The 72,089-nt window shown below is 37.3% G+C and overlaps 4 protein-coding genes across 4 annotated transcripts; 2 read left to right on the top strand and 2 right to left on the bottom strand.

Moving 5' to 3' along the window:
- Positions 1–7,295: 7,295 nt before the first annotated feature.
- LOC130734246 (uncharacterized) lies at positions 7,296–11,059 on the top strand. Its single transcript, XM_057586587.1, has 5 exons — positions 7,296–8,434; positions 8,546–9,325; positions 9,412–10,085; positions 10,163–10,451; positions 10,540–11,059. The coding sequence occupies exons 1-5, from the start codon at positions 7,460–7,462 to the stop codon at positions 10,888–10,890; spliced, it is 3,069 nt and encodes a 1,022-aa protein (XP_057442570.1). The 5' UTR covers positions 7,296–7,459; the 3' UTR covers positions 10,891–11,059.
- Positions 11,060–11,241: 182 nt separating this feature from the next.
- LOC130731732 (uncharacterized) lies at positions 11,242–12,183 on the bottom strand. The gene is made up of 2 exons (XM_057583974.1): positions 11,587–12,183; positions 11,242–11,492 (listed from the first exon to the last, which is right to left on the bottom strand). The coding sequence occupies exons 1-2, from the start codon at positions 11,752–11,754 to the stop codon at positions 11,280–11,282; spliced, it is 381 nt and encodes a 126-aa protein (XP_057439957.1). The 5' UTR covers positions 11,755–12,183; the 3' UTR covers positions 11,242–11,279.
- An 18,120-nt stretch (positions 12,184–30,303) lies between these two features.
- Positions 30,304–32,380, top strand: LOC130734245 (ethylene-responsive transcription factor RAP2-4-like). Its single transcript, XM_057586586.1, has one exon. The coding sequence runs from the start codon at positions 30,875–30,877 to the stop codon at positions 31,988–31,990; it is 1,116 nt and encodes a 371-aa protein (XP_057442569.1). The 5' UTR covers positions 30,304–30,874; the 3' UTR covers positions 31,991–32,380.
- A 9,185-nt stretch (positions 32,381–41,565) lies between these two features.
- Positions 41,566–57,535, bottom strand: LOC130734244 (uncharacterized). The gene is made up of 13 exons (XM_057586585.1): positions 57,168–57,535; positions 57,011–57,084; positions 56,813–56,896; positions 55,180–55,260; positions 54,482–54,562; positions 54,072–54,164; positions 52,645–52,824; positions 52,386–52,453; positions 52,228–52,279; positions 42,595–42,648; positions 42,417–42,509; positions 42,185–42,251; positions 41,566–42,058 (listed from the first exon to the last, which is right to left on the bottom strand). Exons 1-13 carry the CDS (start codon positions 57,307–57,309, stop codon positions 41,967–41,969), a joined length of 1,161 nt encoding a protein of 386 aa, XP_057442568.1. The 5' UTR covers positions 57,310–57,535; the 3' UTR covers positions 41,566–41,966.
- Positions 57,536–72,089: the final 14,554 nt, after the last annotated feature.

Below are 72,089 nucleotides of genomic sequence, written 5' to 3'. Positions count from 1 at the left end.
TAATCCTTTAATGCTATTAGAATTAATAGTTCTAATAGCATGGGTGCATAAGTGAATTGGGTCTTTCATGCTCCAGATTTATTTTATCCTTTAAAAGCTCACTTCAAATAAGTTAAATCCTTCTGAAAATGAAAATGGTTAAAAAAAATAGCTTTCATGAAATGAGAAGTGATTCCGGGCGTGTTGCTTTTGGGTTGTTTCTTTTTTTGGCTTTATTTTCGGCTTTTCCTCTCTTTTTGTCTTGGGTTTCCTTTGCTGGGTTTTTGGTTGTTTTAGGTCTGTTGAGGAAAGAAAGGCACAACTTGATTCAGACAGTACGATAGAGCGAGAAAGCACGAATAAACCACACAGAAAACTTTGGTCACGCAGTTCAGCCAATTGTGCCTACCTCTGCGGCTATAGAGTAGCTATAACTTCCTTTATTGATTCTTAATAATCAATTGTGTTTACTGTTTACAATAGCAATTTCTATTGCTATGTGCCCTCGCACACCGCCAAATTGCGGCGCACTTGCACACCACCCAATTGTGGCGCACTCCGCACACACTTGGTGCACACTAGCACACGGCACACTTTTATTGTTAGAGGTCTTATCTATTTATAGGACACTACTAACTCTAGTATTACAAGATAAGATAATCTAAACATCTTATCTAAACCCATTAGATAAGATAGAGTCTTATCTTAACCCATAAGATAAGATAGAGTCTTATCTAAACCCATAAGATAGAATCCCTCTAACCCAATATCACAATCCCCTTAAATCAAATTCAAATAATGATAAGATAATGAGCCAATCCCAACAATCTCCACCATGGCGAATTCTCGAACCCTCGTGAAGATCAACTGCTCAGCTTTTGAATCCTGATTTTCGGGACTGTGTTCTCCATTAAATCAAATCCTAATAAACCGAATATTTGGCCTCAAAATAAAATCTGTGGGCCCCAGATTTTCCTAATGAGTCAATTCCCAACAATCTCCACCTTGGCGAATTCCAAACTCCCTTGTGATGATCTGTTGCTTCAGTTTCTTGACTTTGATTTTCGGGATTGGTGGTGACTGACTTGGTCAACATGTATGTTGCATGCACTCTGGCACTCGAACTCCACCTTGCTCAACACCTTGTCCTATGTCTGTTAGAACCGTTAGTTTCTTCTCTCAGTGACTTCTGCAATCCTCATGTCCTTTATCCGTAGCGGAAGATATCCAACCTTGCACCGCCGTTCGCTCCACCGTGAGAAACGGAACACTCCACCTGACTACACCGTCAATGGATACTTTCGGCACACCAGCCTCGGTCCCGCGAACCAGGCGCTCTGATACCAATTGTTGTGGAATAGAAAGGCACAACTTGATTCAGACAGTACGATAAAGCGAGAAAGCACGAATAAACCACACAGAAAACTTTGGTCACGCAGTTCAGCCAATTGTGCCTACCTCTGCGGCTATAGAGTAGCTATAACTTCCTTTATTGATTCTTAATAATCAATTGTGTTTACAATAGCAATTTCTATTGCTATGTGCCCTCGCACACCGCCAAATTGCGGCGCACTTGCACACCACCCAATTGTGGCGCACTCCGCACACACTTGGTGCACACTAGCACACGGCACACTTTTATTGTTAGAGGTCTTATCTATTTATAGGACACTACTAACTCTAGTATTACAAGATAAGATAATCTAAACATCTTATCTAAACCCATTAGATAAGATAGAGTCTTATCTTAACCCATAAGATAAGATAGAGTCTTATCTAAACCCATAAGATAGAATCCCTCTAACCCAATATCACAATCCCCTTAAATCAAATTCAAATAATGATAAGATAATGAGCCAATCCCAACAAGGTCTTTGGGGGCTTTTGTCGGGCGCTTTGAATCTTCTTGCGGTTTTTTTTGTGGTCTTGCGGTTACCACCGGCACTGGTTGGATTGAAATTCTTGTTTGAGAGAGTAAGCCTTTTGCTAATATACCTTTCTCTTTTAAAAAAAGAAATGAGAAGTAATTCTGAATATTTTTTAATGTGAACACAAACATACTATTAATTGACTTCAAAGTATACTAAAGGAATTGATTTCTGCAGTAGAGAACAAAAAGTTTCGAGATGTAGGGTTCCATATCAATAAATGAATACACCGTGGCAAAAAAAAAATAGCAGCTTTACTTGAACGTGTTTTTTCATTACTTTTGCACGTCTATTTTTATTAATAGAAATTGGGTCATCATATCAAAATAATTTTCATTGTCATAATATGTGCAGAGAAGTTGATATTTGTAATTTTAAAACTCCAAAAGTCTCAATCGTTCTAACTTTATATTAAAAATGAAAGTTTCAATCGTGTAATCTAAATATGCTGTTGACATCGATCTTCACATATGGCCATGTGATTTGTGTTCACATAGCAATTATACAACTCTTACTAAACACAAACCATTATAAATGGATGCTTCGTACGCGCAACATTGCTATTATTATTTAAAAAATGAATAATAGCCATGGATTGTGATTCCACAGTTGCATTTGACAAGCAAAGTTGCAGATTCCACAATTATTAAGGAAATTTATGTAGTCGAGCAAGAAGGTGGGGAAACACGAGAATAAATTTGTGGCGTGAAGAAAAAGAACTAGCTATTTTTTAAATGAAGAAACTGTACGTATAAGCATTTAAAGTAACACAACTTGCCTGTATTGTACAATGTACATGCATGTGTATTGTGAATTCTGTTTCTTTCAGTCCCCTTCATGTGGTTCCCCGTGATATTTAAGATATTGAAAGCGAAAGTTGTAAAAAAAAATGTTTACCTAGAAATGAAATTCAATAAGATTTAAAATGGAGTACACAAATTGAATGGTCTCGGTTCCGAAAAGTTAATATATCCGTCAATAGCAAATTAAATTACTTATATTTTAAGTGTATGGTTCATAACATAGCAAAGCATAAAAAAGTAAACACATCTAGTAACACAAATAGCATAAAACAATATACAGAAACAGAGGTTCAATATCTTCGACTTCCGTAATCTCGAGAGATGACGTTTAGCCGAGAATGATAAACATAAATTCCTTCTATTTCTCCGCCAATTCTTTTTTTTTTTCATTGTCTTGTTGAACTGCTTTTTCTAAACACAGAGGAGTTCTAATCAATGTTATAACCCAAGATAAATGAGTTGAAGGTAAAACAATATATATTGAGTTTCTCTCCACCATCTTCTCCACAGCAAGTCTAGAATGTGTTGGAATGAAGCACTTTAATGCAGGAGCACTTTAATTTGACGTTGTTCACTAGGATTTTCTCATATGAAAAGTTTAAAGTTCTCTCACTAGAATATATATTACTCAAACATAAAATCCTAGTGAACATTTTACTAGAATCTTAGATGAATTAATAAATAAAATTCTAATCAGGATTTTCTCATGTCAAAAATTCTCTCATCATAATTAAACTCGTTGATATATGTTTGAGTAATATATTTTTTTTGAGAAACAAAATATGATATATATATATGGGGAATGCTAACTTCCTCCCACTAGATTTTGTGAAGGAGTAAGTTAGCACTTAACACCTTTTCTTTTGGACAAGAACTACCCTCTACTTCTCATTACTAAAAAACTGCAACACTTGGGTAATTGGTAATTAACCACTTAATTTATTTATTTTTGAAAAAATGCATTTCCTAGTCTTTTTTCTCAATTCTCTCTCTCTTCAAATCATCTCTGCCAATGCCATTCACGTTAACGTCTTCACCATTTCCATTCAAGCAATTCAAATTTCTAATGCAATCTAATACACATCAAAAAGGAATTAAGATTATTTTCCTTCTTCCAAATGAATCTAATTGAAGAAGAGGATAAGGAATTGAAACATCTGTAAATCTGTCAAAACCCATGAAATTCACAGGGACGGCGACGATGAACTCGAAAGGCTAACGGCGCGACGACGCTCTCTTTCAACGGATGTGCGATGGTGCACGCGGTGGAGAAGACGAAGCGAAGGTGAATTTGATTTAGGAGCCAAGGAAAGGGAGAACAGAGACGACAAAGAAAGAAAAAAGGGGAAAGAAGAAGAAGAAGAACGGAGAAGACAAAAGAAACAGAACGGGTTAATAAATGATGACTGAGAAGATTTTTAAGTTTTAAAATAAAATAATAAATTTTGGATAGACAAAATTACAATAAACCCAGAATTGAGAGTTTTTTAATATGAGAAGTGAAGGGTAGTTTTGTCCAAAATAAAAGGTGTTGAGTGCTAACTTACTCCTTCTAAAAAATAAGTGGGAGTAAGTTAGCATTCCCCAATATATATATATATATATATATATATATATATATATAAAATAAAGAAAGCTGGGAAAAGAACCAGCAACAGCAAAGATAGAGTACAAGAACGAGACGAGGCAACCAAAGCCAAGGAAAAAACAACAAACGGAAAATAAAGAGAAGTAGCTAAGAAAAAAGAGAACAGGGCATTGAACAAGACAACGGCCAAGTAAAAAGAAAAAAGAAAGGGCTGGCTCCTCAAACCCCCTCAGAACGCCACCAGAGAGTATTTGATCGATTGAGTAATATTATAATGGGAGAATTTGTAACATGAGAAAATATTAATCCCAACTTTTAGTCATCGCACATTCTTGAGCAATTTTTTATTTTTTGAAAAATGAAAGTTTAGAAATTAATTTATCAATATTTATTTCTCAAGGCATTCACACAACTAGCAACCATTAGACTAATTCTAAACTAAATATTTAAGAAAGTTTTGATATCTACCAGTTGTGCAACGTTATGAAAGATTATGATGATGTTTTATTATTAAAATATTCAGGTGTGTGTGTGCACAGTAAGTGTCGGTAAGTGTAAAAAAAATTAAAGAGATCAAATTTATTGAAAGGAAGTACCATATTAGGTACTTCAAATCCAATACAAAGAGATATTTGAGCAAGAGAAGAAGCTACATATATATATAGGTTTGTTAACTTACTCCCACTTATTTTTTAAAAGGAGTAAGTTAACATCCAACACCTTTTCTATTGGACAAAAAACTCTACAAATTTGTTCTTAAAAATAACTAACTTCAGGCCTATTCATGTAATTCAATTTTATTTAAATTTTAAAATTAATAATTTCTCTTTCCTCATTATGAAACAATGCAAATTTATAGGCATAATTGTGATTTGAGTTTCATTTTTTTAAAATTTAAAAAATATAACCTCCTCTGCTACGTGACTGGTTCTGTTGTTACCTCCATTGTAAAGTAAACTACCTTCGAACTTCGAAGTATTGTTTCATTTTTCCTTTCAATGTATTGTCAATAAATTGGATGATAACCAGAAAAAGACGAAAGCATAAACTCTTTACATGATTTCCATGATTTCATGTTTTGAGGTTTTTTTTAATTGAGGATTCTTAATTCATGATCAGAGTTTAGAAGCATATATCAGTAGATTAATGGAGGGCATGGGAACAATTGAGAACGAGACGAGAAAATGGAGCACAAACAAAGATAGATGCTGAAAAAACGGAACACGTTTTATTAAAATGGAAAACCTGAATTTAAAATTTAAAATTAAAAACGAAAATAAAAACTGAAATGTAAATTACCATAAAGCCAGAAAATTTGGGTTGTTTTATAATTGGATGGGGTGGTTTTTTTGTCCAAAGCAAAAGGTGTTACTTGTTAACTTACTCCTTCATAAAATCTAGTGGGTGTAAGTTAACAAATCCCATATATATAAAATCATGTTTTGTCATGTTTGTTTTTTAGTTTTTTATTTTAATTCATTCATATATAATATAACAACATAATGATTTCTAATTAGATATATGATTTACATGCATAATTATAAAACTCTTAAAATATATCATGACATATTTATAGCTTAAAAATGCACGTAATGGCATGTTTTATTTAAAGCTAGTTTTATTAACAAGAATGAACATCAAGTGAGAAGATAGCCATTGTTGGTTGTCTACATGTACTTAAAAGCAAAGCCAACAAAAGAGTGAAATGAGAAGAATCATTGCTCCTTTCGAAGAAATAATAGACCTAAATAATAGTTATAGTCACATGGTGTAGTTGAATTTCTTGCAATAATTGTGTGTGTAATTTAATGGGAGGAGAATTAACGCGCAGGGAAGAAATACAGACAACTTGTGGGAAATGAATCTGATTTGATACTCAAGTGTTAGGCAGAATTGCAGAAATGGTATGCGCAGCCACATTGGTGATAAGAAGAAAATTAGAGGCAACGCAATAATGGCACTAAACTTGAATAAGCAGTGAAGTCAAGAAGATAGAATGAATTTAAAAACGAAAACTTGAGTGACCAGCAAACTCAAGATTCTCTTGACCTGGTTTGATCAACTAACTTAACCAGCAAATTCTTTTGAGGTTAGGTTGAAGTCTTCCTAAACGCAAATCAGAGAGCGTATATTCAACGCGAGAGAAACGCAAGCATGACATGAGGAGGGAAGAGCATCTAATTACATATTTCTCCCGATATCTAGTTAAATGAGTTAATCTCTCACAACAAATATTTTTGCCTTAAATGCATTTGGTGCCCCTGATGTTTCATGGGAGTGCAAATGATACCCCTCTTCTAATTTTGTCAACGTTTGTGCCCTCCATGAAACAAAACAGTGTAGCGTTTGCCCTTCTGTCAGTTCAACGTTAGTTTACTAACGGAGGGGCTGACGTGGAATTTTATTTTGCTTTTCCTATTTGCCACGTGGATTTTAATTACTGAATAACAAAAAAAAAAAAAGAGGGGCACGTGCTAGATGGGTTACTGCTAACCCTAAATCCCCAATTTGGGGATAAATCCCCAAATTAGAAACACAGAGGGAGGAACGGTCGAGGAACAAGGTGCAAGCGTTAGCCCTGAGGAAATCCTTGAGCACGTTGTTGGCCCCTTTTCTTGATCCTTGAGCACGTTGTCGTCGCACATGGCTAGTGGGTCTCCAAATCGTGGACGTAGTCGAGGTCGAGGTAGGAGAACAGGAGGGACCCCGACGAAGGATAAGGGGAAAAATGTGGTCCAAGAAGAACCCACTTGTGAAAAGCAGGGATACGACCCTTTTCGAGATTCCTGGTTTGGGGAGGATATTCCCGACCATTATCGTTTCAGGTATCCCTTTTCAAGATTCATGTCTATTTTTGAATACTTTTTCATGAGACCCACATGTGCATCTATGTTGAAAGTGACTTGGTCATGTTATTTTATGTTTGATTGATACTTCACATGCCAGTGTCCTTTGTCTTAATCTATTGCATGTTGAAAGATTATTGTTTTTAATACTTCACATGCCAGAGTGTTTTCTCTTAATCTATTGCATGTTGTTCTCACTGCAGGCCCACTAGTAGTCAATTTGCAACAGTTAAAGTGTGGCATGGTGGGAAATTTGTGTGTGAACCGAGGGTAGATTATATAAATGGGGTTTGTCTTACTCTACCAAACTGGGATATGGATGAGATTAATTCAATTGATGTAGGCAAGGTTGTCAGAGGCTTAGGATATTTGAACTTTAATGTGTGGTACAAAGACCCTGGCCTTGGGTTTGAGATAGGCTGCAAGCCTTTCAAAGATGATAGAGATGTATGTGCCTTTCTGAATGATGTGAGTGGCTATGATGTTGTCAACTTCTATGTTGAGCATATAGTAGAGGAAGAGCCTGAGTTTGTTGAACCTCCACCATTTCTTGAATTTACACAGCCTACTGTTGAGGGGGAGAAAGATAGTGAAGTCTTGTGTGAAGGGCAGCCTACTGTTGAGGGACATGCTACTGGCATAGACATTGATGTTGACATAATACAAGTGGGACAGTGTAGTGTTGAGAGGGAGAAACAGGGTGATACAAGTGTTGTTGGTGGGGAGAGTGATAAGGAGGGTGAAGCATTTAATGCAGGACAGGGCAGTGGGGAGGGTAATAAAGATGGTGATGCAGTTATTGTTGAGGAAGAGGAGGTAGTTGCTGGAGACAAGGAAGGGGAGAAAAAGAAGAGTAAAAAGAAGGAAAAGAAGAAGGGTAAAAAGAAGGACAAGAATAAGGGTAAAAAGAAGGAAAAGAAGAAGGGTAAAAAGAAGGACAAAAAGACAGAGCAGGAGGGGGGTGTTGAGAGTTTAGTGAGTGAGAGTCAAAGTGAATCTGAATCTGAGAGTGCAGTGAGTGATGTGAGTCTAGATGACAGTGATTTTGATGAGAGGTGGGACTGGAGGACAGTTTTAGAGGTTGAAGGAGATGAGAGGCATCCAGATAGTACCTCAGAGGAAGATGATGATGCATTTGTCAATGAAGTAGATTTTGACAATGAAGATGGTTCATCTGATGAGTTGGAATCTCCACCAGACACAGATGATGAGCATTACCAACCACAGAAGAAGTACCCAAGATTCAAGTTGGGTCCAGAAGGCACAGAAGTAAAATTTGAAGTTGGTCAGGTACCTAATTTATGTTATTATTTTTCAGATCTGCTAATTGTTTAGACATTAATATGCTCTGGATATTTATGTTCTTATCATTCATGTTTATTGCATGAACTGTTTTCCCAGAAATTTGAAGCATCTCAAGTATTTAAGACAGCCATCAGAGAATATTCTCTTCAGAGGAGGAAGAATTTGATAATTGAGAAGAGTGATAGTAAGAGAGTGGTTGTCAAGTGTGAGGGAGAGTGCACATTCTACTGCAGGTTGTCCAAGTATAAGCAGAATAACTTCTGGCAGATTGTGAGTCTTGTAGATGAACACACATGCTATAGGACAGCAAAGAATAGACATGCCAGGCCACAAATCCTTGCTAAGAAGTTGCTTCCAACTATAAGACATAATCCTGGATTGAAATGCAAGTCAGTGATAGCTGAGGGGCAGATAAGGTGGGGTGTTGTCCTTAATAGGTTTCAAGCATCCAGAGTTAAGGCAGCTGCAAAGAAGATGATTGATGGGGCAGAAAAGGACCAATACACTAATCTCAGGAGCTATGCTGATGAGCTTCTTAGAAGCAATCCACAAAGCACAGTCATCATCAAGAGCTCTCTTGGAGCAAATGGTCCTGTTTTTGAAAGGATGTATGTTTGTTTTGCTGCTTGCAGGCTGGCATTTGCACATCATTGTAGGCCACTGATTGGACTGGATGGCTGTTTTCTGAAAGGTGTGTATGGAGGGCAGCTCCTTTCAGCTGTTGGAAAGGATGGGAACAACCAGATGTTCCCCATTGCATTTGCCATTGTTGAAGCTGAGACCAGAGACTCCTGGGAGTGGTTTGTAGCTTTATTGCTTGAAGACCTGAACTTGGTAAAGCAACAGAGATGGGCATTTATTTCAGATCAACAGAAGGTGATTTATCATTTTTGTTTATTTGTAATTTTTTGTTCACTTATGTCCTAAACATGAACTGATTTCTTGATTGTTTTCACACTTAGGGTCTAGTTCCCACTTTACAGTCATTAGCAGGTGATGTGGAGCATAGGGTTTGTGTGAAACATGTGTATGGTAATTGGAGGAAGAAATACCCAGGAATGGAAATGAAAGGTGCTTTGTGGGCTGCTGCAAGAGCATGCACTGTTCCACAATTTGATAGGGCTATGGAGAAGCTGAAGGAGATGAATGAACAAGCATGGATGGACCTCTGTCAGATACCTGCCAAGCAATGGTCAAGGGCCCATTTCAGCACTAATTCTCTGTGTGACCTACAAGTGAACAATATGTGTGAGGCTTTCAACATGGCCATTCTAGAACATAGAGACAAGCCAATCATTTCACTGGTTGAAGGATTGAAGCGCTATATCACCTCCAGGATTGTGAAGCAAAGACAATTAATGATGAAATATAGAGGGAATATAGCTCCTATGATTCAACAAAAATTAGAGGATAACAAGAGAGAAGCAGAAAGTTGGCATCCTGAATGGAATGGGGACACCGAATACTCTAAATTTGAGGTTTCAAGTGGTCCATTTTTGAAGTATGGTGTGGAGATCAAAGACAGCCATTGTGCTTGCAGAAAATGGGACTTGACAGGTATCCCATGCTGTCATGCAATTGCTTGTATGTGGTATAATCGCACCTACCCTGAAAACTTTGTGCACAACTACTACAAGTAAGTACTCATGATCATAAACTCTTATGGGGTCCTCTCATTTATTTACACTTAATCCGTGTGTTTGCTTATTGCAGGAGGGATACATTTCTAGCAACATATTCCTACATCATTTTACCTAACAATGGCCCAAAATTGTGGACTAAAAGCAATCTTCCACCAATTCAACCACCATATGTAAGGAGGGCACCTGGGAGGCCAAAGAAACTAAGGAACAAGAAAAATGATGAACCAAGAAACCCTTACAAGATTCCAAGAAATCAAACAAAAGTGAAGTGCTCCAGATGTGGACAATGGGGGCATAATGTGAGGACATGTGGAGGTAAAACTGGTGCTGATAGGGACATAGAAAAGGGGGGCAACAAGGTAAAATTAAAGCAATTTTTAGTTTATACTAGAACTCTATAGCTTATGCATATTATTGACTGAGAATGATTTGTTTCTAATTTGTCAGAAAAATCCAAAGAAGGTCCACCCTGGCCAGGCTTCTGGAAGTGGAACAATTCCTGTAACAAGAAGTTCATCTGCTGCTGCAAGGGCTGGAAAAGGGCCTCAGAAACCTCAGTACAAACCTGCTGCAAAAAGAAAGAGGAAGGCTCCTGATGCAATTACAACCCAAACTGCTCCACAGCCAGCTTCCCAACCAGCTTCCCAACCATCTTCTCTGCCAGCTTCACAGCCAGCTTCACAGCCCTCATCAGGTCATGGGAGCACAATAACAGCTACACTGCCTCCATCTGGTGCAACCACAAGAAGAAGAAAGAGACCAAGAGTTGTAGTTGGAACTCAAGAGAGCACTAGTTGATTATGAGCCTTGATTATGCTGTTTTTAGTCTTAGTGTTTTCTGGTTATGTAATGAACTTAGTTAAGCCTTTGGTTAATGTATGACTTTATCTATTGTAATTTGCAAGGGATGTTATCCATGTTTGGTTTTGTATGACATTATCCATTGAATTTGGAATCTATGATTATATTAGCCATTTTGAATTTCCATATGACAACTGAAAATAGTAGATAGCCTAGATAGAACATTGTGTTTGCAGACATCATTTCAAACAACAAAAATTTGAGGACAAATTACTCAAATTCATTTATCAATTTCAAGTTTCATACATATGCACTAAAGGCACGCACAGTACAAATAAACCCCACAACCTCTCCTACTTCTACTACATCATCCTCTCACCCTAATTCTACTTCATCATTTTCACCATTAGAATTGCACATACAATCAACAGGAACACAGCTACAGACCATCCCAGCATACAACACTTGATCAACATTGCTTGGTTCTTCTTCATCTCATCTACTCTACGCAACAAGCCTGCAATTATTTTCTTGTCACGCGGGTTACCCTCCAACTCATCATACCACTGGAAGAAATCACAGTGCCTCCTGTTCTGTTCCTGAGAATAAATAAATTTTCCCAACAATTTCAGTTCAAGCAAAACCAAATTCACAACAATTAATCAACCTTAAACAATTAATCCAAAACATTACCTTAAACCTGCCACATCCATAGAACCGCCTACCAATATTTCCGTTCTCGTTCGTCCAAGTAGTCACAACCGGGGCAACTTCTCCACACTTGCACAAAACAACGTTCCTCCTTCGACCGTAGCCACTGGAAACAGAGCTCCCTCCAGAGAAATGGCTTTCCCCACCCATGTATGCCTCTTCTTCGTCTCGAGCCCTTAGCCTTCTCCCTTTCCCTTTCGCGATTTGTTGAGCTCTCGTGCTCGTGTTCTTCGTCGCTCCTCTTCTTCGTCTTTCCCTTTCCCTTTCGCGATTTGTTGAGGTCCCTTTCCCTCTGTGTTTCTAATTTGGGGATTTATCCCCAAATTGGGGATTTAGGGTTAGCAGTAACCCATCTAGCACGTGCCCCTCTTTTTTTTTTTTTGTTATTCAGTAATTAAAATCCACGTGGCAAATAGGAAAAGCAAAATAAAATTCCACGTCAGCCCCTCCGTTAGTAAACTAACGTTGAACTGACAGAAGGGCAAACGCTACACTGTTTTGTTTCATGGAGGGCACAAACGTTGACAAAATTAGAAGAGGGGTATCATTTGCACTCCCATGAAACATCAGGGGCACCAAATGCATTTAAGCCAATATTTTTTCATAACACCGTTCAATTATTTATAAATCGAACCCTGAATTAGATATTTAAGGAGTCAAACTATCTCTAACAAAATTTACTGGAAACATGTTTATAGGTAACAAGCAATATAATTTTTTAAGATATACTCAAATATACTTACTATCAGTATTTTTATAACCGGACTAGTAATAAAACCGACTAAGGGGTCGTTTAAGGTTTAATGGATAAATCAAAGTTGAATTGTGGACAAACCACCCGACAGCAATTAAATAATATTTTACAAGTATATAGTATATGAGGAGCGATTTATTCGCCCCAGGAGCAAGTTAAAATATCTACTCCAAATCTTGACCCTTATTTTTCCAATAAAATAACCGCAGAGATTTATATTAAAAACTTGTCACGTGACCTCTCTCTAACCTCCTTACTCGTTCTTCTTCCGAAGCTAATATGAAAAACCAGGACACGACACAGCCACCATATCCTCTGCGACGGAATCAAAGGCAACGACACCAACACCTCAGTTATATCTTTATCCTTATCCTCCTACAAAATTAGTTCAAGTTCTATCATCGTCTGGTTTTTGAATTAAAGGCTCTGTCAATTTAGTTTTTTCTTTGACCTGACCCTAGAATTTAAAAAAATAAAAAACTAAATCGATGCATTCTGTTCAATTATGTCCTTTAATAAAATTGAAAAACTCAAATTTAGCAGAATATTCTTTGAAATATTATATAGGCTTAAATGCATTTGGTGCCCCTGATGTATTTCAAAAGTGCAAATGATAACCCTACTCTTTTTTTGTAAACGTTTGTACCCCCCTTGTTTTGAGAAAGTACACCGAATGCCCCTCAGTCAGGTTGACGTTAAAATCCTAACGGAGGAGCTGACGTGGATATTACCCTCATTCACGCTCTCTCTCTTCTCACTCACTCGACATCTCTCTTTCTCTCTTCTTCTCCAAACCCATTTTCCTCTTCTTCTGATACAGCAGCAAGAATCATCACCCTCACCATGTTTCCCTCCTTCCTCTCACGCCAGCAACCACCGCGTGCCAGCCGCCACCACCGCGCCCTCCTCACGCGAGCCAGAGCACCACCACCTTCTCCCTCACGAACCAGCACCATCAAGCCATCATCTTCCTCTTTTCCTTACCTCTGGTTCAGATACGAGCACACCACCAACGTCCAGCACCACCGCGTGCCAGCCGCCACCACCGCGCCCTCCTCACGCGAGCCAGAGCACCACCACCTTCTCCCTCACGAACCAGCACCATCAAGCCATCATCTTCCTCTTTTCCTTACCTCTGGTTCAGATACGAGCACACCACCAACGTCCAGCACCACCGCGAGCACCATCATCACCAACATGATGAGAAACAACAGAGAAATAGAGGAGAAACCAAACCCTAGCCGCCACCTTCAACCTCCGATCTCCGGCGAACCGCTCTCCTTTTGGAGAAACCAACACCATGGCTAAACTCCCCTCATCATCCGCTTCAAAACCCCTCAATCAATTTGACGATCGGCCACCGTCACTCCGGCGACCGCCACCACCGCCACCGGCGTTTCTCCGGCGAGCTTTGTTCTGAGAAAGAAGACCAATTTCTTGAAGCCTTTGTCATTTTTCTTATTTTTTGTTTTTAGTTGATAAAATCCACGTGGCATTAGAGAAAATAAAGGAAAAAGTAAAAATAATATCCACGTCAGCTCCTCCGTTAGGATTTTAACGTCAACCTGACGGAGGGGCATTCGGTGTACTTTCTCAAAACAAAGGGGGTACAAACGTTTACAAAAAAAGAGTAGGGTTATCATTTGCACTTTTGAAATACATCAGTGGCACCAAATGCATTTAAGCCTATTATATTCAATTTCCACTCCGCAGCCAAACCCATGTCCTCTGTACGTATCTTTCTCCTCGTCGTCGCCGCCATCCCCGACGAACCACAACCAGCGCAAGAAAACCTCTTCCGTGGGACTCCACCTCATCATACCACATCGCGCCGCTGGCCTCGGTGGATCTGTGCTTCTTTATGCGCCGACGAATTTGTTGTCGCACTTGATATTGTGGATTGGAAGAAGAAGAACGAGTAAGGAGGTGAGAGAGGGTCACGTGACAATTTTTCAGTAAAAATCTCACTGTTATTTTATTGGGAAAATAAGGGTCAAGATTTGGAGTAGATATTTTGACTTGCTCCTGGAGTGAATAGATCTCTCCTCATAGTATATTAATTATTCAATACTATTAAAAAACATAATTAATACTATAATTATATCAAAAACAAAATATATTTTAGATGTTATTAATATACTAAATACAAGATCTAGAGTTCTTGTGTAGTGTTATGAATCTCGGTTCGAACCAACCGGTCGAACTAGTCTGACCGTGATGGCCAAGTGTTTGGCGTGAGTCTATCATTGCATCAATGATGCAAGTAAACCGGGGGAAATCGTTTGGCTCAACAGGTTTTATGTAAAACCGGTGACTGAGATCGAGCTTGTATTGGTTGAATCATGTCGTATTTGATGGAAAATTTCTCAAACCTATGAGGAGAGCTTCATCTCCAACAGAATGAAATCTCACTATAGCATGTTGCCTTTATAAAACCAGTAAAATATCATCGATAGCTATTGCCACCAACGAGCTCTCGATCTCTCTCAAATTCTCATCTAGGGTGCCTCACAAGGAGTAGACAAACTACAGTTGAATTCAAAAAAATGAAAAAGAACAAAAGGTACGACGCTAGTTTTCATCTTAGAAGGGAAGATATAAAATTAGGGTTTGTTAAGTGTCATTTGTGCAATTGGGCCATAGGCCATGTATATTTAGTGTTTCTTTAGATTTTTTAATAAATGGTAGAAAGTATATGTGAAAAAAATTAGAAAAAATATCTTGATAAAACATCAAACATTTTGACAAAAATGAAGAGTTTAAAACAATAATCTTTGTGGAACAGAATGAGTATTATTTGGTTTTCTAGTACACCTTTTGTAGTGTATTTTTATCTCTTCTCATTTATTGTTTTCATGTGGATATTGTATGAAAAAATATCATTAATACTACCTATGTTCCTTATTATTGTCCGCTTATAAGAATTTTTTTCCTATATACTACTAATATTTGTCCACTTAGCACTTAAGATGACATTAAATGATATTTTTCCAAGTAATGCCCTTGTGGGAACAATAAATGAAGAAAGAGAAAAACTATAGACAGTAAAATAGGGAAACAGATATTACCTCTGGTCCTATTTATAAGAGGCAAAAACTACCTCACACAATTTAAGAAGTTAAAAGAGTTAAATGTAATACATTTGTTCTAAATAATGTTAAACATTCAAAATTACACTTAACATATGTGAGTGACATAGGAAAGTGTAATTAGTAATTAAAGAATGATGGGTGAGATGAGATAAAATATAACTAATTTTTTGGTACACAGAGAATATAATTAATGAATTATACATTTTACTTGTTCAATATTATTAAGAACAATATTGTCAAAAAAAAACAATTAATATGACACAAGCTTCAATTTAATTCTTATAAAAATGAATAATATAAACATCTCATTTAATTCCTATCGAATCGGAGGTGGCTTTTCTAAAAATTAACAAATTAAATTAATTTAACTACTTAATTAATGTGTTTCTTTTTACTCAAAACAATTATTTAGATGTAACAAAAAAAACAATTATTTAGAAACTGAGATAATACTTCACTAGAATTCTAAATAAACAATTATTAGGAATTGCAGCTTAATAAACATAATTAATTGAACTAATTAGGAGTATGTGTTTGAGTAGCAGTGATTACTGCTGCCGCCGCAATTGCAGCTTTGGTCTCGTGTACCACTTGGCACTCCCACGTTCCCTTTGATGGTCAACAGCACTCAGATGCTGGATGCCGCCGCATACCATCCACACTTATATTTATAGATACTCTAAATCCCCGAAATTATTGCTGTATAAATTTCACATGCAACCGAGAGTGTGGATAGCTAGTGCGGTTAGAAAATCTAATTTTGTCATACTCATAGGTTTTGCCTTCAAATTGTTGGTATAGCGTGAGGGATTACTCTTGAAATTAAATTTGTGAGGGATTAAAATCATGATTTTTGTAAATAATAGGGACTAAAGTTACAATAAGCCATTTTACAAAAAAGACATCATTAATTTAAATTCGTCTATTTTAGTGTCGGATTATATTTTCACTTCTAAAGTTCATCAATAGTTTAATACATTTGTTAAACAACTTTACATGTATTAGTGACATTTTAGAGATGAAAAAAACTTTCTCACTAAAATAGAGGGATTTAACTTCAATGATTTTTCCGACGAAATCATCCATTTAAAAATTTTGTTACTAATTTAGTCTCTATTGCTTATTATCCAAGGTTTTGATGATTTTGATATTCTGTAGCAAATCTTTAAATGGTAGAGCGGAGTATATATTTTAAATAAGAATGAGTAAAGTGTCAGTTTCACAAATTTTGAGAAGTACTGTGAGTGTAATTTACTCTTGTAATAATCATATCAGACTTAAGTATAATTACAACATATTGATGTCAAGGAGTAGTTAAAAAATTATTATTTCATCTTCAAGAGTGTGAGGATAATTTCCAAAAAAAAAATTACTGAATAGCTTCTAAAAATACACACAACTACCATATATTCATTTCATATTTAAAAATTGGATTGGAAATATATTTAATTGATATAAAGATAATAACAATATATCAAAATATGGAGTGGAATGTGATGTTCTTTAGAAAAAACGTTTATGCTCTCTTTGTTAAGTACTCACATGCCAAGGGACGCGATAAAGCTAGAGAAAAAAAGGAAAAAAAGTCATCTCAATTAAAATAAATTAAAAGGTTGTCTAAATGACTTATGAAAAAATTTGGGTTATATAACCCTTCGTCCAATCATATTGAAGGTAAGTGAGTATTTTTTTTGTTAACAATATAAGTAAGTTAAAATTTCTATATTTTATTTATTAATTTATTCATAAAAAATCATATTAGTTTATTTAGTTGTGAGTTAGTAACCCACATAGGTCATCTAAACAACCCCAATTAAAATATATATAGGAGAGATAGAAATTAAAAAAAGGACCCACATGTCATTACTTGTTTCCCCTATATCGAGAACAAATACAACATGTATCATATGTTTAACTTCCCCCTTATGAGCAAGGGTGTACACCACTACACCGCCATGAATTCATTTTTTTACTCCGCTAATAATTTTTATCTTATATGTGATGTGATTGAACAAAAATGAATCTTAATATTGTCTCATTCTGCTTTGATTTTTCACATTTTTTATTTGAAGATTTTTTTTTTATAGGTAAATGTTAGTTGTTAGAAATGTTAGTAAATTAATCCCTCCTCCGGGTTCGAACCCGGGACCCTTCACCCTCACCCCACCCAACCCTTACTAGAGAAACTATGGATGATGCGACGATCATTAAGAAGATATGGGTATCATATGAGTGGACCTCTGGTCAAGTGGCCAACCTTAATAAGTCTATACTTTCATGTAGTTGTAATGTACCTTAAATAGTTTTCAATGAGCTGAACCAACTTTTGAATGTAAGTGAAGTAGACTGGTATGAGAAATATCTAGATCTTCCAACCATGATGGGTGTTGAGAGATTTTTTTTACCAGTCTACTCTCGAATTCCTCAAGACTCAATTGTAGTATAGTAAAGAGTTTTGTCGTATCCGCGGGGAATTGCTAACACAAATTTCGTTCTCTAATTAAACTACTCAAACAATAGATTTCCAAAGGATTGATGATTGTTTCGGTAATCAAAACACATGCCAATTAAACAAAGCGAGAGTAAAAACGATTGGATATCAAGATGAGAAAACTATATTGGACTTGGATTTCACCGTTTAACTACTTAGCATCCTACGATCCTATATGAAATTTTTTTCCTATCCGTGATTCATCTAAACCATTTCTACCATATTTCATTGATTCCTCACATGAGTGAATATCCATAAGTCATTTTCCTTAACATTGATTCCTCATATGCATAGAAAAGAAAAGTTATCTTTAAAATCAGATGTTAAGGGACTAACAAACCTAACTTTATTCCTAGCAATTAGATTTATTAGATGGTTAATCCTAGGTCGGATCCTAGACGTCATAGCTTTCACTCTTACACCAAATCAAATGATATGTTCTAGATGCGCAAACTAAAACATAGCATTAAGAACGATAGACAACTATTGAATCATGTGATAGAAACAATATTTTTATATAGAAATCAAGAAGAAAACATCATATTTAAAGGCTACATCCAAATCTAACAAGAGAATCTTAGAAATCCATGTTCATTGATTCCTTCGAGCTTACAAGAGAAGAACTAAGATGACGGTGATGATCCATGACGTCCGTGAACTGTGTCCAGCTCGTCAAAGGGTAAAAATTGCTTGTGCACAGCTTTCCTCTTCGTTCTCTTTAAAGTTCCTCTCTGAAAAGCTCCAATCTCCAAAAAGTGGTGAGGTTTTGCTAGTTAAATGAACCAGAATCGTGGAGTTTTGCTTAGAAGAGATTTGACCGCTAAGAGAAATTCGGAAAACATCCTTTGAACCGCCATAGTTTCGCTTAGCGAGCCTTATTCTAGCTAAGAGAAATAATTTTCATGGAAATGTTTGATTCATTCGCTAAGCGAGAAAGATTATGGCTGAGCGAAAGTCTTCTCTTCAAAATACCTTTTTCTTAGCTTGGATTTTCTCTAAGTCTTTTCCTACATCAAAAGCTTATAGTTAAAACACTTATAAAGCATATTCTTACTAAATTAAACATATTACAACTAAAAACTATATATTTTCCAAGTCTAATCAAAGGATAGTCCATTTGATAGAAATTTCTCATCATAAGTTCCTAAAATGTTATGGATAATTAGGTAAATTATGCACTTATCAATTGGTAAGTCCAAGTCTCAATTTTTCATCTTTGTAAAGGACCACGTGTGGAAGAAATTGAAAGGCTAGAAAGAACGTGCTCTTTCTCGAGCTGACCGAGAAGTTTTTATCAAGGCGGTAGTTCAGGCCATTCCTTTATATGTAATGCCTTGTCTCCTTTTACCTGATTGCCTATGTTCTCACATTGGAGATTTTATTAGTAGGTTTTATTGGAGTGGGGATGTTGAGAAGCGCGGGTTTCACCGATTGAAATAGGATCACCTCTGTTTGCCAAAAATGGAGGGAAGGATAGGGTTCCAAGACTATATGCAAGAGTTTATGTGTGATTTCTTAACTATGGTTGATTTTGGTAATGCAAGTACTCTTCTATCGTTGTTGTACTCTATTTGGGAGGATCACAAACAATATTTTATTTCGCAATCAACCTACAATGTCTCTGGATTCTCTTCTCTAGTGTGCCTCATCTCTTTCTCCTACCCTCGTAATAGTCTCTTCTCCAAATCGGCCAGTTTCTAGGGAGCTTCCTTATGCTTGGTCGCAACCTTCCTCTAATGTGGTGATCAAGATGAGAGAACGCCCACATCATTGTTTCTTTTGCTTTTCTATCCTATCTAATAACCAACAAATCTACTATTATCTCACTTGTTTCTCTCTACACATCTTCTCAATTGTAAACTCTTCAAATTTCCTGAAGTTAAAATTATGTGTCCATTTGTACCTTTATACGTGCATAATATGTAGAATCTTTGAATATTTATGAAGAAAGAAATAGAAACAATGTTTCAATTCTCATTCACAATTCATTTGAGAGGATCCAAATCGCTGATCAATTGAAAGTTAAAAAGATAGAAAGTGTTGTTGGACCCTGGCGTCATCATTGCATATTAGACGCAAAGAAAGGAAAGAGGTAGGAAAGATAGTAACTTTTGTCGGTGAGCATCCAAGGAACCGAAAGGTGTTGAAATAAATTTTAAACAATTTCATAGTTCTTTATGATACACATTATTTAAACGTATCTTTAGTTGTAAAAAAAAGAAGATGAGAAAATAAAAAATGTTAAGAAAAATAGTAGATTTTTTACTCGTTTGGTATGAGAGAAATGATAGAGAGAGTGAAGAGGTTGAATGTTATTGATAGATTCTTCTCTCATTTAATCTTATAGAAAAGAGAAGAGTGGAAGTTATTTTGCATAAAATGACATTTTATCTTGGATAGAAATTTATATATAATAATGTATTTATATAATATATGTTTTATAAAATATAAGTACATGAAACATATTTATATATATACATATATATATACTATTATAATTTTTTTTAGAAAGCAAAAGGTTATTGAATGCGAAAGAAGTCGAGATATAGATCCTCTCGACAATGGATTAAATACAAAGCAACGCAAAAACGAATGTAATACAATGAAAGCAACAAATGCCAACCGACAATATATACCCACAAAAGACCGTCAAAATAACGCAAACCGACACCATGCAAACCAATCAACGCAAACTCTCAGACGCTCCATACTTCTTTGAATGAGTAGCCCTGAGATGCTCCATGCAAGCATGAAGAACCTCGTCGTAAGTACCAGAAAACACAACTCCACAAAATTTTCCCATCTCCAACATGTCTCGTGCCCTCTCAAAAACACAATCAGGATTCTGCTCTGTGACAGGAAGCACACAATCCTCAATGTCTACAAGTGACTCTACCACATCCGACATATCACTATCCTCAGCTATCAAGACCTAAAAATCCTTCTTCTTCTTGGGTCGCCCTCTACCCTTGTGCATTTTCCTAGGCCGACCCCTGCCTCTCCGTCCCAAACCAGCAGAAGGTATATGCTCCACCAAACCAACATCAGCCTCACCGGCAGTCGTCCCCTCCGGTTGATCCTCTCGTGAAAACACATTGAAACGAGAGAATACAACGTCCAAAGGAATCGAAGAAGGCGCAGCGCACTGACTAGGATGGACGATAGGTACCACCGACTCACCATATAAATCATCGGTGTCAGGCATGATAGCACCATCAGGCTCTGATTCGGGTGTACCATCATCACGCCAGAGCTAGAAAAATCACCCTCAATCCCCACACTCCCAATAGAGGGAGCGTAACTCGGTGGCAGCCACAAAGCATGCATCTTCATCTCAAAATTTTGAGCAATAGCACGAATCACTTTCGCACAATCTGCAGACTAATTCATCTCATCCAAAGTACACACTTTATCCCCCGTCCTAGCAAATTATATACATATATACTATACTATTATATTTATTGTTTATGAGTTATATCAACAAAAATAATTCTTTGACACCAACTACATAGATATGAGTACCTTTCCCCTTGTAAAAAAAGAATTACATGTAGATATGAGTATGAGAGAGATATGATAAAGAAAAAAAAAAGGTAGAGACAGAGATCGGATGAAATTTAAATAAAAGATATCATAAGTTTTATATTCACATTTATTGGGTTGAATGAGAAAATTAAAGTCGACAATCCATCCATAATCCCTAGATGTAACGCCCCGATTTTCGGGTGTCACGTTAGTAACCTATTAAAGTAAATATGCAATATTTTCCAAATGATTTATAAACAGGAGTATTTTTTTTTCTTTTCAAATGTATTTCCAAAACATGTCATGCATACTCCCAACTACAAAGGGATTTACATCAAGCCTTGAACAAGGCGAGTACCCAAAACCCCAAATATAAATTTCTAAAATTGTAAGGCCCGAGTTTTAGGCTTATGTTAAGTGAATAAACTTTTTATTCACGATTAGGGTTGATGTAATGTGAAGGGAAACCTGAACGAAAGTTTATTAAATGAAATATATTTATGAAGGAGAAAGTTCAGGAAAAGTTCAAGGATTTCATTATGATCGATAAAAGTTATAGCACGAACGTTTTACGCTTAAACCTAGGTCAGAAACCCTAGTATATAGCTAATTTTCACTTTTAGGCACGCTGGCAGTTAATTCCAAAAATCTTCAGAGAAATGTTAGAATTTCTCTTCTTCCATATATAACAATCGTTTCGAGGCGAAACTCTAGGATCTACGAACGTCCGATTCCAATCATCGGAAGTTTGCCGAAACCGAATCCCTGGTATTTCAAAACCCTAGAATTTCCCGACTTTGAGGACTTTATCTATTCAGAGCTTCAAATGAATATTCCACACGCGTGCACCCATTTCTCTTGATGATTTCAATCTTTCTTCAGAAGGAAGTTTTCCATTCCGACATTCGAGGCAAAAAGCAACTTATCGGGTAAAATAGTTCTACACCGACTTTGCACCGACTTTGCATTAGTTGCCAAAAATACAAGGAGACATCTTCTTAGCTTGGGAATTCCTTTGCCAAAACCTATCTTAGAATTCATGGTGAATGACGCCAGAAAAATCGGATTCGCGGAACTTTCATTTTCCCGCGAATTTCCACCTTCTATATATAGCAAACAAAGGAAGAAAAAACACAATTTTCCTCCATTTTCTCTCCTCTAAACCGCGGCCAAGAACAAGGAAGAAGGAAGAAGAGTTTTTCTTCATCGTTTGCTTGATCGTCGATCAATCAGTTGCTACTTCAAGGTTTCGAGGTATAGTCGCTAATCCTTACCTCCGATCGCTTTTTCCATAGCTTTTCTGTAGAGTTTTCTGAGCGGATAGTTTATGGGTTTTTTGCAAAACTATCCTGAATCTTTCATTTCTGATTCTAAACCTCTTCTATGTATGCCCAAGATCACTTCTGCCGGATTAGATTTTCCGTTATGTCGCCGGAATTCCGCCGGAATCAATTTGAACCTAAAATACCCATTTTATGTAGTTTTGAGTAAAGTTCCAACCTCTAGGCTGAAAACTATCGCCTTAGCTTAGTGCTAGTAGGATTAGTTGTCATAAACGTCGTTGGTGACGTCCCTGCAAAATTTTATTTTTGGGATTTCAGTTTTGAAAATCCTAAGTTAAAAATCATGACCAAAATACCCCTGCGACAGTTTTTGATCCGATAATTTTTCCGAGTTCAGAATACCCTTAGTTACGGCTTATGAAAGCATAGGAACCAAGTTTGATCGAAGAAAAATCGAACCCTACAATTACCTATAGTGGCCGAGAGCTATAAGGGGGGAGGAGGAAATTTCCTTTTCCGAAAACTTGTCTTTTCGCGCTAGATTATCGTACCTTAGAGTATAGATTACTTCGAGTAACCTTAGTAAGTATCGATAGCTTAGTTTCCGATAGATTCTGATTGATTTTTGTGGTTTTGTTCTAAAGGTGATTTTGAGGAATTTCCTGAGGATCAACACCTTGCTTGTGAAGAAGAGTTTGAAGTTTTTGCTGGAGAACCTTCAGGTGAGGGCTTCTCACTGAATCTCTAGTTAATGCTTAGGGTCGATATTTCGACATTGTTTACTGTTTATGCACTGAGATTGTGTGTGATTGAAAATGTTTTCTGAGGCTTCGGCTGACAATGTAGATGATTCATCTACTGAATGTTTTTGAAGATTGACTTACATGCTATGTGCTATGTGGGTAATCTAGGATGTGTGGTGCATGCTTTATATGCTAAGTGCTAAGTGTTTATGATGCGATTTATTGATATATGACATGTTGTTGATTGTGATTATTTAAATATGCTTTACACTGAAAATCTGAGATCCTGAATGGTGAGAATAGCGGGCAGGTCATGCCGATTTTATTTTGAGAGTTTTGAGAAAGTTTGATAGGACGAACGAGGTTCGGGCCTTGTATAGGGTTTATGGATCGAGACATTCTCTGGAGTCATTTGGGGATTCGAAGATCCCGAGAACTTATAGGAATTGCGATAAGACTAAAAAGGATATTATTTTGAAAAGAAAATTCATAAGACATTAAACAACCTCTAAATCTTTAAGTAAGGGTAATAATCTCGAAAGGAGGCTTTGGATGAAAATCATAGTATGGAAAACGAGAAGTGTCGTTGGATCCAAGTGTTGAGTCTGTTGTTGTTGTGCTGTTGGAGCAGCGTTGGTTGTTGTGCTGTTGGAGCAGCGTTGGTTGTTGTGCTGTTGGAGCAGCGATGTTGTTGGGCTATCCTGGGGATAAGTCCGGGGAACCGTTAGTTCCCGAGTATGTGATACTCTTGTGCTGTTGGAGCAGCGATGTTGTTGGGCTATCCTGGGGATAAGTCCGGGGAACCGTTAGTTCCCGAGTATGTGATACTCTTGTGCTGTTGGAGCAGCGATGTTGTTGGGCTATCCTGGGGATAAGTCCGGGGAACCGTTAGTTCCCGAGTATGTAATACTCTTGTGCTGTTGGAGCAGCGATGTGTGTTGTGAAGTGTGTCTTTTGTCGCAGAATCGACTTTGCCTTAGGGTAAGATTTTAGAGACTTTAATTTACCTAGAACACGTGGCGACGTGTCGAGTGAGATCGGAGACGTTGGTTGACTAATCATCCTGCATTCATGCAACATTAATGGGGTATTAACACAGGACGTACTCTGGACCTCGTCGGATTCCAAAATGGTCATAAGACCCGGATTTCCGTGATAGAGCGTCTGTAGACGTCTCTTGTAGCAGACCGAAATGGCAGACCTACGGGTTACGGCTGATCTGACTACCGTTGTTGTTGGAGTAAGAGGCACGCGGGCCGAAATGGCACCACCGTGGCTGGTGAAGGGCTGATCCGTTGATGTCCATCCGTTCCGGATTGCATATTGGTTGACTGGGTTAACCTGCATACATATCATGCAACATGCATACTGATTTAGTGGTTGAGTGTGATTGCTATTTGATTATCTTACTTGTAACATGCTAAGTGTTATTATTGCGTTCATGTTATTGTGGAACATGCAACCCTAGGAATGATATCTTTAGCTATAAGCCTAAGTGGCTATCTATTATTTGTACCTATTGGGTTTATTATCTACATAGTTCTTTAGAGTTGACCCTCGCGTCTTCTGTGTGTGTTTTGGCGGACAACGCCTTTTGTCAGATGAACATTGCGGATTGGTTCGCAATGGTCCACCCTTCGGGGGGGATTAGGTACGAGATGATCGACCAGGACGACCCCGGGTCGTGGGTGGTTGACCCCGCGAGCCACCGAGCGACGTATTCGGGGCGTATCATGGAGGACCACGTGGATAGTGGAGGACTCTTGAGGTCAGGAGTGTTGAGGCGATGCTCTATCAGCTTCAACTTGCCACCGGGCGTTCACTGTGGACCAGGTCTTGGAGGAGCACCGCCGCCACCGTCATCTTCAGAGGAGGAGGATCCCTCAGAGGAGATTCCAGTGGGAGTGCCTTCGGCAGGGTCTAGTGCACCCTCCGTTGCGATCATTGATGATCAGGGTTCGGGCCCTAAGCCCGTGAGTCCAGCATCGGAGAGCGTTGCAGGAGCGAGGGGAGGACGGATAGGGTTGATAGACTTGGTCGTTCTGGATTCTGATTCAGACGACGATCATGCTAGCACATAGTTTTGAGTGTTGGTATGAGCTCCTCGAGTTAGGATTAGTGTAGGAGTAGAGTTTTAGCTCTGACAGTCTTGCTTCATTTGTTACTTAGGGGACAGGGTAGATCCGCCTATAGCTTTTTGTGTGGTTTCCTTACGGGAATCACAGAGAGTTGGTTGGACTTAGGAGGTCTTATTTTCAGGCCATTGGGTCAGCTGATTCTCAGTTTTGAGGGATGGTGTTGCGGGCACTTCACCCTTTTCATTTGGTTTGTATATATTGCCTACGGGCATTGCACTTTTCTTTCCGTCACTGGAGGTTACTCGTGACGAGGTTGTTACTTACAGCGGGGGCTGTTTATATATTGTATATTAGTTTTATTACTTTTCGCATTTGGGTTTTATTTAATTCAGTCTTGTCTTAGTTATTATCAAAAAAAAAATATTCACGTTTTTCCGCATTAAGTTTACTTTTGGTTACTAAAGTGACGCCACCGAAATCGGGGTGTTACAAAAATCGTTATGCAAGCTTAAACCAATAATGGTTAGCCCTCTAACTCAAGGCTCTAACTCTACACTGGTCTCTATTCTTCAAGTCTTCCACAGTTCTTCAAGTTCTCCTCTCCGACTCGTACGAAGGTCAAGCTCCATCGAAGATTCTCCATCGCCTAATAGCGTTAAGCGCCCAAACAACAAATAGAAAATAGAAAGGGTTAACTTCATGCAATTACCACATAATAAAGAGAAAAGCATGTTATTCAAATCTAATACATGCCATGGTAAGTAAGCTACTAATTTAATTCAGGATAGATGACAACTCATCCTATCGATCATGAAATCGAATCATATATTTAACATAATTAAACATATCAGCAAAATCAACGATATGGTTTTAAAACAGATACCAACAAAACTTAACAACATAAACTAACTCAGGAATCAATGACTTAACAGCATAGGTTAATTCAGATAACAATAACTTCAACAATATAACATCAAATTAGATATCAACAATCCTCAACAATATAACGACAAATCAGATATCAATAATCCTCAGCAATATAACAACAAATCAAATATCAATAATCCTAAAAAATATAACAACAAATCAGATACCAATAATCCTCAACAATATAACATCAAATCAGATATCAATAATCCTCAACAATATAACATCAAATCAGGTATCGACAATCCTCAACAATATCAATCAAACAATAACGTCTCGCAAGACGGGACAGTCCTGTGAAAATATTCATTCCACTGTCACTAAGTAACGCCTCGAAGGACGGGATAGTCATGTGAAAATATCCACTCCACTACCACTTGATAACGCCTCGAAGGACGGGGCAGTCATGTGAAAATATCCACTCCACTGCCACTTCAAGCAAATCAAAACATCTCATCCAACTCAGTAATCACTCAAACAACAATCTCAAATTCAATAATCAAATCAGCATAATCACATGTTATTCATTATCACAACATTCGCACAAACACATCAAGCTCTATTGACGATGAAACAATAATTCAGTGCTATAAAACATAATCATGTCATATCCACTAGAAAGCAATAATGACAGAAACCAGTAAACGGCCGAAGTCTCTCAGAAAAACGGAGACACACGTCTCAATAAGTTCACTCGGCCGAAGCCTCCAGAAAACATTTGGCACAAGCCTCAGAAACAGTCAACATAAGCAAGCATACAACATTGCAAGCATACAATATTTCAATCAACGCCAATCAAATTAAACATCTTCATCTCAAGCGCATGTAGTGCGAATAAATCATGCAAGAATAACGCTCTAAAACTGAGTTACCCTTACCTTAGCCAATTTCTCCATCCAAGCTCAACATCCCAGTCCAATCCAAAATAAAGCTCCCGAACCCAGCAAGTTCCCCGACGTCCTCCTCAGTTGTGAAACCTCACCAATTGCTCCAAAGTCTCTTTCCTCAGCTCAACTCGTTCCAAACCTTAAGCAAAGTATCATTGCTTAGTCGCTAAGAAACAAAACAACTAATAACACTATCAAAACCCGAAAAGAAGCTTTCGAAACTCTAGAATTCGATATTTAGGCACGAATGGACAATAAGACATGTTTTCGCTAAAATGCGCATAACTCGAGCTACAGAACTCGGAATGACATGAAACCAAAGCCAAAATTTTGACAATCGAAAGAGTTACGCTATAGCTCAGGTCATAGAGACCCATAAATTATTTTTGGACACGGTACCCTAACAAACAGGTTTCAGCCACTTTAGAAAATAGGGTTTCCGAACTTTTTCTTCGATCTAAATCAATTCCTAGGTATTCTTAGGCGATATCTAGGCCAGGGAAACTCTCAGAAAAATTATCAGATCGAAAACTAGAACAGGGGTATTTTGGTCAAGATTTTTAGCTCGGAAACTCAAAATCGGAATTTCGAAAAATAATGTGGATGAGGTCGATACCCACAACTTTTATGACAACTAATCCTACTAACGCTAAGCTCAGTCGAGAGTTTTTGATTCAAAAAGTGGAACCTCAGCATAAAAATGGGTTTTTGAGAAGAATTGAAGTTATGCGGCGATTCGGCGAGATTCGGCGAAATGTAATCCGCTAAACATGCTCTTGGGCATGCAGGTAATAAGTTTAGACAGAGAAATCAAGTTATTTGGACAGTTTTACAAAAAGCTCAAAACTTTGAGCACAGAAAGACATAGAGAAAAGCGACAGAATTTACGATCAAAGGTAAGGAAAAGCATCAGTACCTCGAGGTCTACGCGTAGCAACGAACAGAGCGACGATCAGGCAAGAATCGGCAAAAATCTCTCCTCCTCCTTCTCCTCTCCAAGCCGCGGCCTCCATGCGTGAAATGGTGAGAATTTTTGGTTTTTCAAGCTATTTGTAGGAGAGGGAAAATGTGGGAAAATAAAAATTTCGCGATTCCGATTTTTCCTGCACGTTCCTCTGTGAATTATAAGATAGAATCCGGCGACAGAATTCCAAAACTCGAAACAGACTTCTTGGAATTTAAGCAAACGATTCACTAACGGTGTTAATCGATTTAACCCGAAAAGTTACTTTTTGCAGTTGATGTCGGAATAGAAAACTTCCTTCTGAAGAAAGGTCTAAAACATCGAAAGAAATGGGTGTACGCGTGTGGAATCTTCGTTTGAAGCTCCGAATAGAAAAAGTCTTAATCAACAGTTTACTCTAAGGTTCTTGAGCTATCAGGGATTCAGTTTCGGCAAACTTCTGAGAATTGAAATCGATCGTTCGTACATTCCAGGGTTTCGTGTCGAAACACTCGCCAGGAAAATGAATAAGAGAAATTCTTATAATCCTCTGAATATTTTTGAATTCCGCTTCTACAGTGCTTTAAGAGCGGATTAGCCTTTTACTAACGCTTGCGCCCTAAGGCAAAAGTGAATAAAGCTCGTGCTATAACCTATAACGACTATAATACTATTCTTAGTCATTTCCTGAACTTTCTCCTTCATAATACTAATCCAAACATCAATCACAAATTAGGTTCCTCTCACGCTGACACAAAATCCTATGCGTGAGTTGGAAATTAATTATTTATTTAATTCTAAAATCCTGGGTCTTACACTAGACCTCTCCCCTCTCCAACTCATATGTTTACCAGTTCTTAGAGCATCTATATCCATCATACTCACTAAAATATTCACACTTCATTTTTCACAATTTCCAATAATGCTACATCATCTACACCACTTTACTAACTTTTTACTCTAACTCTACAACTCTTAAAAGTTTCTATAGTGGATCTCACCATCAACATCACATTTGTATTTTTTATTATTTATTTCCATTTTAATTAATTACTCCCTTCATTCCTATTTAACTGTCCACTTTGAGTGGAGACACACATATTAAGGGTGTGATTTATTTTATTGATTTTTAGAAAAAGTGAGAGTTATTTTTCTATTTTACCATTTAAAGTATGTGTTATCTCTCCTCATTTATAGTACTGACAAGGACATTTGTTGTAAAAACATCATTTAATGCTCTCTTGAAATGCTAAGTGGACAGTTAAATTGGAAAAAAAAAATTCTTCAAAGTGAAAAGTTAAATAGGAACAGAAAGAGTATATAATCTAATTATATTAATTGTAAGTGCTTGTAATAAATACAAGCTCACTTTTCAAGTCTAGTGTAGAGTATCTATTTTCACATACTCATCTTCATCATGTTGAATTGAATATGTACTCGAATGATAATAGATACTCATATGAGTATGTATTTAACATTAGATACTAATATTGGAGATGCTCTTACGACTTCATACAAACCGTGTAAGAGGGAGCATTTTCTTTAATATATTTATTTAATTCTATTTTACATAAATAAAAGGGTTTTTATTTTCTTGAAAAGATAAAAATTAAAGGGTAAGAGTATCTTCGAATTTAGTGCAGTGGTATGAACGCGCAATCTCCTAGTCAAACATGTTTAATGGCAACACACCGATACGATACGTACCTGACGCAGTGGAGCAACCACGCGTCGCCTCATCAAAAGATCTCATTACGTGTCACACTCTCATTGGTCCTTACCTTAACCCCATCGAAACATTGTCTAGCATCATCATGACAAGGATTCAGCTGAAACAAACAACCCGTGGTTAATTAACGCGCTTCACAATCTCAAATTTAATCAAAATTAAATTAATTCACATAATAATTAACATTTAACAGTGATTATGATCATAATCATGGTCCCTCAGCTACTATATAAAGGAGTGAGAGTTGTAAAGCAAAATCCAAGAGTGACCGTGAGATTCACCAAACAAAACTTTCATTCTTCTGAGAGAGAAAAAAAAAACAACGACTGTGTTTGCATCTTGTGTGTGGTTCTCCTTCTTCATTGTTTTCATCTAATCTTATTCCCCTTTCTGTTACTCCCCGCTTCTCTGAATCCCTTTCTGTTAATCATCTGTCTTTCAAGTTATATGATTTTTTGAGTTTTTAATCAAACTTACAAACTACTATTTCTTTGGAAGCCAGGTGTTTTCAGAATCGAGATCCAGGTTCAAAAAATTTGTTTTTCTTCATTTCATTTTTCATTTTTTCTCATCTTTCAATCAATCAGCTAAAAGGGTTGTTTTTGATCCCTTAAGGCTTTGATTTTTCTCAATATTTCTTGGATTAAAGGGGTTGTCTATTTAAAACCTCTTCTTCCATCTTTCATCTAGAAAACTTAAAAAAAAAAATATTGTTCCTTTTTTTTTAATTTTTCTCTGAAAATTTTCAGTATTAGAAAGACAACACAGGTTGATTTTTATCTAAGATCTGTGTGTGCAGTTTACAGTTTTTTCATTACATGGCAGCTTCAATGGATTTCTACAACAGTTCAACAACTCAACTTCAATCAGATCCCTTTAGTGGTGGTGAGTTGATGGAAGTTCTAGAGCCTTTCATGAAGACTAGTCCTTCCTCAACTCCCTCTCAATCTTCTTCATCCCCTTTCTCAAATTCATTCCTACCTTCTTCCAACTCTACCTCTACCTCTTCTTACCCTTCTTCTCCTTCTCCTTCTCCTTCTCCTTATCCCTTCTACCAAAACCAACCCTCTTCTTCTTTCTCTTCTTCTTCTTCTTCTTCTTCTTCTTCTTTCTTCACTACACAGCCCAATTTCTACACAGATGGTTGCTCTTCCATGATGCCATACCTATTTCCCTCAGGGTTTTCATCATCATCACAAAGCCAAAACAACTCCATAGGCTTTGAGCAAGAGCAACCAAGTTCTGTTATTGGGCTAAACCAGTTAACCCCATCTCAGATTAGCCAAATCCAAACCCAGATCCATTTCCAGTCCCAGCAGAACACCAGCAACTCTCTTAGCTTCCTCGCGCCGAAGCCGGTCGCAATGAAGCAATCTGGCACCCCTCCTAAGCCTACCAAGCTCTACAGAGGTGTGAGACAGAGGCATTGGGGGAAATGGGTAGCTGAGATTAGGCTTCCCAAGAATCGGACCAGGCTCTGGCTTGGGACATTTGAGACTGCTGAAGAAGCTGCTCTGGCTTATGACAGAGCAGCTTACAGGCTCAGAGGTGATTTTGCAAGGCTGAATTTTCCAAACTTGAAGGATCAAGGTTCTTGTTTTGGAGATTACAAGCCTCTGCATGCTTCTGTTGATGCTAAGCTTGATGCTATTTGTGAGAATTTGGCTGATTTGCAGAAACAGGGGACTAAAGCAGAGAAGGGTGTGAAGTCTTCTAAGAAAGGTTTGAAGAAACAGGTTCAGGCAGAGGTTGAGAACAAGGTGGAAGCTTCTTTGTCTCCAGTGGTGACTGAGAGTGAAAACTCTGATGATTCTTCTCCTTTGTCTGATCTTACATTTGGTGATTTCAGTGAGCCTCAGTGGGATGCTACTACTTCAGAATATCTTAATCTGCAGAAGTTTCCATCTTATGAGATTGATTGGGATTCTCTGTGAAGTTGAAGTTGAAGTTGAATTTGGTAGAGTCTTGTTATGTGACTAGTGTTAATGTAGGTGGTAGCTAGTGTCTCTTCTTATCTTGTGGCTGCTGCAATTGAGTTTTTGAAAATTGCAGTGCTGCATGTAGGATTTATTTGGGTAATTGGGTTTATGGTTTAGGGTTATTTTTCTTTTTATTATTGATTATTATTATTATGTCAATATATGATGTAAATCTCTGTCTACCTTGGTCAGCTGGTTTTTTTCTTGCTTGACCATGGAGAATGACTCCGGTTTAGGTGTTCTTTGAAGTATATTATTATTGTTATTGATGTAATTCAATTCCAGTTGTATTTCAACTTAAGAATATAATGTACTACTACTAGTTTGTCTATGGTTATAGATTAATGGTGGTTGTCTCTTCTTGTTCTTATACTAGCTATCAACTTTTGCTTAACTTAGTTTCTTAGTGTGTTTTTGGAAATTCAGAATGTGCATACAATTCAATTTTTACAATGAAAGTTTAAGTACTTTGATAGGACCGAATGGAGGATGAAGCTTTCACGTTAAGTACCTTATACTATACTGTTTTTTCACGTTTTGATAGCTTCAGAAACTGCAACAATGGTGATGAATCTGTGTATCTAAACACATTCTTTAGTGTGTTTTTGGGAAACTTCCAAATCTCTATATTTTTCAATTCTAGTGCATTATTAAATGGGAAGCACATTGCACAAGCATTTGAAAAAACAAGAAAACGTGGGTTGACGTAGATTTTCGTGACTCTACGCGAAGTTAAGGGAAAGAGTGATTGTTAAGAGTGTAACTGCCTGATTGGGAAAGCTGTTAATTGAGGAGGTCTTTGTCTGCTTTGGTTACTTGCTTAAATTAACCTTGCTTGCATATTGGCAAAGTAAATTAGCTCTTTTTATAGATTGAGATGCGAATCGGTTCACATTTTAATCAATTGGTATCAAAACTCACCTATAGTCGTGTGAGAACAAACCACTATCACAAGGCTGGACTTATTATCATTGATGTGCATACCGGCCTTTTCAGGCTAGTTTTACCATTAATGGATCAATTTGCGAGGTTTGGAGGAGCTAGGTCATAGGTTCAATGAATCCTAACTGAACTGTTGAAAGAAAAGTGTATCTGAATCAATTTTTGAGGAAGTTTACTAGCTAGTGCTTTCGGAATATTCATATTCCCACCAATTTTTTACTGTTTGTCAATCATCTCCATTTTTGGAAGGAGCTAAACATGATGGTAATGGATCCTATGGTTATTTTTGTATTTTTCTTCTGCCTTCTTTTTTATGGATATTAAGTGTGAGTTTGTATCGTTTATTAGAATTAATTTTGATAAAATTGATTATAGTAAAAATGAGATGAAAGTGAAATGATATGAAATATTATTTTTATTAGATAATGTTGTGAAATTCGGTTGTAAAATCTTAGAATACATTATGTTCAACGTAAAAATTATTATCAATTATTCAAAACGGGCACAATCTGGGATGAACTAGCTAAAATAGTGGTCCACGCTGCACCACCAAGTAAAAAATAAAAAAATCAAAATTAAATAACACTTAATTTACTATAATGTCTATTGTTTCTTTTTTTTAGTTACAGTCTGTTGTTTCTTCAACATCTACTTCCCAAACCTTAAATCTAAGCCCACCGTGTCACATACCAACCCTCGTCAGACCCACTGCGCCCACATTGTCAATGCTATAACCACCACCACCACTATGTATTTCACGATTTGATTTTCATCATGAGATCCGGAACTTCCTATGCATGAGGTCCAATATAAACCGAACTCTCATTCATCACCTAGAAACAAAGAAAGCTCATAAGAAGTTGAAACGCTTAATTTTGTGCATAAACCCAGATTGGGATGAGGAGCACATATATGAAATAGCAGACGAAGCGGCTCCAAATAACTGGTCGTCAGAAACCACCGCCTTTGTTGAGAACCACCATCACCTTCCACAACCTCTTTGAATCTACACCACCACCCTCAACCACATATCAGAACCACCATTTGAACCACTAAGAATCCAATCCCAACAACCAGCAACTATCTTAACACTAAGCCTCGCAACCTTCCGTTGTTGAGGTCTTAGAAGCCCCATCGGGCAATCCATCATAATACTTGATCGCCCATTTCATTCACTCATTGCCAAAACCAACCTGTAGCCATCACCGCAATAAAGACTATCCTATCTAACTTGTTTCCTGTGCAAAATTGGGAGGGTGGTTTTTTCTGCGCGCTTACCTCTAATGGCATATACACATCCAAGTTTGGGTATAATTTCATTCATGGTATCTGGTCCCAACCGGTGGCTTCTTCATCAACTGCTTCTGGATTGCCTCGTAAGCTATGGAATCACTATAGGAAGGCTTCCACTTTGCCTTGTTGCCAAGAAACGGGCTGCAGGGCGATCTCGGGGGTTCTTCCAGTTCGCAAGGTCCTCTACAAGCGTGGGATTCCAACATACCCTCTTTGTCCGATATGTCTATCTAAGTTGGATTCTTTCTACTATGCCTTTTCCTTTGCCTTAGGGATGACAATGGGTCTCGGACCCATCAGATACCCGCAAAAAATACCCACTATGGGTAGGGTAAAAACCCGCTAGATGGGTATGAGGTCGGGTATGAGTAATTACCCGCAAAAAGTAGTGAGTATTGGTGCGGGTATGGGCACTATAGTACCCAACCCGTCCCATTCCCGTACACATATATTATTATTATTATTTGGTAATATATTAAGTTATTAACAAATTAACGTAAGCTATAACTTTTAAAGTCTTTTTAAAAAAAGTGAGTATTTAAGGTATTGCTAATTATTGCTAATTTACTCCAACTTATTTTTAAAATTAGTAAGTTAAAAAGCTACAACTTTAGGATTCTATTATACATTTAAAACTATAAATTTATAGATATTTATATCTTCTAGCTTATTCCTTCTAAAAAAATACTTATTTGAATGATTTTACTTCTTAAGTATTAGGATAATCTTTTGTATTTTTTATTATTGTTTTTTATTTAAAAAGTTAGTTGTAAACAAAAAATAGTGAAAGAATATATTTTGGTTAGCTAAGTTGCGGGTAATGGGCTTGGGTACGGGCATGTAAGTACCCAAAGGGTATGAGGACGAGCTTTCAAGTTGCTACCCATGCAGGTATGGGGACAGGTACGAGTAATTTTTGTAAACGCGGGTATGGGGATGGGTACTATAGTACCCTACCCAGACCCTACCCATTGCCATCCCTACTTTGCCCTGAGGTCCAGCAGGTGTGGTTTGCGTCGCCCCTCGGTTTGCGTTGGGATCCTGGAGTTAACTTTCTTGATTTCTTGCTGTTATTTTTGGAGGAGGCATATATTGTTGTGGTTGGTCTGTTCTTTTCTATATCGTACTATGTTTGGGAATCTTGAAATACTAGTTTATTTCGTGGTGACCCTTTCGCCCTTGGGCGGGTTCTAACCCGAGTCCAATCGCTTCTGACCTCGGCGATGACGCAGACTCCGATGGTTGCCCCTATATCTTCCTTTCCCAACGTTTGTTCTCGCTCAGATGGTGACCTCATGAAGGTCAACTTTGACGCTTCACTCTCATCTTCTGGGGTTACAGGTCTGGGTTATACTGCTTGTGACGGAGGTGGTTTGATGTTGGCTTCAGCAACCTCTTCTCCGATGGAGTCTATCTCCGGGGGTGGCGGTGGTTATGGGCATAAATGTCTCCAGTTGTTTGAGAGGTGGATGCGAGTCTTTAGAGAAGCATCCTACCTTGGAAAAACTTTTGCTTGCTTTGGTTTTAGGGATGGAGGAGGTCCCTGAAGGGATCCTTCCTTTAGTCCACCATTATGTAATGACCTTTGTGCCATTGTCTTCGTAATATATGTAGTTTATTTTTAAAAAAATATAGTGTTCCTAAAGGGATTCTTCATTTGGTTCACCATGATGTTTTATGCCATTTTCTTCTTAATATATATGCGGTTTTTTTCTCTTAAAAATAATGGTTCATCATGGACCTAATCCATATTAGCCAGCACCTTCAAAATTACTCTCAAACATAGCCATTTTTATTTGTAATTGATTTTACTCTACCTATCAAAATTGATTTGTGGCTTAGCAACAGAAAATCAAACACACTCTTTTTTAATATATTGGAAAGATAAATTGCATCTTTCAGGGAGCGTTTGTTACAAGTTTTACAAAAATATTCCCCAAAATATTGTTTCCCAGGAATATTACCAGCAAAGTCATTACTGGGTAAAATGAAAAATATGTTTGGTTAGTATACGTTATTCCCGGGAATGTTTTTCAAAATCATTTAATAGGAAAAATATAAAAATAGAAAATAAGTAGTGGAAGAGAGAGTTAGTGGAAAATAACTTCATTCCGGTGGGAATGCAAGATTCCCTTTTTTTGAGATGAGAATGAAATTCCAAAAATCATGTGTAATTTACTTGCCTACGAGTCTTTCATACTTGGGAATAAAAAAAATTAAACTTCTACCAAACATGGAAATGTTACTTTCACAACCTCACATTCCCGAGAATATTTTGAGATGCCTATCTACCAAACACCCTCTCAGTAATTGATCTCTGGACCTCTCCTACCCAACTCATTTATCTCGTGGCACTTACCACTTGAGCTATCATTCGGGGACAAAATCAAACACACTCTAAAGAATAAGTGAATTTTTTTAAGGAGAAAAATCAACAAAAACATGATGAGAATATATTCTCAATCATATCAAACATGATATTTATGCAATGCGCCGAAGTTCTTAACTGCAGATTAGCATTTAGGAAGTCAAATTTTGCTGCAAAATCACACACAAGCCGTTGAGTACTAGATTCTTGTTTAAGCCTTTCCAAACAAATCTTAACCTGGCCTACAAATCCTTGACTGCACCAAGCCTTAAAATCATTACATTATGCCCATCATGTTCCTCATTTTCTCAATCAGTACGTTACAGAAGAAGTGCTATTTCGTTTTCATTCATTCTTTAACGTCTCTTGGAACTTGGAACTTGGAATTTGAAGTGCGCAAAAGGTTTCCCAGACGAAAAAAACGGAGCACTATGTTGCAGGGCTTGGAATCTAGTCCTTTCGGTTATTCCATTCAGTGAACCCAGCCCTTTGGAGAGAGGACCCCCCACTCTCAAGATTCAAGAACCTTGTCCATATGGTCAGAAAGTTATGTACATTCAGTATAAAAGACAAAAGTCTTTCACATGATCCATTAACCAGAACTAGTTTAAGGAAAATTTTCAATTTTGTCTTATTATTTGATCGACATTAGATATTACACCCTCCGGTCACATATATAAGTAAAAAACAATTTTTAAGTTCATTTATTTAATAAATGTATTTAGTTGTTTTAATGACTAGATACATTCATTAAATGAATGAACCTAAAAAATGTTTTTTTGCTTATATATGTGACCGGAGGGTGTATAATTTTTTTGGTACACCAAAAATATAAATTGCACCATTCCGTAAATGATCTTGAACCTCCCCTCCTAACTAATATGTCTCCTAGCTCTTACCACTTAAACTATTATTTGAGGACATTAGATATATGGTTAATAAAATATTCATTGCAGTACTCAAAGAATTTAATTTACGTGTGCTTTATGTTCATACAAAAAATTACATGCGTTTTATACACTCTCTTAATGTAAAACATATTTATAGCGACACTCAATAGTCATTTGCCACCTCAGAAAATAATATTTAAATTTAATTAAATTAAAAAAATTATGTAGCTAGAGATACAACTAGACATATGAGTTGGGTAGGGAAGGTCCAATGATCGATTTTTTACGGGTGCAATTTATCTTTCCGATATAAAAAAAAAAGATACAACTAGACTGTCGTAGCATGGGACAATTGGACAACTCACTAACAATGCGTCAAAATTAAATTCATCATAGAGCATGTTTGGAACACTCACTCTGGATCTACGTTTGCCTTGATCCACATTTTCAAAAGCAATAAATAGTTGCTTTTGGACTCAATGTCCACGTTTGGTGCCAAACGTAAAATCAAACATACACATAATCCTAAAAAATAAATTTTAAGTATGTGCAAATAAATGTAACTACTCTTGAAATGTGGTCATGTTTGGCGTAAAATAATTAGATATCTCAATACATGTATGCATTGTTCGTTACAACTGAGAAACAAGAGGGAGAGAGATAAAGAAGAGAGAATTAGAGTGGAGAAATGAAAATCTATCTTCTTTGGTTTGAAAAGAGATAGATAAAAATTTCGGGGCCAATTAGCAACACTCTCAAATTGAGAAGAAATGGAAGGGGAATGGTGCGCTTTATGGTACCTTACTCATTTTACCATTTTATCAATCTATTATTAAACAACAAATTTTCATAATTTATTTATTTAAGTATTTTAAGATAAATATTACATTTCCTACAGAAATAATATATTTTTTATTCTCTATTGATTATATTTCACACATTTTCTCTCTATTCCTATTCTCTATTCTCGTTTTCTCTCCTAAACCGAACTAGGTATTAGACTTGCCATGATAGGTTATTGTGATGCATGCTTGGCAAGAAAAAGAATCACCCTAGAAGACCTGTTGGCACGCTAAAAAATCTGTAATGGCTATAAAGGCAAGCCGAAAAGGCATGTTAGTTGTGGCATAGTTAGCCATTGGGATACTAGCCGAAGCATAAGAATTACTTGTTGGCTTGGCGAAGAAAAATTAGTCATTCGGAGGAGAATCAAGTATCTTGATGAGATTTATGGACAAAAATATTAACCTAGATTTTAAATGAAATGTGTTTTCAAAGTATGCTTAGAATCTAGAGTCGTAAAATATTGGATATTGACCTCCTTTAAAATAGGAGTCATTATTACAAGGAGCCAACCGATACATAGAAGATTAATCTTCCAAGCTGACTAGAAGTGAGAAGGCATTAACACCCAAAGATTGTAGTGGCTTATGTGGGACTAAGGACGTGGGTTAATGGTTAGGTGACTGAGTATCAGTTATAGTTAGTCGAAGAATCCCTATAAATAGGGAAAAAGTTATTTGTACATATATACAATCAAATCATTAATCAAACAAACAAATTTTCTACATTCATCTGTTTATTTTCCTTAGTTTCTTATTTATTTCATCATTTATTCTTTTCAATCTTTACTTGAAGTTTTATGCTTTATCATCTAACCATTCAGTCATTTATTAGTCGTTTTCCTCCATTGTCTTAGTTACATTCAACAACCTCGTCTTCAACATCTCAGTAGCAATTCACTAAGATCTTTTTAGAGTTTCTTACCTGCATTGATGAACAAAGTTTCTTCCTCGAGTAATTGATTGTTTAGAGAGAGTCATTATGTTAGTTCCTCAGCCACAACAGTCATTGTACTTAATTTATTTGAATCAACCGAGGTCAAACTTCATTTTGAGTCTTTTGACCACCTTGGAAGTCTGAAGACACCATCCTCTAATTTTAAGGTTAAGGAAGCGAAGATTTAGGTTAATTTCCTTTAGTTAGAAAAGTTTGAAATAGTTCTTAACCATGGTTTTGTGTTAACATTGATATCATTAAGACTAATTGCGTGTTAATTTAACTGCTATCTGGTAACTACTTGAGAGAGCATATTTGGAATGCCATTTAAATTGACATTCATGAATTCCAAATCTAAAAATAGAAAAGTAACAATTATTTCATTGGGGAAAATGTTTTGCCAACATGGTCAGAATAGAAATAGGGAGCATGGGGCCAAATAACCATTTGAAAGGCTGGAAAATGCCCACAAAACTCAAATTAGTGAATAAAGAGAAAGAAAAAAAATCCAAACATAATAATTTGGGTGACCAAAGAAAAAACAACACATCATAATTTGAAGAGATATATAGCTAAATACCAAACCAGTTGTCAGCAGCCTGGTCTTAGCCAAATTAGTGTCTCAGATTCTATGTTCCATAAAGCTAGCAATACAATTCTGTAATGATTCCGAATTACTCTGTGGTTGCATGACTATGATAGCTTTCTGAAGAGCCAATGTTTAAACCATGAATAGAAAGCATGCATGTTCCCAAATCTGAAATTAGCAAAATGAACTTAGCATTTTCTCTTAGCTTTGGAGAGAAAGAGCCAAGCATGATTTTGAAGGTTACTGACTAATTAAAATGCCTTGAGAATTTAAATTTCTCAAAAAATAGAAAGGCGGTGCAAGCACCTTTAGTGAAGAAAGGAAATATGTGATCCAAATAATGTTTATTCAACTATCAAGCCCAATAGCAAGATGTTTTTTTTTAACAATTTAAACAACTATATCTCTGTCACAAACTTGTTCATATTTTATAACACATATTTCCATAATTTTAACTGCTAAGATATTTGATTCTTATAAAATAAAACAAACAACCAACCGATGTCTAATCATTTTTGGGAATGTTACAACTTACAACACTATTTTAAAATGTAAATTGTAAAAAAGTAAAGTTTTGGACTTGGCGACAATAGGCACAACCCAATTGAATCCACATGAATGAAATATGAGAAGTTGTGTTTCATAACAAAACCCCTTATAAACTAAAAGATAATTGGATCATAATGATACACAATAATGAATAAATAACAGCAAGAATTTCAATCAAGATGGAAGACCAAAAACATCAAGGGAAAAATATCAAAGCATAGATGGCTGAGGAAAACTAAAGGACCTTCACTTATAACAAATCGCTAAAGCCTAGGCTATGGTGCCCTTAACAGTTAACATTAGTTCAGTACCTTAGGATTTTTGTGCAAATATTTGGTCGGTAGAACGTTCCGGCCACAGACGAAGAACCCTTGACATTGTAGTGCAACCATAGATAAAGGACTAGATCCATAAGGGAGCAGTACACTTCAAATTTTGCTTGCAGCAGTTTAGGAACTCCGGGAGCATAACCGAGAACTCAAACACAAACCCACCAAAAATGCAGAGGAAAAAGAAAAAGGAAAAGACACTTCAGAAGAACTTATACTAAATTATTTTCAACTGTTTGCTGAGGAGAATCTAGCCGAAATTGATCCTAACAAACTCAAAACATTAACCTTCGAATCTTATAATGGCACAACTGATCCTGTGGAGCATCTGGTTTTTCAATATAAAGATTCTTATTAATGTTGTTCCCTGGTACATTTAATAGTCTGCACTGACTTAGTTTGTTAACTTTCCACCTCATTCTATCACAAGATTGTTGAATATGGATAACCCAGAGTCAAGGTGAACTTTTGCAATGTGAACTTTTCTATCTGAGTTAATTTCAATTCCAGATTTCATCCAGAAACAATATGTAGATTACCTTGTTCATTATACAGCTAAAATTAAAATCCAATTTCTGTTTCCCAAATTTGAATAATTCCTGTTTCAATTTTTTTAATATTTCCTAACGTCTAAAAGGTAACTCCAATCAAAGCATATAATTGTTATCTTTTTGGACAGAATAAAACCACAGTTGGTGAGCCGTGTGATGGGAAACCATCTCACACGGTTCCGAGAGCACTGAATTAGAATGAGGTTAAACACAAAAATTAACACCCTAACAAAAATTAAATGGAGCTACAGTTATATCTCATTTTAGATTATCATTGTCAATTTAGATTTCTGTATAGGGTTTTCCATTTGATTCTCCTGGAAGGAAGTTCTGCAAGTGAATAGCTATAAATGAAAGCCCCATCTACATTCCAAAAAGTAACATTCACATCATCAGAGCTGTTTCAGAAAAGATATGAACCATGGCAAAAGTGGAATTTGTCACACATGATATGATCAAGCGTTTCAACCTTCATTGATGACAAGATCTAAGGACATAACCCTTTTGATGAAAATGACAGAACGCAGTGAACGCCGACGAGAATTCCATTCAATAGTTGACCATCTCTTGAAAAGATTGCCTCTGGAGAGCCATTCACTGGAAAGAATCAGATAACACCACAGCATGTGCCCACAGAACTATCAGCTAAATTTACCGAGTTCCATCTTCTTCTTGATAGCCTTTTGACCATGATAGATGAATGAATCTACTATTCCAGAAACAGTAAAAACACCTGCACGGAACAGATACCAAGCATGGTTTACTCAAGATTCACACAAATGAAACGATACATGTCTCATGAAGTTATCCAAGCAAATTATGCAAAGACTGGAGACGGATAGTGGACATCCACACATACCTCCAACTATGGCACACACATTAGTAAGAAAATGTAAGAACGAGACATGTTCTTCTGTAAATGTAACCTGAAACATGAAATTCCAGTATATTACAAGATCAAAAAGCGTGAAAGAACAAAAAATTATTGAAAGAAAACAGTAAACAAAAGCCTAGTTGCAATTGTTTATTTTGATCTTCCATATCTAAACATCAGTCTAACCAGCTATAATAATCAAGAAAAATAGCACCACCTTGATTGGAGAAAGGTCATAGAAGAAGAAAACTCCAGGGAGGGACTGCAGTCGGCCCACATCCGCTGTCCTGAAGTGTTCTGTAACCGAGAACTGCACAAGCATTTTTAATCAGTATTATTATTTACTTGTCACATTGCAAAAAAATAAAATATTGACATTTAAAAGTTCCCTTAACCTGGTTTGACTGGATGGTATGGCCACTCACGTCAGTGTATACAGTAGGCACAACCTGAAAAAACAGGAAAAATTTGATAACAAGTTAAGAAAATGAAGATTTGCATGTTCAGTTTCGAAATTTCTAGCAGAGAGAAGTGAGAGTTCAACTATTCAAATACCCATTTAAAGACAACCTACAGACAAAACACAAAGAAAACTATGCCTTAAACAGCAAGTGTAACATCTTCCTGATGTAATGAAGTAGTCAAAGGTTAAAGGGATCCTAACAGAGCTCAGGGCTTTTAACGCTTTGAGATGAGAAGTTGCAAAAGGCGCATGCCTTGCTGAATATTATTGCTGAAGAATGTGTTGTAACCGTATCCAATACTGATACATATATCATACTCTTACATACGTAAACCAAGCATTCTCTTTTTAAAAAGAAATTAGTCTTCTTGTTTAAGGTGTAGCTCCAAAAACGTATCTTAAAGCTTCTTGTATAACCATGTTATTCATTGTCTTTTGAGAGGAATTGAATTACATATTTCTCTATTCATTATATTAAGAGAAACAGAATGAATCCTGAAAGGGCTAAGGATTTGTCTAATGAGCATTCCAACTTGTGATTTTTGTCTAGAAAAGATAAATTATTTCTCATAGGATCCATTTTGTTAATGGATCCTATGAGAGAAGGTTGGCAGATACTTGTGGAGATGTGCATGATTCACTTGATGGTGGTGGATGTTACAGTTAAACAATGGTTAGGCATAGTTTGTTGAGTTTGTTGGAGTCGGTTAAGAGTTTGTTAGTTTGTTAAGTGTGTTGAATAACAGCAGTGTATATAAGCTGAGAAGAGCAGATGAATAAACTTCTCCTTCTATTCTCTCTAATTCTCTCTGATTCTCTCTCTGTTCTTCCCTCTTTCTACCCTAATCCTAACATTGGTATCTAGAGCCTACGATTCTCGGAGCGCCATGGCTGACGCTACACGGTGGCAGAGTGCGATTCGTGAGGCGGAGGAAAGGATCGCAGCGACGATCGAACCCAGCATTTCAAGGCACATGCGTGAACTGCAAGAACGCATTGAACTGCAAATCAATGGCTTCCAGGAGGTGATGAGAGGCATTGGGTTGCAGGTAACAGATTTGTCACAGACGCGACGGACTCGTGGTGGAGGCGACGGCGAGCACCGCGTCGCTACTCGGTTGACGCGTTTGGATTTTCCAAAGTTCAATCGCGACGACGTTGATTCTTGGCTCGCGAAGTGTGAGCGTTTCTTTGCGTTGGATTCGACGCCGAAAGATGATCGAGTTGCGGTTGCTAGCATCGCACTCGATGAGAGCTCATTTCGATGGTTCCAGAGCTCAGTGGGAAGGTTGGCTTGGGCGGATTTTGCTGCTGCAATCAAGATCCGATTCGGCTTGGAATTTGATTCTCCCATGGAAGAACTCAAGCGTTTGGCACAGACAGGAAGTTTGGATGATTATCAAGAAGCTTTCGACAATCTGATAGGTCGCACGGAATTGACAGAAAATCAGAAATTGCAGTGCTATCTTGGAGGTCTCAATGCAGAACTCAGCAATGGCGTCAAGATGTTCGCTCCTCGAACATTGTTGGAGGCCACGAGAATGGCGAAGCTACAGGAGAAGAGTTTTGAACTGTTGCAGAAAAGAATGGGTCCTGCTTCCAGAAGCTATGGAAGTTGGTCAGAGAAGAAAAATCCAAGTGTTCTTGCTGAGAAGAAGGTGTTCCAACCTGACAAACGAACTCAACCTGACAATTCGCAGAAGAGTATTTTGGGGAAACCAAATTACACTTTCCAGAGGAAGCTTACTCCAAAGGAGATGGATGAGCATCGAGCCCAGAATCTCTGCTTCTTTTGCCATGAGAAGTATTCTCCTGGCCATGAGTGCTCCCAAAGAAAGAAATTACAAGTGTTTTTGATGGAGGTGGATCATATGGAGCCAGCCAATGAGGAACAAGAAGTGGTACAAGAGGACAGTGAAGTTGCACCAAGTGTTCCTACTGTTTCTCTCAATGCTTTACATGGTGATTCTTCAGAAGAACCTATGATGAGGATGACAGGGTGGATTGGAAAACGGAGGATTTTTGTGCTTATGGATACTGGCAGTACACACAATTTCATTAACCAGAAATTGTGCCTCTACAACCTATCCAAATCACAGTAGCAGATGGTGGAATGATACAAGGTGCAGGATGGTGTGAGGATGTCCACTGGAAGATGCAAGGTTATAATTTTTCTGCCAATACTATTGTTATACCTCTTACTAGTTGTGATTTAATTCTGGGTATGCAATGGCTGAAACAGTGGGGTAAAATATCTTGGGATTTTGCTAACTTGGTTATGGAATTTACAATGGGAGATATTCCAGTAACATTGCATGCTTTTGAGGAAAAGATTCCTAGGGTAGTTTCTACTGCTAAATTGAATCATATGATGATAGAAGATAAACTCTGTTGTATGTTGCATTTGATTCCTTGTTGTGAGGGCTTAGTCTGTTGTAATCTCACTGCTGCTGAGAGTTCTCAGGGTGATGTAACACAATAACAAACTTTGTTGTTGCAAGAATTTCAAGATGTGTTTGCAGAACCTAAAGCTTTGCCCCCCTTTAGGGGAATTCATGACCATAAGATCATCTTGAAAGAAGGGTCTAACCCTGTCTCTCTTAGATATTCACCAGCCCAAAAAGATGTGATAGACAATATGGTGAAGGAATTATTAGATTCAGGGGTAATTCAGCCTAGCTCATCTCCTTTTGCTTCTCCAGATGTTTTGGTTAAGAAAAAAGATGGGAGTTGGAGAATATGTGTGGATTATAGGAGGTTGAATGAGATGACCATTAAAGCTAAATTTCCAATTCCATTGGTGGAGGATTTACTTGATGAGTTAGGAGGTGCAACAGTTTTTTCTAAACTGGACCTGAGAGCTGGGTATCACCAACTAAGAATGAGGCCAGAAGATGTTGAAAAGACAGCTTTCCAAACTCATTCAGGGCAATTTGAATATGTGGTTATGCCTTTTGGCTTAACCAATGCCCCTTCAACCTTTCAGGGTGCCATGAATTCCATCTTTTCTGCTCAACTCAGGAAAAGTGTATTGATTTTCTTTGATGATATTCTTGTCTATAGCTCATCTGTGGAAGAACATATTCAACATCTTAGGGAGGTCTTCACTATTCTGAGAGCTCATTCTTTCTTTGTTAAGAAAAGCAAATGTGCTTTCTTCACTCCCAGAATTGAGTATTTAGGACATTTTATTACTGCCAATGGTGTTTCAACTGATCCAGCCAAGGTACAAGCAGTTCAGGATTGGCCTGAACCTTCCACAGTGAAGCAGTTAAGGGGATTTCTTGGTCTCACTGGCTACTACAGGAGGTTTGTCAAGGGTTACAGTATTCTGTCATCTCCCCTTACTGACCTACTTAAAAAGGATAGTTTCTTATGGACTGAGGCTGCTCATAAGGCATTTCTCCAGCTGAAACATGCTATGACTGAAGCTCCTGTTTTGACTATTCCTGATCTGTCCAAACCATTTATGGTTGAAACAGATGCTTCTAGCACAGGCATATGGGCCGTATTACTTCAGAATGCACACCCTGTTGCATTTATCAGCAAGGTTCTCTCCCCTCGGAATAGACTCCTTTCAGTTTATGATAGGGAGTTGTTAGCATTGGTGCATGCTGTTACCAAATGGCACCAATACTTGTCAATTCAGCCCTTCACTATACTCACTGACCAGCAAAGCTTAAAGTTCTTATTAGAGCAGAGGCTGTCTACTCCAGCACAATATAGATGGGTTACCAAGCTTATGGGTCTCTCCTATGTCATTCAGTACAAAAAGGGAAAAGAGAATGTGGTGACTGATGCATTGTCCAGAGCCACTCATGGTGAATTGCTGCAACTTTCAGTTTCTTCTATTTCTACTGAATTATGGGACTGCATCCTTAAGGCTTATGCTTCTGATGCAACACTTCAGCAGCTCAAGAATCAAGTCTTAGCTGATCCTCTTTCTCATCCTCATTACAAGGTGGTGGATGATTTGTTATTCAGGAAGCATAGATTGGTTGTCCCTGCAGATCTCCATGTGAGGGAGCTAATTTTACAGTGGTTACATTCTTCACATCAAGGAGGGCATTCTGGTATTAAAGCTTCTCTACCCACAGAATCAAGTCTCTTTTCCATTGGAAGGGGTTGAGCAAAGATGTGTCTCTCTTTATCCAAAAATGTGAGACTTGCTTGAGATGCAAGTATGAAACTGTGGCTAAACCTGGCTTGTTACAGCCCTTGCCTATTCCAGGTGGCATATGGCAAAGTATTGCCATGGACTTCATTGACAAGCTGCCATTATCCCATGGAAAGGAGACTATTTGGGCCATCGTGGATAGGCTGAGTAAATATGCTCATTTTATTCCTTTATCTCACCCTTATACAGCTCCAAAACTTGCTGATATTTTTCTGAAGGAGATCTATAGACTACATGGTGCTCCTGCTAACATTGTTAGTGACAGGGACCCTATTTTTACAAGCACTTTCTGGTCTACCTTCTTGCAGCAACTTGGCATTTCTCAGAGCTTGTCTACAGCCTACCATCCACAATCCGATGGTCAAAGTGAGGTTTTAAATAGGTGTCTGGAGCACTACCTTAGGTCCATGACCTGGCAGAGGCCAAAGGAATGGGTTAATTGGTTACCTTTGGCTGAATGGTGGTATAACACAAGTTATCACACTGCTATCCAAGCAACTCCTTTTGAAGTAGTGTATGGTCAGCCTCCTTCTTTACATTTGCCTTACTTTCCCCAAAGCACTAATGTGGAGGCCATTGACAGAAGTTTCGTGGCTAGAGAGGAGATGCTCAAGAAATTGCAGGGCAATTTGGTTAGGGCTCAGGCCAGGATGAAAAGAATGACTGATAGGAATAGGACTGACGGGGAATTCCAGGAAGGTGATTGGGTTTTTCTGAAGCTGCAACCATATAGACAAGCTTCTACTCAGTATAGAGCTTCTGAGAAACTTTCCCCTAGGTTCTTTGGGCCATATCAGGTGTTGCATAAGGTGGGCAAGGTGGCCTATACCCTGGCTCTACCTTCTACTTCCAAGATTCATCCTACTTTTCATGTGTCCCTACTGAAGCCTTGTCCTAATCCTCAGCTACCATTGCAGCCTCTTCCCGAGGACTGGGGTAATATGTTACAGTTAAACAATGGTTAGGCAGATAAGAAGTTGTTAATAGTTTGTTGAGTTTGTTGGAGTCGGTTAAGAGTTTGTTAGTTTGTTAAGTGTGTTGAATAACAGCAGTGTATATAAGCTGAGAAGAGCAATTGTAATATTCATGATTGCAGATGAATAAACTTCTCCTTCTATTCTCTCTAATTCTCTCTGATTCTCTCTCTGTTCTTCCCTCTTTCTACCCTAATCCTAACAGTGGACTTCTTAAATTGGCAGAATTGCAGAATTGCCTCATGATGAACTAGACTTAGAATTGTGATTTTCACCTATTGATATGGTTATATTAATCAGAATCATCAATTTTTCTCTACAAGTATTAAAATATATTAATCTAGATTTTTTGAGAATTTCCGGAATCCCCGTATCTGTGTTGCATTCTGAGCTTCGGTACTAATAAAAAAATAAGTAAAATAAAATAATTGCTATCCTACATCTCTTTTCTCCAGCTCTTTACAACAGTACTCATTGTTGCCATTGGTAATGTCAAAGTAGAGGTGCCCACTAGGGTGCTCCTTTTAAAAACTGGTCCACCGGTGCACCAATGCTTAAAAGCCGTTAGATTCAAGATTCTTAGAATATTCTACACATGGATGGTTAGGATTAAATTGATGAATAAAGGGTATAAACGTAAAACCTTCCAACCCTAAAATCAGCCAACTGCTCTCTCTCTTCCTCTTTCTCCCTCAGCCGCATCCTATCTATCAGTTCCCCTCTCTCATATCAGTTCTCTCATCCACGATCAAAGCTTCAACACTTCTCAAACGTGATCCTCTTCCCCTGCTTTACTCGATCCACATCTTTCTCTTCCTCGCTTGATCCCCTTCTTCTTCCGTTTTGCTCTGATCTCATGTCGTCGACCATCTTTCTCGCTCCCTTTTCTTCTTCCTTCGGTTTTTCACTCACAAAACCTTCAGATCAGAGCGAATCGGTGTGTTTCGTGTCGCCAACCATCAAATCAGAGCGGATCTGCCGCCGGAAGAACTAGATCGAAGAGGTGTTGCCGTCCGAACGGAACTGTAAGGCACATGCAAGAAGCCAAACGGATCGGAGGTACCACCACATCTCTTGTAAGCAGTAGATCAGAGCGAATCCAACCCCCTCATCTTCTATTGTAAATTTTATGATTTCAATTGTAAATGTTGTGAATTGAGTTGTAAATTTTTTGATTTGAGTTGTAAGTTTTATTTTTTTTTCTCTTCAACGCCCTGGATCTGTAAATGGGATAGTAAGATGAGATCACTTTTATTTGAATGTGTACAACAAGATAAATCTTGGAGGCCTCTTTTGCAGTTTGCAATGGTTCTCACGACCACCTAAAAGAGAAAAAACTCCTATCAGATTTTGTTATGTTTTTGTCTTTAATTTTGAATGTCATGGACTCATGTGTTATCGTTAATTAGTACATAAAGATAAATCTGGAGTTGAGCAAACTGGGTAATCTGGGTTCAATGGAGGTTGTTCAATGAATCTGGACTCATGGTGGAACCTCAACATCTCTATTTTTATATATTTTTAGTTTTTAATATTTGTAGATTACCAAAATAACCTTGGTGCACCGGTGGACCAATTTAATAAATGGTCCACCCTAGTGGGCACCCAAAGTAAAATGAAAAAATAATAAAAACATTACCATAAGAGATTTCTTAGGAAAAAATATAAAATTCAATTTTATTAATCATAATTGACAAAAGCTGTTTAAAATAAATACAACCTGTGACACAAAGCAAAAAGCATATATAATATAAATAGAGTATAAAAGAAAATTAAGATATTAAAGTGTTTTTGGTGAATTGTGATAGAGCATATGTGAGCAAATGCAGGCCGTGACACAAAAACAGACCACGAAGCAAGTAAACAGAAAAAAATTCCACTAAGAAAATACAAATAAGGCAGACAAATATAGCTACAATATGTGGCATGAAATTGAAAAATGAAAACACAGGTGCAAAGCCAATATACCAGATACATGGAATAGTTAAGCTTGGATAACATAGGAATAGGATTAACTAAACCACACTACACTTGTCAACAATGCATACATTTTTTCTTATCAGCTCAACAATGCATACATAAGAAATCAATAGTTGTTGAGTTAAATCTATTTTTTGCCCTTGAAAACAATCTAAACATAATGTTCATTGTTTTAGTCCCTATTTAAATTTTATTTATTTCTATTTCCTATATAAAGTGATTTTAGTTGCTCATTGGGAAACTAAACCTGTGTTTTTTGTAATTTTTTTTTTAAATAGATAAAATAACAAAAGGGACTACTTGCAGCTTCCCTGAACTTCCAAAATAAATTCTGCCAGGATCCCATTGGTGGAGGAGCACCCCAATTTGCCAAGCATTGAGTTCCTCTGGCAAACTGTCAAACTCATGTATCTGTGAATAGCCAATCCATATAATATGTGTGTGACAATGGTGAACGAACTGACAAAAGACATGGGTACTTCACCTGCTGGATTTGGGTTATTGCTAGCACCCCAGCTGCACCTGGAAAACTAGGGTGGGTCCATTAGAGCTAAAAGATAACCTCCTACATACTCCCAGCATGCATCAACAATTTGGGCCCAATTGGTGTAAAATAGATCCCAGTTGCAGACATTCTGGTGCTGCCCCTCCCTTAGTCTGCTACCCCACCACACATTCCCTTGTCGCTGCTGTTGTTTCTGACAACTGATCCTTTTCAATCACCCCACCAGCCACCGCATCAAAAGCCTAATTCAACAGCTTTGGTGGTGGCGGCTTGGCCACCATGCTTGATGTTGCCCCCAGATTCTTTAGTTGTTGGACAATACCCAACTTGATCCTTGTTTCTTCCGTCGAGGTCACCTTTACACTCGCTCAGCAACAAAAGCTGGGGCTCCGGCAATTCCAAGTTCCAACTTATTCAACTTGCCAGGCGTCCTTTCTGCACCTACTCTAGTAATATGACGAATTACATTGCAGCTATGGGGAACCTTCACCACCCTCATCTCCAGCGACAAAGCCGCATCGATGACCTTGCTCACACTGCATTCAGGACATGGAAGCTGGGTCAACCCACATTATCACTTGCGCTGCAGCTTTATTGGAGATCCATCCCCTCCCAATCAGAGCAACCTGTCTTCTTGGCATTATCCAAACGGCCTGCTGTCCTTCTCTTTCCAGGAAATGCTCGTGTGAGATGTGCAGAACTGCAGATCCTCCACTGCTTAAGGCGCTTGAACCCATCTCCTTCCAAGCATCCATGAATACCTCTTCTTAAGCTTCCATCTTTCATGCTATGAAGATCACCGTTCTTCCCTGCTGCTAGATCTCATTCTTATCTTCGTTTCTTCTTTGTCATCAATTGAACCAGTTCTTCTTCCACCATCTCCATCCTCAGTTTTGTTTCTTTCTAATTTCTTGATTCTCCATTGTGAGTTGCTCCTCAACTCCACAGTTCTTTCTTCCTACTCGAATTTTCCGCACTGCCCCCTGCTTCTATTGGTACTTGGGCTCGTTGGGTGCTTTCCTTTTCACAATTTCTGGTATCCCTATTCCCTAACTCTTATTTCTTTTTCGTACCTATCTCCAAGACTTCATCTCTCTTTATGCTTCCTTTGCTCCCTATAATCTAGTACACAGACTAGAATATCTGGATCTAATTTTGGCTGAAACTTCTTGAGTAGAGCCTTCACAAAACTCCCACCATATTGTATTCCTTTTCCAGCAGGGCCATCAATTCAGAGCATTCCCTCTCATTGCCAATTTGCCATCAGACCCATGATAGCTTCTCCTTCTATGTTACTTCCACAATACTGCTCTACCTTAATCAACCAACCACTTTTAACCATCTTCTCCCTCAAGGGTTGGTATCTCTTTGCTTTCCCATTTGGAACTTGTTGTCTCTTTTTCCATTTTTCAAGACCCAATGCCCCACAACTCCTGGATGGAGCTTTGATACCAGTTGATAGGAACAAGCAATTAAGAACAGAAACTGATTTTTATTCAAGAATGGAATGAAACTACAATGGTCACTGAGATTCGAGAAACCAGCACTCTCCCCAGATGACCTTGATTACAATCTAGATGCCCTACCTATTCCCCTCTTCTATTCATAGCCTCTCCTCACTAATATCTAGTCAAGACTCAACCCACATATACTCACCATCACAAATATATCACAAGATCAAAATTGACATTAACAACAGTAATTTAGATTTAAGATTCATATAGCCTCTGAATTCAAATCAAAATCATATAGCAAAACCAACAGATGCATTACCAACGTCAAAATTTACAGAAACACTTCCTTGAAATAATATCCATCGAATAATATAAAGCATGACTTAATATATAAATATTAAATTTGAAAATTACATCTATGCTGAATAAGAATTATATGAGTAATATGCAGTACACTGAGATCCGCAATACTAACCTTAATAAAATATTGATACATCCCACTTGGCGTGTCTTGTGTCCAATGCACACTGTTAATCAAGAAAGTGTCAGAATGTATCTAAAATTCTGAATATAGTAGCCAGGTTTGATAAATCACTGATTGGATTTGAGGCTATGAGAATATAGAGAGCTCACCGATCGAGAGGATTCACAACACCAGGGAAATAGTCTCCAAAAGCTAATCTGTTGATGTGGTGACTTAACTGTATTACATGTTATAAGTTAGGGTCTTAAAATATAACTATAAGAGTAGAAATGCAAGAAATTTTCAAGGAAAAAATAATACTTATATTATTGCATTGGTTTTTATGTTTCATATAAATTAAAAGATATGCACTAAAAATTGCAATAAAAAACCACTGAAGTGATTACAAAGTAAGAGATCATGTCTTACATTAAATGAGTCCTTTTGAAAAGCCAGCAAGTCATGTACATGCACACCAGATTGTTGAAAGCTTTTCCCAGGAGCGAAATGGAAATTCCCTGCCACCTTATTTACTTCCAAGAAACCATACACATTGCACCCTTCACCTTCTTCATCCTTGATTCTTTGTAAGAATCCTTCTCTTTTGCACTAAGTGATGCACAGAAGACACCATATTCGCACAGGATCAGATTAAAAATTTGTCTTTCTCAGAAGAATTATTTTCAATAGAAGAGAGAGAGTAAGGCCACTCATCCTTAAAGACACAGCGAGGTGAAATACAATAAAATATACATTCTACATATGAATGAAAAAAGATGCAGCATATATAGCCATTAGCCAATTATATTTGAATAACCTAGTAGATGTATTCATGCACATATGAAGTGACGGTGAAACGACAAAGAAAAACACTGCAATGCCTCATTGACTAATGGAAGCATAATGAACTCTTCTGGTAGGTTAAATAATCACAACAAGGTTGGATTAATGTACCCAAGTTTTCCTAGGAAAGGATACCAACTAGAAGCCTAGAACTGGATAAATTGCATATGTACCTTTGTCTCTGTCAAGTGTCAAATAACCAATTATCCCAAAAGCTTAAGTTGTTGGGTAAGAGCCATATGAATGGTTTTCTATTATATTTTAACACGTCCCCTCACGCAAGAGCTCACTTGGGCTTGAAGCGTGGAGAATGCACAGGCCCACCTACCATTAGCTAAAATTCCACTTTTTATTAGAATAATGTGGGGCGGCAAGGATCGAACTCTAGACCACTTGGTCACAGAGGCTCTGATACCATGTTAAGCAACCAATTGTTCCAAAAGCTTAAGCTGTTGGGTAAGGGCCATATGAATGGTTTTATATGCCATTTTAAGTTTTTAACAGTCTCAAACAATAATAGGAGTTCTATAAATATGCCACAGAATGTCAAGTGTAAGAAAAAAGGACAAGAGAAAATTCCTTTATACACCAAGTACTGCATTACAAAATAGGATTGTTTTCTGCTAACAGTTCATTTCCCAATAAGAATGTTACTATGATTTGTGAAGGAAAGAAAAGATCTGTCACAAAAATTACTTTCTTCTATAATGAAAACCGAGTAATAAAACAAACCTATATGTTTACATTTGATCGAAAGTATTTTAATTGAAATTGAAAAATAGCATAAACATGAACAATATGATCAAATTGATCACAAATATAGGTTAACCAGTTTGCAGATAAACAATCTATCATGTAAATGTAGCCTGAAAACTGTGAACTTTGGAAATTAGGCACATAAACATGAAAGTATGAAGAAGATAACTTGCGGCAGAAAATTAAATGTTTATTGGTTAACAACAGCATGTTTGATGCCTCCGGAATACTATTGAGTTGAAGGTCAAAATGTCAACCTGGTCAATTACATCTGGATTTGACAGTGCCCAACCTTTCTTTCGATATGCTTCACGGACTTCCTCACAGTTATTACAACATTCCTCATCTGACTGCAAACACAAATATGTGCAAGATTTAGGTAGGGGTCAAAATTATATCTCTAGGAAAACTTCAAAAATATGGAAAGCAATTAGATAGATGGATGAAGATTGCCAGGACTTGACTAGTAATGCTGCCTAGCTGAACACTGTCTATTCAGAACAAATAAGTTGTCATAAAATTTTAGAAGCAAACAGAAGTGGAAAAAGACCAATTTTCTTGGTATGCAATGTAGCAATGAACAATCTCCACTCTCCTGTCTCCAGTAATCAATACAAATATGGCACAAAATTATGAGATATAAAGCATAATTCTAAACCAGGCCTACCGATTCAGCACCATAACAGGAACCACAATAAGTCTCATTGTGGTCAAGCCTGCCTCCATGTTTTTGCAAGGGCTTTTCAATCTGAGTAAGAAATAGTCACAAAAAGAAAATGTTCAGCAAATGAGGTAAGCAAGAGAGATATAATTTCTTAAAACAATAATGTAAGAAGAAATTCTAGATAAAGCACCATGAGTGCAATCTCCAGAAAGGGCAAAATTGAATAAATTGCATCTTAAAGGTAATGGCTTATGAAATAATGCCAATGATACAACTCATTTTCTCAAGAGAAAATTTCCTGTAAATGTCTTCAGCTAATCAAGCTTGCTGAAGTTTAACAAGATGTTCACAAAGTGAGATAAAGAAATTAGTATTTGGCTCTTCTAAAGTGAGTGGGTGAATTTTAGAGGATAAAGTACAAGTATATTTGTTAATTGAAAAATCAATAGTTGAGATTGTGATACAATACATACATACACATGTATTAGGATTTAGGAACTATTCAGTTAACAAATCTCATAATCAACGATTATGATTCTGCACTTATCCTCTAAAGTGCACATCTCACTTTAGTGGAGCCAAATTCTAGAAATCAAAATGAAAAGAACCTGAATCTAGTAACAATAGTAATCAACCAACCGATAAAAAATATGAATCACAAAAAATACTTCTGTAGAAACAAATTCAATTGTATTATTTACCGTAGGAGAGCCTATCCCATCTTGCCTTGTTTCTATCACATTGCCATGAGTGTCTAATCTTTTCTTGATGACATCATGTCTCTGAGAGATACACACCAAAATACAAATAAAATTGTTAGAAATCTGTTCTAATTATTCAGTGTTCAGGTGAATATGCACATTGAAAACATTGCAAAGATAAGAGTCTCAACTATATATTACATATAGATAGACCCACTTTTGATTCACTTTTAACTTATGAGAGCTTTTTAACTAAGATAATTCTTTTAGGGCTCGTTTGGCACGCCGTATTAGGCATGATAGTATAAGCTTATACAATACATTATGAGTTTATCCATTGTTTGGTGATGACATTGTATTGTATAAGCTTATCCATCAAAGTCCCCTTATACGTTAAAATGACGTATTATTTAATCCATCATGTGAGTGATGGATAAGACATGATAAGGTTGCGACGTATAAGTCACCATCACCACCACCCTCTATTGCTGCCAACTTACACCACCATTGGCACCACCACCACCACCACCACCATCCGATCACCGCCGCCGCCGCCGCCACCACCGCCCTACCGTCACCACTGGTGTTGCCACCACCACCACCACCGCCGCCCTACCGCCACCACCACCATAATCGCCGCCACCACAACCTTATCGCCACCACCACCATAATCGCCGCCACCACCGACACCACAACCACCACCCTATCGCCACCACCACCACCACCACCACCATTGCCTCCACCCTCCACCGTCACCACCACCCTACTAAGCCGCCACCGCCTTACTACCACCACCACACTCTATCGTCGCCAACACCACAACCACCATCGCTGCCACCACCGCCACCACCGATGTTGCCGCCACCGCCCTACCGCCACCACAACCACCACCCTATCGCCACCACCACCATAATTGTCGCCACCACTCTATTGCCACCACCGACACCACAACCACCACCCTATCGCCGCCACCACCACCACCACCACCATTGCCTCCACCCTCCACTGTAGCCGCCACCGCCTTACCACCACCACCACCACCACCACCCTATCATCACCACCACCACAACCACCATCGCTGCCACCACCACCACCAACCTATCTCCACTGTCACCACCACCGCCACCAACACCAACCTACCACCATTGCCACCACCACCACCAACCTACCACTACTTCCATCACCACCGCCACCACCGTTATAATCACCTCCATATTTGATTTTTATTTTATATCATTATTCAATACTTCATTAAACATAAAATTGCATTAATTTAAACGATATGGTAAATTATACAGTGTACGTCCAAACGCTGGATAGTATAAGAAAATTATCAGGGCTTATACTATCAGGCCTAATACTATCAGGCCTTATACTATCAGGCCTTATACTATACGTCGCACCAAACGGGCCCTTATTCCTATCTAAAGAAAGAAGCCCTTATAAGTTCATAGGGGGAGAAATTGATTTCATCTATGTGACATGCTTTTATTTAAAAAGCTCAAAATTCAAATTCAAATACAAATTCATATCCACTATTCTTTTCCTGAATAGCATGGGAATGAAAATACTAAGTTCTAGTAGCTCAAGCACCATATTCAAAAACAACTATAGAACACGACACGATACATACCACATCCAAATGCTGCTCTCCGCTGATATCCATAGCATCAAGACTGACTATAGAACATGGTAATGCAGGAAATGTAACATCAAACTGCACTTTCATCATCAAAACAACAACAACAAAAACAATCAATTACTACTTTATGCAGCAAAAATAATCCAATGAAACAAAAAATTCAAGCAATCAATTGAAAAAAACAATTACATTGATACGCAGCGTTTCTCCTCTAGAAGTATCTACAACGAGCTTGGTTTCAGTGACAGCATGGAGATACAACCCTAAAGGAAGAAAACAAATGAGTGAAACGACGAGTGGTAAGAAACGAAACGACGACGACGGTGGAGGAGAAAAGGGGAGTTACGGAGCTCGGAGAAGAAGAGCAAGAGCATGATGAGGGAGGAAGCGAGGGTGATGACGCCGCCGGAGAGGGTTCTGCTGTAGAAATCCTCGTTGATTTTAGGGTACGCGTCCAGGTTCCGAAGCTTGCTCATTATCCCTTCCATGGTGATTCTTCTGATGATGAATCCCTAGAATGATGATGATTATCAACGAAGATGCGAAATCGAGATCCAATTTCGAATGTGATGATGAAATGAGAAAAACACCCCGTTGAATCGAAATTGTGGGAATTGCAACGGGGCGTTTCAGTTTGCATTCAATTTGAAGCAATCTAGCTACCACTGTATTTGTATTATAATCTCTTCTCTTCTCTTCTTCTATTTTCGTTCTTTTTGGATTTGGGTCATTTCTTCTATTACCTTTGGTTTCTCTCTCTCAGGTCAAAGTGGTCAACAAAAGTGTGAAATATTTTTACTTTGGTTTACTTACAGCATCTCCAATGGAGTCCTTATTTTGAGATCTTAAAATAAGATCCGGATCTTATTAGATCCCACCATTGGAGCTATCCTACATGGCATGAGATCTTAGCAAAAGCTAAGATCCGTGCCTTAGCTCAGGTACTCTCAAATGTGAGATCTTAAATAAAATAATATTTTTTTCTCTTTCCTCCAATACCATAACCAAAGTGAAAAATAAGGTGGGAAATAAATAATATAAATATATTGGGTATTGTGGGCCCGATCAAAAGTAAAATAAAATCTCAACCACTAGAGTGAAATGTGCATAGAGACCTTATGAGTGTCTTAAATCCTATGTGGCAATCTGGTCCCACAAAAAATGAGTAAAGTCTCAAAATAAGTTCCTACCATTGGAGATGCTCTTATAAAATTAATAATAATTACTAATATTCTCTTGCAAATTTTATTAAGAAGTTGTTTAACAAAACTCATTACAAAATAATTCAATCTAAACTTGGTTAGTTGGAAGGATATCGAACCGCCACAAAATGTTGGAAGCTGCCACAAAATCTGTCAATTTTTTGCAGCACCATTTTGTTGCAGCTTCAAACATTTTGTGGCCGTTCCAAACCGCCACAAAATTCCACTAGAGAAAACATGAGGAAAATCCACTGGAGAGGATCTGGACCCGGGGGTCTTGGTATACGGAGTACCCGAGACAACAATATTGATATGCTCGGGAAGCTTATGGACAATATGCTACATGAAAATGATATGTTATGGGTGCGAGCTCTCGTGGAGAAATATTTAGCTAATGATATTGTCCTTGTTGGTGAGTATAGAGGTGGGGATTCCTACATTTGGAAAGGGATTGTTAAAAACAGTATAGCAGGCGGTTTTGGTGCACACCTGGGAGTTGGCTCCTCTTCCTTCTAGTGTGACAATTGGCTCGGAACTATTAAGTTATGCAATCGGGTACCATTTGTTCATATCTCTGATACTGTCCTTATTGTAGCTGATATGTGGGAAACTGGAGCTTGGGTGTTTTCTCGTTTGTATACCATTTTACCACCGCAGGTTGCTCATGAAATAACGCAGGTTCCGATTCCAAAAGCTTCACAAAGGCCTAATGAAATACAATGGAAAGCTAGTTCGGATGGGCTTTGAAAGACCCGGTTTAGGGCTTACTATTTAAATAATATTATTTAATAATATTCTGTGAATTACTTGTGCTATGTGTGACATAATTCCTTTATAAAAGGTGATTTATTACTTGAGACAATATTAGGTCTTAGTAATGTCTTGGCATCGATGTACGTGGCATTACGAGCGTTTTGACTGTAATATTGCAAGGGTTCTGTGACGGCGACTTTTAGGTCAATATCGGCCCGACAAAGGCGATAAATTGGAGAAACGAGTCGGCGAAGACAATTTCGTGGGCCACACCTTATGGGGAGGTGCTGAACATATTTCTAAAAATATTCCATGAGGGAATATTCCTTTCTTCTATTTTTGGGAGTTTTATTTAAATAAAATGAGTTTTTATTTAAATAAAATGCATTTAATTATTTTAAAACTTATGATTTATTAAATAAATATTTTTAAAATTATTTTCTGGAGGTTTAATGAGGCTGGTGGAATATTTGGAAAGAGGAACGAGAGAATGGTTTTTGAATTTCAAATTGGAGGTTTTATGGTGCATTAAGAGGGGATTCTTGTGATTAATGCACTTAATCACCTACAATTAACCTTGTCTTGTGTTTGATGGTTTTATTGAGTGAAAAATGACCATAGTGGTATATGGTGGGCGACCAAGCAAATAGAAAGAGGAGGGAAGATGGTTTTTCTTTTCCACTTAATGGCTAGTTTTAATGAAGGAGCAAATCAAGGGCTTGACCTCTTTGACTCTCATTGAATGAGGGACTTGATTGTGAGCTTTTAAAACCTTAAAGGGTCTTGTCAAATCTGATTTAAAGAGTTAACGGTTTGATTTTGAACTTTCAAAAAGTATTGGTTTTAATGGTAATTAAAGGAGGGATCAAAGTAGGATTTATGAGGGATTTCTAAGCAATTAAACAAAGAAGAAAAGTTCAGAAGTTTGGTCCCTGGGCTTGGGCTGGCCAAAATCAGCAATGGGAGTGAGGGTAAGTTTGTCTCTTTCTTCCTTTCACCATTAATGCCCTACCCCTAGCCTCCCACTATAAATTGAGAGTCTCTCCTCTCATTTTCGTCACACCAACTCACCAAGCTCCTCCCTATTGTAGTCGTGAGCTCTCTCTCCCTATCTTGTTTTTCTTTTATTTTTCTTGTTCTTAGTTTTGTCACTTTTGTTTCTAAGCCTTGAGCAAGGTCATTCTCAATACTCTCTGTGGTTGCAGCTTATGCTGATCTGCCAAATCCAGAAGAGAATGATTTTAATCGAGTTGCTTAGAGATGTTTGTGTATGTGGGGGTTTTTCGTAAAGAAATTCATGGTGTTCTTATGATCTTCAAACAAAGGATTTTAGAAAATGAGGTTTTGATCTTATGAGAAGTTTTGATTTTTCAAGGTTTTATGATGATATTTTTGAAAATACGGGAAGGGATATATTATCGCTAAACGACTACTAATTTATACCGTTACTCTGCCCACATGACTAGGAAGTTCGAGGTGAACGTGGTTCCCGCCAAATCCAAAGTCTTAGGACATTTCCTCGCTGCGACTAAGGTAAGGGCACTTCGGCCTCGACCTAGATAAATTGTTTTGTGATTGTGATTGTTAGAAAGCATGACGCTAGGACTATCGATGATATATGTGCAAGATACGCTATATGATAATGATGCAATAAATGTTAGCTAGTGTTATTATGAACATGCGTATATGCCTAGGGTGTTAGTTACATATGTTGATATGCATGCAAGTTATTATGTTACGATATTTTGCTCATACGAGATGAACGTGATAGGCTTAGGGCCTAGTGATGATGATTGACTTGCATGACATGTATTGTGGACCAAGTGACCTGGACTGGGCTTGGTTGGCCACGGCTAGTGACCTGGACTGGGCTAGTCGATGGTGACATTCAGGGGAGGCCCTGAATAAGGACGAGCAAGATACGACGAGATGTTGGAAGAGGTCCAACCCTCGATCTTCAAGCTGTTGGGCAGCGGTGCATTGGAGAGGTTCATCCCCGATCGTGGAGTCGTGTTCGTCCAGCCTTTCCAAGAAGGATTGGCTTATGGATATCCAAAGCGTCTGCATGCATATACTCATGAGTTGATTAAGTATGACATAGAAACATGATATAGGTCCCCCTATATGCAAATGATAGCTTAGGGCTTTACCCGTGAATGTTAGGACAAACACCATACTTGACTTGAGTGGTTTACTTTCTAGAAGTTGACCCTTGCTTGTTTGTTGTTTGGGGCGCTTATCGCCTAGATGGATCGCCGGAAGATGGGGCTCGATCTGCATGATACTGCTGAGGACACCGCTTGGGAGATAGACCACTCCCTTTAGCGGTATGTATACAAAGGTCTTGTGGTGCAGACGACCTTCTTCTAGAGCGGTGCGCATGAGAAGATGACAGCCTTCCAAGGCGAACTTTGCATGCCTTACCCGCCTGATCGTTTTACTCTACCTACTGAGGAGCCCACGTTGGATACATCGATGGAGACCGACCCGTCCGAGGACCCGGAGTACACTCCAGCTTCACCAAAGTATACTCCGGCCTCTCCAGAGTACACTCCTGCTACACCAGAGCCGGAGCCTACTGCTGCACCTGTCACTGAAGAGGCTCGTATGGAGGACATGCTCGAGAGACTCTTGAGCCGTTAGGAGCAGCGTCTGAGTACTATGTTTCGGGAGGCCGTCAACGTGGCGTTTGAGGAGAGAGGATACTGAGTCGGGTGGGGAGAGTATTGTGTCTGTACTGGGGAAAAGGTCGAGTGTTTGTTTCTAGGGCTCGATGTCTACTGAAAGTCATCTTGTATGTCGATGAGCTTAAGCAAGGTTGAAAGCATTAGTTTCCCTTCTTTGGATTATGATGTAATAAAAGCTTTTGTCATTTAATAAAATGAGGTTTATTCAGCATTTATTTTTACCATTTATTTACTGTTATCTAAAGGTTTTATTTCGACTAAAATTTACACACATTTTCGGAAAAAGATTACTAAAGTGACCCTCGAGAAATCAGGGCGTTACAGGCTTTATTCTACTAGCTCTGCCTACTGTTTAATCGCCAATGTTGGTGCGGGTGCCTCGATGATCAGGAGACACATTTGGAAATCGAAGGTCTTCGAGAAACCAAGGTTCTTTCCTTGGCTCATCGCCAAGGGAGCGTTGCCAACAAATGCAAAATGTCATCGGAGTCACTTGAGCACTAGTTCTGTTTGTCCTAGGTGCCAAGCCGTAGTGGAGGACGAGGATCATATCTTTTGATTGAGCCCAAATTCTCAATGATTATGGCAGCAGTTTGGTTCGAATCTTCCACTGTTGTGGAGGCATGTACCTTTTCCGGTATGGTTTGCGAGTATTCTCAGGCACCCACAAAGTCTTTTTGCCATTGCTATCCTGTGGTGGGCGTGGTGTTGGCGAAATGAATTCATCTTTGGTCCGTCCTCGTGGCTTCTGAGTTACATTCTCCATCAAGCTATGATGGATATAGCATGTTGGCAGCGATGGCCTGGCATCCAGACCTTATCGTCGGTGACTTCTGAAAACACGGTAGCAACATTGACCATGGGTACATCTCCTTCTATTAACTCGACTTAGCAACTAGTGGTTGTTTCCGTGGACGGTAGTTGGGTTGTAGCTTTGAATCGGATGAGGTGTGAGTCGATCCTCCAGGATGCTTGTGGTGCGTGGCTTCTCGGGATGTCGATGAGTATTAATCATGGGAATCCTTTCCTTGCTGAACTGTTAGCATTAGAGGTGGACTTGCAACATGCCCGTGAGCTTTGTCACTGTTATCTTACTTGTAGATCAAATTGTTTATGGCTTGTGCAAGTGTTCCAAGAGGATTTCGATACTAGTAAGGAGGTGCTTGATAGAGTGAAAACCCAACTTGCATGGGAGTGGAATGTCAGCATCGATTTTGTTCCTCGTGAGAAAAACACTGCGGCAGACTTCCTAGCGAGACAAGCTTCTCATGAGAGAACCCCAAAGCGTGTGTGGTGTTTACCGCATTCTGCAGTGATTCAGTTTTTATGTTCTGATCTCCTTAGTAGCTTTACTTGATTTTTACTATGATTAAACACAAATGATAATTATATTGTGTTATTCATAATTCATAAATGATTTTTAATATAGAAAAATAAGTTCCATGCTTCAAGGGCATCAACTATACTGAAATTCTTCCTAATACATTATTATATATTAAAAAAAGGATTATGCCTAAACTATTACATAAGGTTAATGGTCAAATTAGTCTCTTAGTTTGTAAGCAAGTTTGATTTTAGTCCCTCTAAGAAAAAAATGACTTTTGGTGGCGATCATTTTTACAATTACTGACAGTTTTTTACCGCCACTAACGTCATTTTTTTTAAAGGAAATAAAATCAAACTAGTTTACAAAGGCATGATTAATTTCATCATTAACCCCTATAACATATAATTTGATAGTTTTTGTTTTTTGTGAAACAAAAAATTTAATAGTTGATTTTACTCTATAGAAGGTTTTTTTGTTGGGTCGAACTACAGAAGTTTATTTTTTATTCAATTGCAAGTAGAATATTTTTGTTCTTTACTTTTTGGTTCTTCTCATGATGGGCAAAGCGTAAACTGAAAAGAAACAAATGAACAGCTTTTTCTTGGACCAAAAAGCATAAGTAACTGAACAAATGTTTGAGCCCAAGAAGTGGCTAGTAGAACACTTCCAGAAAAACAGAGATTAGTAGATCAAAAAAGAATCAACCAAATTAATTTATTACGACAATATTTTCACAAAATTGACAATGGAAGTAGTTAAGCATAAAATAATTAACTGAATCATCAAAAGAAAAAAAGTGATTTTATTTTTTGGTCAACTATAGGAATTTCATTCATAGAGGCCGAGAGGGGCAAAGACAAAGATTACAACAAGGCCCAAATTAAGGCAAGATATATACTAGAAGACAAGCCTGCTTGTTTGAATAGGAAGACTTATGTAAAATATCACAATGAGATTAAGAAGAAACTAATCAATTTAAAAGAAACTAGTGTTTTTTTTTTTCCGTGCGGGTTGCACAGAGAATATGTTTATTGTATTTGATACATCAATTAATCATGAACATGATTATGCAAGTTCGTTTTCAGTTATTATATTTTAAATTCTAAGTTATCTATGTTTTAAATTTTTTTTTTTAAGTTGTTCTCAATATGTGCTATCCTCTTTCCCCATTAATTCCCCCTAAATTGTCTCTTTTTCTCCCTCATTTTCGTTCATCTCTCTTTTCTCTCATCTGACATTTTAAATTTTCAGTTTCCCTATATCTTTTTCCTCTTTGCCCATTAATTGTCCTTCTCTCTCTCCCCCCCAACTCGCACATTAGGGAAAATCTTAGATATGTAGTATCTTAGATAATTAGGAATTTTTTTTTTAAATTTTAATGGATTATAATCTCAGCACTACATATTTTATTTTTTGCCCTTGATGTTTTAAGTTTGTGCAAATTATGCTCCTACTCTATTTTTGTCGACGTTTCTACCCCTCATGTTTTCAAACAGTGCACTGTCTACCCCTCTGTCAGTCAGACTTTCTCAGGAGAGGTTCCTGAGTGGATTAGAGAGATGAAGAGGAGTATATGAAGTTGATAATGATCAAGGAAATGATATAAATTAAATTTGCTTGATGTATATATCAATTATGTATGTAACTGAACTAGTTAAATGCATGTTTTGCTACTTACAGGTCTTGAGTTTGAATCTCCCATGCCCCCTTTTTCCAATTTTACTTGTAATTTCCACGTGGCAGGTCCAAAAAATAAAAATAAAAAAGTCAAATCAGCTCATTCTGTTAGTTTTTTAACGTCTGACTGACGGAGGGGTAGACGGTGCACTGTTTGAAAACATGAGGGGTAGAAACATCGACAAAAATAGAATAGGGGTAAAATTTGCACAAACTTGAAACATCAGGGGCCAAAAGTGCTTTTTAGCCTTTATTTTTATATTGTACATCATGAGAAAGAATAAAAGAAGAAATCAGAGGATTCCTGTAAATATGCAGTAAATTAGGCTTGAGACTTTTCCTAATTTAAAGAGATAATGAAAACAATTTCAAGATTTGTTTTGGAAATAAATTTAGTAAGGAGTAATCTAGGTAAATCTTAGATAATTAGGGTAAATATTTTAAAATTCGGTTTCATGATAAAACAACACAACAAAAGAGAAACTATCTAACAAATTGACACGTGGAATTTGTTATCTAACAAATTGACACGTGGAATTTTTCTTATGAGATTGAACCAGGAGCTGCTACCTCACCAAATCAGTCTCACAGAAGTTATTCTTTTCTAATATATACTAGTTGATTAACCCGTGCAATGCACGGGTGACTTTTGTTATATCTAAAATTTGTTTAATACTATATTTTTTAAATTTTTTACAATTTTCAAATGTATAAATATATAAGTGTTTGTTAGATTTTGTGTGTGTTAAAATGTTCTCACAATTGTAACCCAGGTGTAGTGAAGATCAAAAGTCTATCTAAAAGTCTGGTTCTTAAGGATTGATTTTTCGACCTATACGTTTAAATAACCACCTTTTTAGAAAAATGTATTTAAAGTTATTTTTTATGTAATATTTCCTAAAAAAACTAAGATGCTAATGTTAATTTAAAAAATATTTTGGATGAAAATTGTACATAAAATATTAACATTTAAAATCAATTATTAGTAATAGTGTTTTATATTAACAAATTAAAAACTTTCAAAAAAATAATATATCTGTTCTTTTTACATTTTCAAAAATTTGTGTTTATTCATAACCATTATTATTTTTTTACTTATATATCTATAGTAATATATATAAGTTTGTTATTCACTCATTGTTTCTTCTCTCCATTTTTTTCCACCGTTGCTATTTTGAAGTGAATTATCAAAAAATGTTGTAAAATCTCTCATTGTTTCATTCCTTGCATTTCAAGTTCTATTAAAACTTTATGTTCTTTTCCAAATATATATATTGCCTATAAAATTTTATTGACAAAAAACATGGGCATAGTTTATTGTCAAAGTTGACTAATTTTGTATTACATATGCATGATTTCATAAAAAAAAGATTTACTATCTATATTCCAGATTTAAAAACATTATTTTTAAAAAATTATTATTATTTGTTAATATCAACTTACATTTTTTGGAAAATCATGGATTGGTTAAAAATAATATCTTTTTTCAAAAATAATTCATTATATTTTACACAAATATTATTTTTCAACTTTCAATAGGCTTCTTATATTAAGATTAAAAATGAAAAATTATCATCCAGTTTCTAAAAGACGTCATGGTGAGTACCTCATCACAAATCTTTGAGTGTATCGTTTTGCTCTCTCACTTGTCTCAAGTGCTCTGCTTCTGTCATGATGAGAAGTTTTGGTGTTATGGTGTGCTTTTTTTAGGTGAGTGTTTTAAATTTAACTTCCCTTTGTTATCATTCAAAATTGTCTAAAACATTTGGGGGTCGTTCGCCTGTTCCTGTTGGTATGTTGCCAGAATAAATGAAAAAAATTTAGTCCAGTGCATATAGCTAAAAGATAAAAAATTACTTAACTCTAGATATCCAGCAGATTTTGCTATGATATAAAATAGCTCTAAAGACGAAAATAAATTGTAAAACTAATTTTACCTCCTAATTTTACAATTTTTTAAATTATCCTTTTTATTATTATCTAACGTTTTTTTTTTTGTTTTTACCTATGCAACAAATAATTTATTTTTGTATTTTTTAAATATTTTCAGACAGCCAGTTAGATTATTATTTGCTGCCTGATTTAATTATTTTTCATAATTATGTTTTTTTTATATGTAGGGTTTTTATTTTGATTTTTTTAAAAAAAGTGTAATCAATTAATTAGATTATTATTTGCTGTCTGATTTAATTATTTTTAAGAATTATGTTTTTTTTTTATATATAGGGTTTTTTATTTTGAATATTTTAAAAAAAGTGTAATCAATTAATTAAATTATTATTTGCTGTCTGATTTAATTATTTTTAAGAATTATGTGACAATCTTCAGAACTTATGGCCATGCTACACAATTTTGATTAGTTGTCAATTTTGGCTTGGAGACTTATAGCAAAATGTGTAGAGTTTCAAGTTTGTCGGGAGTAACCGATGAAATAATTCCTCAAGGAATGGCGAAAGTGTAGAGTTTAAAGTTTACACTCAAATAAAAAAGGATCAGGAGAAATCATAAAGAAGCAAAATAAAAGAAGAGTTTATACTGTTGTTGAAGATGATGACTTTGATGGATGCCTCTCAAGAAACACTCTATTCCCTTTCCTCCTCTTCAATCTTCAATGTTCTAGTCCAAAATCAAAAGAAAAATGCAAATCAAAATAAAAGTGGAAACCATAATAAGAAGTGAAGTTAAATAAAAGAAATCTAGAATAAAAAAGATTGAATAAAAAAAGAGACATAAATCAATTTTTTCAGCCTAGTTTATGTGAAGAAGTAATAACAAATCATGTTGTTATACAAATTTCATAGTTTATATGAAGAAAATTTCACAAAAATAGCTCTTTTAATCAAACTCTTCCTTTTGTTGAGCAATAAAAACATGGCAAACATCCACCAACACTTGCTTATAAACAATAAAAATCAAATCCACCAACACTTGCTTATAAAAATTAAAAATAAAATCCACCAACACTTGAATTCCTTTATCCCAGGCACTGAGTTTTTCAGTAGCCACATCAACACTTGGACCCATGAATCTTGATGGAAAATGTTCTTTTTCAAAAAATAGACAGAGCTAACTAACAATGAGTTTGTTTGAGGGAGAGTGTGTATTCATTCCATTGGGAGAGGCAAATTAGATGATTTGGTGGGTAAAATAGGATTTGGGGATTTCTGCCACTACCACCACCATTCGTATAGCTTCTTGATCATCTAGAGATAAGAAACAATGAATGGGCTCAATGCTTGTCAATTACTACTGAAGCAATATGAGAGAACAAAAATTACCAAATCTTTAAACAAAACTCAGATATCCATATTTTTAGACATAGAGAGTCTAATTTTTTATACCGTCAAAGCATAGAATTCCAAATCATAATTTTTTTTGACAACATAAGATGAATATTATTAATATCAAATGCAACCATGAGAACAACCCTCTCATGGCTAAATCGTTTGAGAACACCAACCAAAGAAAATACCAATCACCACTAGCACTTAAGCCTCATTAAAACCTCCCTTAGAAAAACCAAGGGTAGGAAAAAGAGTACCCAAAGCACTAGAGTGTTTACATAACCAACCCAAAGAGCCCCTTAACTATATCCTGTATCAGATATTGATAATTGTAACTTATACCCCCCAGAATCTAGCCTCCAGGTTGGTCCCTTCGAGCAAGTATAAAAGAAACAATAAGCTCTCCACATAATAGCCTCATTCTCTATAACAACAAGATATATGAATCCCATTGACATATCAATTATATCACCCAACCGTACCTTATTAGACCTCCCTGCTACTCTCAGATCCACTAAACCAGATATAGCACAACTATTATTAAAGATCACCTGACCAAGAAGGATCTCACAGAGGATACCTCCAACCTCAGTCACTAACCTTCCAGAGCACCACCATCTCGTCCCGGCCACTCTTTGCCAAAAAATCCGCTTCTACATTCCCTTCACGTATCACATGTCTAATTACCACACAGCTCACTTCCAGCCACAAAACATCAATTCTGTCCAATATCGGGGACAATTTCCAGGGCCTTCGAGCTCCATTTTGTACCCATCCTACTGCCACCTTGGAATCACTTTCAATAATCCAGGCCTCAAATGAGAGATGTGTTTCTTAAAGACCCGTCGTTTTGTCGATCGTCCCATTCCCCTCACGATCCAAGTTAGCCAAGGACTCCCCATACCACCACAATCTACCAGAAGGCAAAAATTACAGGAAGTTTGGATGGTTTTGTCTGACCTGGACCGTCAACCTCTTTACCATCTCACCATCATCTCCATCAAAGACCACACCAAGTTGTTTGCCCAAAGACCAAGCTTGTTGTGCCCAATTCGCTGATTTTTCTACCCCTGACTCCTCCTGTTTGGCTGAAGAAAGTAACCGAGCACCAGTAGCAGTTTTGTTGCAACTTCCCTTTGGTCTACCTCTCTTCACCTGCGTAATCAGAGGGTTCTCACCTTTGTGTTTATCTTTTGACTGAGTCACCTTCTTTCTACCTCTTCTACGCATAACCTGGTCTAAAATTTGGTCCTCCAGGGCAATTGCATCAATACCTGAATGACCCAAACCCGACCCGTCAAGACCCTCCTCCTTTACTGCATGATCTTCTGTTACCAAATTTGGGCCAGCAAAGCCCATCCCAAATACAACAGCTCCATTCGTTTCAGGATTCTTCTCCTGTCGGTTATTTTTCCCTCTGGGAGAGCGAGCAAGTATTTTTACTTTCCTCAGGGATGTTGGTAAAGATAAAGGCCCAATGGATTCCAAGCCCATAATCTTATCCACACCTGTTTGACCCTTCTGTGCAATCTCACTTCCGTAACCACCCCCACCAACAAATCCCACATCAGTTTCCATTGCATTTATACATATTGGGGCCCTTCCAAACAATTTTGAATCACCTTCTCCCTTCATTACGCCATATTCTTCTCCCTGGCTTCGAAGATCAGAAATCCCTCCATTAATTCCATTTATTGCCACATTTTGTAACCATATCAGTAACTCCCTTGCCGTATAACCCGCCAGAATTAAATCTTTGTAATCGTTTGTCGCCAACCCCGTCAACGGAGCCACCACCTCTTCCGCCACTTCTCCCTCCGCCACCGTCGTATCTTTTGGTAAACCGGCCAGTTCGTCATCCATTGGTTGCACTTCTCCCCCCACACTTACGTCGTCCTCCCCCTTCGAATCGATACTCTTTTGATCCCTGCTTCCCAACTTGAGCCCTGACCAATCCTGGTAAACTGAAGTTTCTTTTTCTATCAAGATCCGAACCATGGTGCCTTCCACAAGAACATCCATAAACTGTTGTTCTATCAATGGACACGTTGTATCCACCAGCATACGAGCAAAATCAAGGCGTTCTTTTCTTGCCGTTATTTCATCTATACAAACGTATTTGCCCATCCGATCACCAATGATGTTAAAGAAATCATAATTCCAGACTCCTACGGGCACCTTCCAAAGTCGGACCCAAACTAGGTGAGATCGACCGACTGTCGCCGCCTCACAAGGTTTAATGCATTCAAAAAATTCCTCCAACATGGTGGCTGCTTCTGTCAGAGTGAACTCCATATCCTCCTTGGTCTCAAATTCCAATATCACGTCCCTTGCCCCCAGCAATTTAACCTTAAAGTTTGACAGTCCCTGCATCCGCAGACCCTCTTGAAGACTCTCTCTGGAAAGGACGCTGTAACATGTTGCCGCAGCACATCTCTCTACCCATGATCTTACTTCCTCCTCCATTGTAAAGGAAGTGTAGGCATCATGGTTTGTGTTTTCCGGGTTGCGCGCAAATTCAGTTCTATTCTTCTTTGGCCTCCAAATCTTCTGAGTCCTAGGCTTCCTCAGTGACACATAACTTTCTTTCCTCCATGAACTCTGATATAAAGCTTTCTTGACCTCCAAATACGCTTCTTCTAACTTTACACCATTGAACTTGCTAATAGCTCTCTCTGCCTCTTCATCAGTGTTGTATCTCAGAAACCCAAATCTCAGGCGCCTCCCTTCCTTCTTCCTTCTCTATACGTATACGCTTCGTAGTCCTCCTGACGCTGCAAAGAGTGCATGGACTTTGGCCCATGTCACACCATCTGCTAAGCCATCAACAAAGACTGAGAAAGAACCTCCCTCTCTCTTTGCCTTCCACACCCCATGAAATCGTACCTCCGGTGGTTTTCTCCTCCCATTCAACGTTGCCCTAGCAGAGCTCCCACCCTCCATCCCCACTGTTAGTGCATAGTAATAATTCCAAATCATAATTTAAGAGCACAAAAACACGACTGTAATCTAAAGAGTGATAGACGGTCATCTATTGAAAAATTTTACTCAATAGAAGATAAACACCTAAATCTCTTATCCCTCTTTTGGTATGACCCATTTTTTTTTCTTCCTCACACTGTGTATTGCACAATTATGTGCTTGACATAATTAAATTAAATAATATGTATTTCAAAGTTATGAAAAAAAAAATTGTATATTTTTTTATGGGATAATATGGTGGTGACACATGACAAAACCTTCTAGAAAAAAATCTTCCTTTAGTATATTATATAGATAGATTGATTGATATTGAATTATTGATATTGATGATATTGATATTGATCATAAAATTTTAATTAAAATTACGTATTCTTTTTCTGAGTAAATTATCTTTACGAATAATTTAAAACTTTCGGAATAAAATAGAATATATGAACATCATCATGTGGATCAAAATATAGCAAAAAAATATGATTCATATAAAAATAAAACTACCGCTTTTAAGGAACACTCACAACAACTAAGAGATCCATTCGAAGAACATAGGGACTAGTTGAAATAATGAGCCCCACGTCATTGTGAGAGGACTCATTACTTCAATTGAGATAATAAATAATCATTTTATCTTTTAGTTGAAACTTTAGGGGTTTTGTAAAAAGATAGCGAAAAAATGATTTCTAAAGTCGACACTCACATTGAACTTCCAGAAAAAAATTAATTATTTGTATCACATAGTTTATTGTATTACAGTTATATATAGATATGTCCATAATATGCACACTCTTATATTTTATTTTACATTTAATTCACGAGATTCATGCATTTTTGTATTATTTTAATTTAATATGTATTTTTAATATATATTTTTATTTAGTTTTTAATTGGTATATTATTTTATGTTAAGTTTAGTTCTAGATCATGATGATTTTGTTAGGTTTAATTGCAACTTTGGTCTTTGACGTTTATCAATTCCACGATTTTAGTCCCCCACCTAATTTAATTACACAGATGGTCTCTGACTTTGCTGTCAGTCTGCAACGTTGGTCCTACCGTTTGTTTGTTAATGGAGGATGTTTACATGGATGGTCACTTAGCTGATGTGGAAGTTGAATTGGAGAGAGAAAGAGACCAGCAACTGATTCAACCTTCTTCCTCGCCTCTAGGGACTCGTTCGTTCTTTATCTCTTCCCTTTTCGCTAAATCTCAAGTTTTTAATCAGTGTATTGGGCTTATAATAATTTTCATGAGTTGGGCCTAAAGAGGAGACCTAAGATTATCAACAAATTGAGATAGTTATAAATGTGATTTTAGGACAAGAGACGTACACAAGTTTTGTTAAAAAAAAAAGAGAGGTAC

The sequence above is a fragment of the Lotus japonicus genome, chromosome 1, assembly GCF_012489685.1.
Source record: "Lotus japonicus ecotype B-129 chromosome 1, LjGifu_v1.2".
In the NCBI taxonomy this organism is placed as follows: Eukaryota; Viridiplantae; Streptophyta; class Magnoliopsida; order Fabales; family Fabaceae; genus Lotus; species Lotus japonicus.
Note: the sequence above shows the minus strand (reverse complement) of the source record. Positions and strands in the feature narration are given on the sequence as shown.

Bases quoted from the DNA above. Each gene is read 5' to 3' on its own strand.
- LOC130734246 (XM_057586587.1), top strand. From the start codon at position 7,460: ATGGATGAGATTAATTCAATTGATGTAGGCAAGGTTGTCAGAGGCTTA. The intron at 8,435-8,545 runs GTACCTAATTTA...CTGTTTTCCCAG, and splicing joins TAAAATTTGAAGTTGGTCAG to AAATTTGAAGCATCTCAAGT. The intron at 10,452-10,539 runs GTAAAATTAAAG...CTAATTTGTCAG, and splicing joins TAGAAAAGGGGGGCAACAAG to AAAAATCCAAAGAAGGTCCA.
- LOC130731732 (XM_057583974.1), bottom strand. From the start codon at position 11,754: ATGGGTGGGGAAAGCCATTTCTCTGGAGGGAGCTCTGTTTCCAGTGGC. The intron at 11,493-11,586 runs GTAATGTTTTGG...ATTTATTCTCAG, and splicing joins ATGGATGTGGCAGGTTTAAG to GAACAGAACAGGAGGCACTG.
- LOC130734245 (XM_057586586.1), top strand. From the start codon at position 30,875: ATGGCAGCTTCAATGGATTTCTACAACAGTTCAACAACTCAACTTCAA.
- LOC130734244 (XM_057586585.1), bottom strand. From the start codon at position 57,309: ATGGAAGGGATAATGAGCAAGCTTCGGAACCTGGACGCGTACCCTAAA. The intron at 56,897-57,010 runs GTAATTGTTTTT...ATGAAAGTGCAG, and splicing joins GAGAAACGCTGCGTATCAAT to TTTGATGTTACATTTCCTGC. The intron at 52,454-52,644 runs GTAAGACATGAT...CATGTAATACAG, and splicing joins TTCAAAAGGACTCATTTAAT to TTAAGTCACCACATCAACAG.